Here is a 57,233-nt window from a genome sequence, read left to right on the forward strand (position 1 = left end):
CTATGATTTAAAATTACTTACCTCCCCGGCAACGGCGCCAAAAACTTGTTGTGCAAATTTTAATGTACTCGCAAGCGCACGAATCTATTGTAGTATAGACTAATGGTGACGAGTGTCGATCCCACGAGGAGGTGGATTTTAATTGTGTAGAATTAATTTTGTAAATGGGTTGTTGGATTTATGGTGGAAATGATTTGGTATATGCTAAAACTTAAATTAAAATGGCGAGAATAAATTCTAAAATTGGAATTGCAATGGCGAGAATAAATTGAAGATAATTCTATTGAAATGACGTACTTGGGTATCTGGATCCGTATCAACATGCATCATGGGCTAAATAATCCGTATTAATGCCAATTAAATCATGAGGGGGGAATCCACACCTCATGAACCACGCTCTAATCAATATGGTGCTAAGGGCTTATCGTGCCAAATAATAATAACCTTATACTAGAGAGCCGGTGTAACCAAGGCGGTACTAGACAAGATTAGTATTATTTGTCGACGAGAAGTCAAAACATCCACAAAAACTAGAGGGGAAGAGAAAGTAAATTTACCAAATTAAGCCCATGACACATGTTGAGACTTCACCTTCAACCCAAGCTTGAAAGAAAATTAGCCACTCATAATTGAACTAGGGGCAAAATGGAAATTTATTAAAATACGAAGAAAATACAAGATGGAGAGGGAATTACAGAAAATGGATCCCAAAAATGGATTCAGAGATATCAAATTAGGGGGGGGAGGCCCCCTTTTTATAGATACATGGAGTAAATCATGGCCATTGGATTAAAAACAGTTTGGACGCTCAGGATTGCGCCACGTCATCAGTCAACAGTCCACGGTTTGACCACGCGGATGAACAGTAACACGGTTTGACCCGACTTTGAACAGTAACGCGGTTTGACCCGGATGAACAGTAACGCGGTTTGGTTGAAAATAATCCTGTGTGATGCATGCACCGTACACGAGATTTTTCGTCCACTGATATGCTGCCACGTCACCATCAACAGTACATAAGAATTTTAGCCCAACAGGATCGTGACACCTCATCAGTCAATGCCACATCATCGGTCAATGCCACGTCATCGATCCGTCTATGTGAACAGTGTCGTGAACAGTAACGTAGACAGTACCGTATACGTGAATAGTACCGTACATGTGAATAGTGTCATTTTTCCTTTTATGCTCCTCCTAAGGTTTTCGACCGTCCTGAGTTCAAAAGTGATGTCCGTTTTGCCGTCTGATCTCTCCTTTATTGTGAAATGACTATAATGCCCCTAAAATACATAAAATACTTAATTAAAATAAAACACATGTAATTAAATCACAAGAAAGTTAAATATATAAAAGTAAGGGTTGTTAGTAAGACTTAAAATGTAAAATGACGGTTTTCTCCTTTATAAATATGCATTTTCTAATACTCAACATCCATCACCAATCCCACTTCCAACACCACCACTGGCTTGTATGATGTTTTCATCCACTTCTTCAGACTATTCTTCCTCTTTCCTCCTTTAGACACCCACACCGATTCCCAACGAAATGTTGTGTCCAAACCCTTTGTCCCTTCACTAATTATCTCATCTGGCCACCTAGAACCTCCCAAACCTTTTGAATCAGTCCTCAACTGGCAAACCCAAAATGCCAGAGCACAGAATGATACTTTGTTGAATATCAACTCCAAAGTTGAGAACATCAGTTTACGAACTGAACAACTTGAGACAAAAGTTGACTCCATCTCTGCACAGATGCAGCAGATCCACCAAAATCTCCAGTCCCGAGTTACCCAACTCGATTCTGAGTTACGAGCTATGCTTGCCCAGCGCTATTATGGCCCGGAATTTGACCAAAAGGAAAGGAAAATCAGACGCTTAAAAGCTGAACTTGCTCAGATTGAATCTGAAAAACAAAGACCTACCCTTTTTACCACGTCACCGCCTATCCCTTCCATAGGTCCAACTTATCATCCCTTTGCCTCTATGCTTTCACCCATCAGACAGTATGATCCTTCCAAGTTATTCAGCATGAACCATACTCTTTTCAGAGACAATCCCTTACCACCACCACCTAAGCCTAAACCAAAGCCTAAACCACAACCACGACCCGTTACATTTCATCAGTCATCTATTACCATCCCTGGCCAACACTCTCCTGGTCATACTCCGGCATCGCCACCGGTACCTCCTCCACCAACTGAATCCCAACCACCATCTCAATCCAAAGATAAACAACCAATGCACCAGTTTAGTGCCTATACAGTCGCCCACTCTTCTACTACAGATGACCCAACTTCCGATTTAAATCTAGCTGTCTCTGATAGCCATACTGAGACTGACACAGAATCCTCAGTATCCACTAGTGATTCTGAAAAGTCCTATGCTGATATCACCAGAATCTTGATGGCCCAACCTGATCAACCTCCTCAAGGCCAAACTTCCCATACAGAACCATATGTTGATATTCCCTCAGAAGTTGAAGAAGAAATGCCTGAATCCTCTGCCACAAACCAACCCCCTCCAGCTCAAGCCCATACCAGTTCACCTAGTCAAAAATCTTCAAATGGCCCATGGTTCACATTTGATGATCTTCCATCTCATAAATGGCGTGATCGCCTTAATGAAATGTTTGCCTGGATTGACCTTCAAATACTACGTCCAGGAGCCACAACTCAATCAGTCCTTAGAGAGTTTGCTACTCGTTTTACGGGTGCCCTAAGAGATTGGTTTGATTCTTTAGGCAACTACAGACAATTGCAGTTTGTTCAATTACCAGAAGTCTCAAGTGCCCGTGCAGTTATCCATGATCAATTCCTTGGAGACCCCTCTGCAGTCTTTGAAGCTGCATGACGAGACTATCTCAACATGAAATGTTGTTCCCTTAATGCTAAGGATCTTGACTTCCATTACAAGTGGATGTCTTTGCTATTTTATAAGCTTAATGGATTCAATGAACCGACATTAAAGCATGTCTTTCTAGCCTCTCTTCCAGATGAACTCCAACCCGACATCCAGCGACAACTCACAGCATCCAATCTTTCCCTTGACAACATCTCCCTTGGCAAAATCTTCCAGCTTGCCAAAACTTGTCTCGATAAACTCTGCGAGCAGAAACAGTTTTTCAAAGAACTGTTGAAAGACAAAGAACCATTTCGGAGTGCTTGCAAAAAGCCTTATTTGCAGATCAAATGCAAAAAGAAAAAGGATTGTGATTGTAGTCCTAAAAAGAAAAGGCATTTTAAGAAATTTAGAAATCCAGAATTTTCATCCAGACCTCGCCGATCCAGAAAGCCTTACAGATTCTTCCGAAAGAAGTCATCTTCTTCCAGAGACTTTAAACGGAGAAAATCAAGTAGATGTTTCATCTGCAGGAAAAAAGGTCATTATGCTAAAGAATGTCCCAACAAGCGAGAAAAATCTATTCGGTTAGTTGAGCATCTTCAAGCAACTACAGATTACTCTCCAGAAAAGGATGAACTGGAATTCTATTTCTCTGAACAAGATGAACCCAATGATGAAACAGTGTTCGCACTGCAGAACTCCTCTGATGATTCAGACAGTGATCAGTCCCAACTCATTTTCCACCAACAGTTACTGTCCCTTGACACTACTATTCCTATACCATCCATCAAACTCCAAATCTTGCCCTCAAAGTTTCAAAGGCCCATTCCAGCAATTGGTCTCATCGACACTGGTGCCCGACGCAGCATGTTAAACCCACATCTTCTTCCACCAGAATACTGGACAGACTATGAAGAACATTTCAAAACTGTCAATGGAAAACTCTTCACCACCACTTTGATTACCAAAAAACCCATTGGTATCCAAATCTTCCCAAATTGTGTCATTTGGACCAAAGTTATCGGTTCAACCCTTCCTAATAAGGATCTCTTGTTAGGTTTTGACATCCTTCACCAGATCAAACACCTCCAAATCCTTCCCAATGGAATTCTAGTCAAGTCCATGTTCAAGCCTTTCACAGACATTCTAAAACTCTACAATCTGTCTGAAACCCCTCAACCCTACCAAGATATTTCCCACAAGCTTTTGAGCTTCTGTCCAGAGTCCCATTCTGAGTTCACCCATCCAACCCCATTGTGGAAAAATAAGTCTTTCTTCATTAGGTTACCTTTCAAACTCAATGAAGACATTAACCCAACCAAAGCTACTCACCCAGGAATGAGTCCTTCTGATTTACTCCTAGCCCAACAAGAATGTTCCCAACTGTTAGCCCAAGGTCTTATTGAGCCCACAAATTCTCAATGGGCTTGCCAAGCCTTTTATATTGAAAAGCATTCTAAAATTGTCAGAGGCAAGAAACGCCTAGTTATTGACTATCAGCCATTAAACATGTTTCTACAAGATGACAAGTTTCCCTTGCCCCATAGACAAAGCATGTTTACTTTTCTAAAAAAATGCCCAAATCTTTTCAAAATTCGATTTAAAATCAGGTTTCTGGCAATTAGGCATTGAACCCTCTGAGCGTTACAAAACTGCCTTTTGTATTCCAAATGTCCATTTCCAATGGACCGTCCTACCCTTTGGCCTCAAAATTGCCCCATCCATTTTCCAAAAATCCATGGTCAACATCTTTCAGCCTATTCTGCATCATGCATTAATTTATAGTGATGATATTTTGCTTTTTTCAGGATCACATGATGAACATCGTCAGCTGTTAACTCAATTCTATGATATTGTCCAAAGTAATGGAATTATGTTATCGGCCAAGAAAAGCATCATTGCTACCGACAATATTGAATTCCTTGGTATGATCATAAAAGATGGCCATTATCAGCCAGGAAAACACATTGCCCAAGAATTGCTTCATTTTCCAGATCAGCAACTTTCCAAAAAGCAAGTTCAACAGTTTCTCGGCATCATCAATTACATCAAAGACTTCATCTCACATGTAGATCACTACACTCATCACCTTTCAGCTTTATTGAAAAAGAAACCCCTAGAATGGAATGCTGACCACACAAATGCTGTCACTACTCTCAAGCAAATTGCGCAAAATCCGCCTCCTTTAAAGTTGATCACTGATGGAAAGCACATATTGCAGACAGACGCAAGTGATGACTCATGGGGTGCCATCCTCCTTGAGGAGATCAATGGAAAAGACCACTTTATCGCTTACGCTAGTGGACAATTTTCTGACACACAGAAGCACTACCATAGTGTGTTCAAAGAAATCTTAGCGGTAAAGAATGGCATCAAAAAATTTGAGTATCATCTGATTGGACACCATTTTCTCATCCGTATGGACAGTTCAGCCTTCCCCAATATTCTCAATTTCAAAGATAAAATTGTTCCTGAAAAAATGTTACTCAGATTAAAAGATTGGTTTTCCAAATATGACTTTTCGATCAAGCATATAAAGGGATCCCAGAACCTCATCCCTGATATGCTATCCAGACTCTCCAAACCAGAAAAACCTCTCACCCTGTTTTCCACTACATACCACTTTCCGATCATCTCCATGGCTACATCATTACCCCCAGAAGCTCTCCAAAACCTTTTTCCCAAAATCCAACCGTGACACTGACCCCGATGAAACCGAAAGCTCATCCGAAGACGATTACATGAATCTCCGCTCTCCAAAAAGTTGTTTGTCTTGTTGCTTTCAATAAAGTAGTTTGTCTTATTGTAATAATTATGTTTTACTTTATGGTTTTGTCTTGGCTTGCCTTACGCTTAGGCTTTTGCCAGTTGTAAAAGTCTTTGTAAGCATGTTTTATCTTTTGTCCATTTGTCCAAGTCTTGATCGGTGGGCTTAGCTTTCTAAAAAGGTGTGCTACAGGTCATGATCACTTGAGAAGTCATGATCAATGTTGTCGTATCTTTATCTTTTGCTTTTGAAAAAGATAGGGGTCCTGTCCTATCTTCTCTGAGAATTCTCCTATATAAAGGATTCTCCCCTTGCTTGTAAGATATAGAATATAGAAGTTTGAAGCAATAAACTCTCGTGTGTTTTATCACTATGAATCTGTAAACCTCTCTCCTCTCTCTGCAAATGAAGCTCTCTAGAGAAAGAAAAAGAATAAAGAATTAAATTTGTTCATTTTGAAACCTAAGGAAGTATGCTCTGCACTTGCCTTCTAGTAAGGATCCTGTGCATCAGAAAACTTTTGATCGTTTTCTTATCTAGTTTGGTACCCTGTTTTAGACTAAAAGAAAGTCTGTTTTGGGTTGTATAACCCGAGATGAAAAATGTTTTAAAGGTTTTTCTGATTCCCCATTTGAGTATATCGACGGGAAACCGACGACGTAAATTCCAGAGGTGATCCTGAATAGGCACTAGTCTGGTCTGCACTGTTGGATAACAAGTCACGATTTACTCAATGTATCTATAAAAAGGGGGCTCTCCCCCCTAATTTGATAGCTCTTAATCCATTTTTGGACTCCATTTTCTGTAATTCCTTCTCCATCTTGTATTTTATACATATTTTAATAAATTCCCATTTTACCCCTAGTTCAATTATGAGTAGCTAATTTTCTTTCAAGCTTGGGTTGAAGGTGAAATCTCAACATGTGTCATGGGCTTTATTTGGTAAATTTAATTTCTCTTCCCCTCTAATTTTTGTGGATGATTTGACTTTTTGTTGACAAATAATAATAATCTTGCTTAGATACCGCCTTGGTTTCACCGACTCCTTAGTACAAGGTTATTATTATTTGGCACGATAAGCCCTTAGCACCATATTGATTAGAGTGTAGTTCATGAGGTGTGGATTCCCCCCTCATTATTTAATTGGCATTAATAAGGAATATTTAGCCCATGGTGCATGTTGATACGGATCCGGATACCTAAGTGCTTCATTTCAATAGATTTATCTTCAATTTATTCTCGCCATTTTAATTTAAGTTTTAGAATATTCCAAATCAATTTCATCAGAAATCCAACCACCCATTTACAAAATTAATTCTACACACAATTAAAATCCACCTCCTCGTGGGATCGACACTCGTCACCATTAGTCTATTCTACAATAGATCCGTGCGCTTGCGAGTTCAATAAAATTTGCACAACAAGTTTTTGGCGCCATTGCCGGAGAGGTAAGTAATTTTAATTCATAGAATTAATTTTTGTGAATAATTTCTTTTAATTATTTTCTTGTATTTTTTTATTAAAAAAAGAAAAAAAAAGTGAATCTGCATTTAGAGGTAATAATTTCTTTTCTTTCTCTATTCTTTACAATTCTGCAATTTAATTTTTAAGTTATTTTTCTTTGTAATTTTTGTTTATCTTATTAATTTAATTTTTAGTTAATGTATTTCACGAATTTTTTTTAGTGTGTTTTTATAGAAAGATTTTAATAGCGTAATAAGGTTAGTACCATAATTTCTCCTTCTTGTTTATTTTTATTAATTTTGTTCCCATTTATTTTTGTGTTCTTTGCATGCATGGTCGTAGGTCATTATTACCTAATCTTGAACCTATAAATCTTGAACTAGAAAAAACACTTCGCACACACAAGCACGTTAAAAATAAATTTGAAATAGATTTGCAACAACAACAAGCACCATAGGAGAGGCCATTTAAGGACTATTTCAGTCCCTTAGCTAATTTGAGCACATCATGCATAAGATACCCAAATGTAGTTGCTAGGAGTTTTGAACTAAAACCTAGTGTGTTAAATTGTCTCCCAACATTCTATGGCCTAGAAAATGAGGACCCATATAATCATTTGAATGATTTTCATGCTGTTTGTCAAACATTTAGATATGAGAATTTTTCAGATGATGATGTTAAACTTAGACTATTTCCATTTTCTTTAAAGGATAGAGCTCATTCATGGCTCAATACATTACCTGCCAATAGCATCACATCATGGGAACAAATGGTAACTAAGTTTTTGAATAAATATTTCCCAGTGCGTAAAACTAATGTTATTCACAGGGAAATTTCAGAGTTTACCCAGAGAGAAGACGAGCAGTTTTTCGAAACATGGGAGCGATTCAATGGGCTACTCTTGAAGTGTCCACATCATGGGTATGAGAAATGGCACCAATGCCAATACTTTTTGGAGGGATTATTGCCGAATGTGCAAGAATGACTAATGGCAACAAGTGGAGGAGAGCTAATGTCAAAAAGTGCATCAGAGATTTGGGAATTCTTCCAGCGACAAGCGGATAATTCCCAACAACGGAGTCGATCACTCAGGAATACTAAAAGAATTAAAGGAGTGAATGAAGTTCACATTGGCGAGTCAACTTTGGGAATCAAAGAAGTCAAGGAGATGGTTGAAAGTCTCTCTTGACAAATAGCATCGTTATCGACTGCTAAATCAACAGAACCACATGACCCTGACTCATATCCAGATCAAGCCAATGCCATAGGTGTAATGAGAAAGCCATCAAATTACAACCCATACTCCAACACATATAGCCCTGGATGGAGAGACCACCCCAATTTTTCATGGTCTCAAGGATTCCAACAGAATGGACCAGCAGCTCCAGCTCCACCAATGCAACAAATTCCTCAAGTTCCTCAAGCCTCTCAGCCACCATTTAGACCATACAATCAGAACCAGAACTACTCTCAACCCAGACCATGGGAGGATTCATTCCAGAATCTCAAGAATCTTACTCACTCCACGATTGAGCAATAGAATCGCACCATTGATGGACTACGAAATGAGTTGAGAGCAGGCTTCAACTCACAAGCCCAATCAGTTTCAAGCCTCGAGAAGATGGTGGGACAACTTGCTTCTTCAGTTCAGACCTTGGCAATAACTGTTGAGAAAGGTAAATTTCCAAGTCAACTAGTGCCTAATCCTAAAGGAGTACATGAAGCAAGTACCAGTTTATTACAGCAGCATGGAGAGGTCAAAGCAGTCATGACCTTGCGAAAAGGAAAAGAAGTCAACAACAAAGTGGAGATGCCGGTGACAAAAGAAAATCAAATTGTACCTGTGAATGTTGAGGACTCACCATCGGAAGAGAAAGAAGAAACCAAGCCACGAGAATATGTTCCCAAGGCTCCATTTCCACAGAGGCTAGCTAAAGGAAAGAAGGGAAATCCACATGTGAGATTCTTGAAATCTTCAAACAGGTAAGTGTTATCATCCCTTTAGTTGATGCTATTAAACAAGTTCCATCTTATGCCAAGTTTCTTAAAGACCTTTGTACTAAAAAGAGAAACATTCATGTTCGAAAAAAGTCATTTTTAACAGAAAACGTTAGTTCTATACTCCAACACAAAATTCCTTTAAAATGCAAAAACCCAGGCTCCCCCACTATCTCATGTAGCATAGGGAACCACACAATTGAGAATGCTTTGTTGGATTTAGGAGCTAGTGTAAATTTGTTGCCTTACTCTGTATTCATGAAACTTAGACTGGGAGAATTACACCCAACTCCAGTGGTGTTACAACTTGCAGATCGGTCCACGAAAATACCTCGTGGCATTGTAGAGGACATGCTTATCCAGGTAGACAAGTTTTATTTTCCTGTTGATTTCATTGTAATTGACACTCAACCAATACAGGATTCAAGGAAGCACATCCCCATTATTCTAGGCCGACCTTTCTTGGTAACTGCGGATGCTCACATTCAATGCAGGACTGGAAATATGCAGTTGTCCTTCGGCAACATGACTATGGAGCTAAACATCTTCAACATTGCCAAACAACCTCACAATGCAGATGATGAAATTATTGATGTGGATTTAATAGAAGCATTAGTTGATCAACATAACGTCTTTGTGAGGCAAGTGCAAGTCCCCTTAAACTCTCGAGTTATTAATGCCTTCTATGACTTAGCTACTGCTGTTGAGTGTGAATATACAAAATTTGCTGAGAAAATGACGATAAAGAAATAAGGGGAGGTTTTTAAAACCTTGACTGTTCTGGGTAGTGAATGGATTAATAAAGAGGGGCGAGTGGTTAGTAGGATGGATTTAAAACCTATTGCCAAGGTTTGGATAAAGTTCTTAAAAGCTATATTAATGCCAACCACTCACACTATCATGGTTTTCCAAGATAAACGTGTACTTCTTTATGCTATAGTCAAGGGTTAGCCAAAGATGTAGGTAAGATCATTGAGAAAGAAATTAGAGAGTGTGCAATGAAAAAATAAAAATTTGCTACATTGCTATTCCTGTCTTTTAGCATGGGAATTTGTGAGGTCTTGGGAGTGCAATTTAAGGAAAGTGATGAAAGAATTAAGAATGAAAAGGCCATTACAGTGCAACCGTAGAACGGCTTGCTACAACTACAGAACAATCTACAGGGATTGAGAATATGCTTTAGGAACTCAGTGAAGCCGTGAAGGCATGTGTCCAAGCGCAAATGGAAGAAAATCAAAGATTTTGGACTTACTTACGACATCTGGAAGCACAAAAGCACTAATTTGCCGAGTACATGAAGAGTAAAGATGCATATTTTCCTGAGTCATTACTGTAGCAGTTTAATTTTAAAAAGAGCTAAAGAAGCTGCTCTAGTAAAAGGGAGTGAAGATGTAGAGGCTAAAAGAGAGTCTGGGGATGAATAGTAGCCAAAGCAAAGGGAAACAGAAGATACTGAGGCAGCAGAGGAGTCCAAAGGTGAAGAGTGCGAAACAAAGAAAGAGAAAGAGAAAGCACAAAAGAGAAGGAAATGGAGGCGAAACCTCCAATGGTGACTCCCACAAGCAAAAGAAAAAAGAAACTTTTGGTAGAAGAAGAGTCAGAGTCAAAGTAGGAAGAGGATATTGAGGCAGCCATAGAGGAAGCCATTAGTAGAGTTGTTAGGATAGAAGAAGCAAGAAACAAATTGAGAGACCTTATTGCAAGTATCATTGTTGTGGAACCAACAACAACTCATACACAAGTTGTTGCCCAATAAAATCCTTAGTCCCAGCTCTTAGGGCTTCCAACAAAATAAAAATGGCATGACCTTCTGGAGGTGTTACAGCACCGGTAAAGCCAGAACACAAGAAAACAAAACAAACTCAGCCCAAAACTACTGAACCTACTAGAACCCCTCCAATTAGTTGAACTCAGAGCCGAAAAAAGAAACAACCAGTAGTTGTATCAGTAGGTTCTCCTAAAGAACGTTTGCGAAGTGGATCTAAGAAGAAGTGAACATTTTCAGCAAGTGCTGCAGTAGAACATCCAACACAAGGGAGTATCCCCTACCTGCCCAATTTGATTTTCACATTTTTAAAAATTTTCTTTTCTTTTCTTTATTTCATGTTGTTTATTTTTCTATTATAGTAAGATCAACGCAACATCTTTGTGAGGCAAGTGCAAGTCTCTTCAACTCTCGAGTTATTAATGCCTTCTATGATTTATGTACTGTTGTTGAGTGTGAAAATACAAAATTTACTAAGAACATGACGGTAAAAAAATGGGGGACTGTTCTGGGTAGTGAATGGATGAATGAGGAGGGCCGAGTGGTTAGTAGGATAAATTTGAAACCTATTGCCAAGGTTTGGGTAAAGTTCTTGAAATCTAGATTAATGCGTACCATGGTTTCCTAAGATAAACTCGTACTCCTTTATGTTATAGTCAAGGGTTGAGCCATAAATGTAGGCAAGATCATTGAGAAAGAAATTAGAGTGTGCAATGAAAAAACAAAAAATTACTGTATTGTTATTCCTTTCTTTTATCACGGGAATTTGTGAGGTCTTAGGAGTGCAATTTGAGGAAAGTGATAAAAGAATGAATAATGAAGACAATTGAGAGGATTGCTGGAGAATCTACAGCTGTAGCAACCCCAGACCAACTTGCTACAGCTAAGACAGAACAAGCTACAAGGATTGATAATATGCTTTAGTAACTCAGTGAAGCCGTGAAGGTATGTGTCCAAACATAAATGGAAGAAAATTAGAGATTTTAGACTTACTTACAGCATCTTTAAGCACAAAGCACCAGTTCGCCCTGTATATAAAGAGTAAATATACAGATTTCCTGAGTTATTGCTGCAGTATTTTAATTTTAGAAGAGCTGAGGAAGTTACTCTAGCAGAAGGGAGTAAAGATGCAGAGGTTGAAGGAGAGTCCAAGGAAAAATAACAACCAAAACAAAGGGAAACAGAAGATGTTGAGGCAGCAGAGGAGTCTGAAGATGGAAAATGGGAAACAGAGGAAGAGCAAGAAGAAGAGGTGGAAAGAGAGAAAAAGCCTTGAACAAAGAAAATCCAAAAAAAAAAAACAAAGATTAAGAGAGATTTGAGAGCTGCAACAAATGATTCAAGGAGGAAATAGTGGAGACATAAAAAAGACCAAGCGAAACTAAATTCTTCTTCGTATTTTCTTGTTTTTATTTGTTTATGGGAATGTATTTGATGGCTAAATCTATTTTTGATTTTGTTCTATCACAAATCATGAACTAAATTTTATTATGGCTGAGTGATAAACAAGTTTAATGAATGTTTGACTAATATACATGTGTTGCTCGTGATTTGTTACAACATTTTGACTTAATTTTACTTTTTTCAATTCCTTATTTTGGTTGACTACGCATTTAGTGGATACTGTTAGCATTTATGTATCCATAATGTTGATTTTGATGATAACAAGACATTTAGGGAGAGTAATTTGTGCAATCATTCTTTAAATACAGGCAAGGTTTGTAAACATAAAAAATGGGGAGCTTGTTAGCATTTATGTATCAATAATGTTGATTTTGATGATAATAAACAAAATTAAGAATGATTAATTTTTTAGAAGCTCAAATTACTTTTTATACATTTTAAATGTTTTTCAAAATAAAGCATTCATGGCCTTGGAATTTAAAGTCATATTCTTCCTACCCAACTCACTTAAAGCATTCTTCCTAATGAATGAACCATCACAAACCATTTCCCATATTTCATAGTCTAAGGCTTGTAAAAAGACTCTCATCTTAGTTTTCCAATAAGAATAGTCATTACCATCAAAGAATGGAGGTCTAGTGGTAGATTGGTTTTCCATGAAGGTTGAGCTAATTTGGGTTGCTATGAATCTTTAACTCTAGACGGTTAAGTCTACACAAGAGCACCCCGCTCTGATACCAAATGAAATACTATCTAAACAACCCAAGAGGGGGGTGAATTGGGATTTTAAAACTTAAGTTAAACAAAACACATAACAATTCAATCTATTCCCTTAATGAAATAAAAAAATTTAATAAAGCATAATAATAAAAGATAAGGGAAGAGAGAACAAACACAATGATTTTTACGTGGTTCGCCAATCCCCGCCTACATTCATGCCTCCAAGCTCATCGGGCTTCAGGATTTCACTAAGCAAGCCTCCAAGGCTTCAAATACTTACAATTGACTTTCAAGGTGTCAATGGACCTTCTCAACAAGAGATTATCCTCAATCTCTTAACCCAAGTGTATCCCAACACTTACAATCTCTTAACTTGATTTTACAAAAAGGATTACAAATAAATTTCTCTCACACAATGTGTTTGATCACAAATGAAAGCCCAATGTGTGAATGAATGAGATTAATACAAGGATTTAAAATTCAATGAAAGTTGTATACTCAATATTTTGTTCAATGATAATCGTCGGAATTGTTTTTGTTTGAATTTGATTGAGCTTATTTATAGTTGGACCTGAAATATATAGCCGTTGTTGACTTTCTGCTCATTGTCGAATCACCGTTAACTAGATGTGGGATCGCCGTTTTGACTTTGATCAAGTTACCGTTGGACAAAATTTCAAATTGTTGGATCGCCATTTTCAAGATGTCGGATCGCCGTTAGTGTCCAGAGGCTAAACTTTAATTATGTTCAATGTCGGCTAGCCATTATCAAGATGTCGGTTAGCTGTTTGCTACAGTGATTGCTACAGTGAACTATTTTTCATAATTATACTTTTATCCCAAAACTTTATAAAATTATTTTGTGGCCCAAAACTATATGAAACTTTTCACATAAGTCCTTCTCCAGAATTCCAACCAATACTTGTTGATTTCAAAGTTCTCAAAACTCTTTCAATTATACCATAAATTTGAAAAACAACCAATTTCATAAAATCATTTTTCCATTAAATAAAAAACCTTTATAATGTGAAAATAATGATTTATTTAAAATGTATAAAAAGTAATTTGATCTTCTAAAAACTTAATCATTCTTATTTTATTTATTATAATCAAAATCAACATTATGGGTACATAAATGCTAACAATCTCCCATATTTTATGATGACAAACCTTGCATGTATTTAAAGAATGATTGTACAAATTGCTGCCCCTGAATGTTTTGTTATCATCAAAATCAACGTTATGAATACATAAATGCTAACAATCTCCTCATTTTTTATGATGACAAACCTTGCATATATTTAAAGAATGATTGCACAAATTGCTCCCCCTAAATGTAAGCTCTCCTTACAATTTGAGCTTAAAAGATTAATCATTTTTAATCTTGTTTGTTATCATCAAAATCAACTTTATGGAAACATATTTGTTAAAAATTTCCCCATTTTTTATGATGACAAACCTTTCATGTATTCAAAGAATGATTCCACAAATTGCTTCCCTTAAATGTAAGCTTCTCTTATAATTTAGCTAAATTAACAAATTTAAATACATGTATTCTTCTCCCCCTTCATCATCCAAAAGAAAATTTAGTGGAAAAGAAGAAGAGTAGCAAATTTGTTACCCATGTTGTCAGAGTAGAAATTTCAATAGAATCTCCCTCTAACAACAAGTATCACTTCAAATACAAGTTTAATAATATTACTCTCAAATTATTATAAATCATGATACAAGCCAACTCCATATACAAATCATCACACAATCCATCAACCATAAAAAGATCATGAACCATCATTCTATCAATTACCAAATTAGCAACTCATAACATAAAATCATCATATAAAACAACCATGTAATTAAATCATCATCATATCTCAAATTCATCATAATCACATATCAATCATCAAAACAATACTCAAAGTGCATATTATTCTCCTCCTTTTGATAACATCGAAATGATATATTACTTTGTCTCCCCCTTTGGACAACAAAAAAGTTCAAAATGCATATTATCCAAAATCATATTATATGTTTCCCCTAAATATATGGCCAATTTAAAATTTTAACCAAAATGATTTTATCCAAAAACATATTATATTTATCTCCCCCTTCATCGTAGAAAAGAAAAGATAGATATATGCAATCGAAACATAATCATTAAAAATAATTCGATGAAGATATTACCCATTTTGTGCACATAAAAATTTCGACAGAGTTTTCCCTTAAAAATGAACAAATCCTCAAATACAAAAAATGGTTAAAAACACTTCCATATAAGCTTAAATAATTCTAACAAATCAACAACTCCATCAATTCATCAAGCAACGCACATATAATCATCAATCATCAAAATCATCAAGAAATCAAATCATCCCAAGTTCATACCGAATTTTTGAAAATTGCTCTTCGCAAAGAAGTTTTGATTTGTTTACCAAATTGGCATGCATATTATCAACTATCTAAGCTCCATAATTACTAATCACATTTTAGAAATCAAGACAACTAAACTCATCAAAGATCTAATGTGACATTTCAATATAACTTAAAAAATCTTATATGCTTAAAATTCTTGAAATATATGTATTTTTCCCCTTTTCGATATCATCTAAAACAAATAATGCATATTCAACAATACATCAATAAAGTACAAAAAAATACATCCATTCACCAATCATAAATTGCATAAGATCAAAGCTTCATCAAATACAATGTAATCATCAAGGCATATTCTTTATCATCAAAACTTAAGTAAAGCATAAGTACATAATGACAATATATAGATCATCAAAATCAACATAGCTATTAAGAAAAGCCATCATTATAAGTAAAAAACAAGTGATCAAATCCATTATTACAAATGCTCACATAGGCCAATTTAATGAAATGATGATATAATACAATAAATGACATATGATACATAAGTGATGAACAAATAAGGAAGATGAATAAATGACATGAAACATGATGATAGACAATTAAAAAAAATGAAATCAAATATCATACAATCATCAAAATTAAACAAAGGCATCATGATTACACACATTAATAATTCAATTATGTAAACATATGAGCATGCTTTCGCAAATTCAATCTATTATCGATCCATCATGATCAACTCAACATAATCAATAGGCAAGATAATCTTATCCACATCATGCTAATGCACTTAATGTTATGATGAAATATGAAATACTTACTAAGATTAAAAGACCACCACTTATAATTAATAAGGCAATAATTGTTACCAAAACAATTAAATTATCTTGTCTCATCATTTTCACTTAAACAATGATCAAGTGATTATTCTCATAAGCTTTCATCAAGGAACTCTCCATCATTCGTTGATTGTGGTACCTATAAAAAAAACATTCACGTTGTGCCCTTTGGTACCCAAATACTCTTGGGTCCTTGAGTTTTAGATTTGATTCCTTTTGGAACCCAAATACATTTGACTCCATAATATACATTTCTCTTAACTGGATATATAAAACTCATATGACCATTCTGATTGCAATAATGACATACAATTTGATCTTTAATGGTGGTACTCTTTACAAAGTAATTCTTATAATACTTTTTTTTTTCAAATTAGGCTTCTAGCCAATAACTCCTTTGTCAAATACACATTTTTGTAAATTAAGCAAGTTATCTAACATCTTTTGCCCATTTATAAATTTTTGGACAATCTCATTTAACTTATTGCTCTTCTTCTTAAGCACTTCATTTTCTTTCATTAATTCATCAACATGTGATTTCTCATGCTTATATGAAGTACTTTGTTTACATTTAAATGATGCAATCCTATCATGTAACATTTCATTATCTAATTCCAATTCTTTGATCTTTTCATTTAGTGAAACATCGCATTTTTGCAGGGAATCTTTTTCATTTTTCAAGTCATCTACATGTGATTCTAAATGCTTATGCGAAGTGTTAGGTTTCTCATTTGATTATGCAACTCTATCATGCAATGTTTAATTTTCTAATTCTAGGCATGTAATCTTTGCACTTAGAGAATCATTTTTATTTGTGAGCTCCACCGTTTTCTTTTTAAGACATGCATTCTTTTTACCAATTTTTATCCACTCATCATGTGATTCTTTAAAAGCATCATGTAATTCATCATAGGTAGAAAGATTACTTACCTCATCAAGTTCATCATCCGATTCATCTCCAATTGCTATAAGTGCCAAATTTGACATTTCATAAGATTCCTCCTCGTTTGTAGTCTCCTCATACACAACTTCAAGTTTTCTCCAAATTTCATAAGCATTAGAATAATTTGAAACTCTATGAAATTCCTTTTTATCTAAGACAAAATAAAGCATTCATAACCTTAGAATTTAAAGACATATTCTTCCTATCAGACTCACTTAAAGCATTCTTCCTAATGAATGAACCATCACAAACTATTTCTCATATTTCATAGTCTAAAGCTTGTAAAAAGACTCTCATCCTAGTTTTCCAAAAAGGATAGTCATTACCATCAAAGAATGGAGGTCTAGTGGTAGATTAGCCTTCCATGAAGGTTGAGTTAATTTGGGTTATTATGGATCTTTAACTCTAGATGGTTAAGTCTACACAAGAACACATCGCTCTGATACCAAATGAAATACTATCTAAGCAACCTAAGAAGGGGGTGAATTAGGATTTTAAAACTTAAGTTAACCAAAACACATAACAATTCAATCTATTCCCTTCATGAAATAAAATAAATAAATTTAATAAAGCATAATAATAAAAGATAAGGGAATAGAGAACAAACACAATGATTTTTACGTGGTTCACCAATCCCCGCCTATGTCCACGCCTCCAAGCTCACCGGGCTTGAGGATTTCACCAAGGAAGCTCCAAGGCTTCAAATGCTTACAATTGACTTCCAAGGTGTCAATGGACCTTCACAACAAGAGATTATCCCCAATCTCTTAACCCAAGTGTATCCCAACACTTACAATCTCTTTACTTGATTTTACAAAAAGGATTACAAATGAATTTCTCTCACACAATGTGTTTGATCACAAATAAAATCTCAATGTGTGAATGAATGAGATGTATACAAGGATTTAAAGCTCAATGAAAGTTGTATGCTCAATATTTTGCTCAATGATAATCGTTTGAATTATTTCTGTTTGAATTTGATTAAGCTTAACTATAGTTGGAGCTGAAATATAGTCGTTGTTGACTTTCTGCTCACTGTCGGATCGCCGTTAACTAGATGTCAAATCGCCATTTTGACTTTGAGCAAGTTACTGTTGGACAAAATTTCAAATTGTCGGATTGTTGTTTTCAAGATGTCAAATCAATGTTAGTGTCCAAAGGCTAAGCTTCAATACTGTTCGATGTCGGCTAGTCATTTGCTATAGTGATTGGTACAGTGAACCATTTTCCATAATTATAGTTTTGCCCCAAAACTTTATAGAATTATACTGTGGCCCAAAGCTATATGAAACTTTTCACATAAGTCCTTCTCCAGAATTCCAAGCAATACTTGTTGATTTCAAAGTTCTCAAAACTCTTTCAATTATACCATAAACTTGAAAAAAAACCAATTTCATAAAATCATTTTTCCATTAAATATAAAACCTTTATAATGTGAAAATAATGATTTATTTAAAATGTATAAAAAGTAATTTGAGCTTCTAAAAACTTAATCATTCTTAATTTTGTTTATTATCATCAAAATCAACATTATGGATACATAAATGCTAACAAATACTAGCTAAGAAAAAGTCTAAAAAATGTCTGATTTAGTGGAGCAAATTAAGACAAAATATAGTTTTAAATCGGGTTTCCCATGTTGAGTTAGTCTCGATTTGAATATGACCATGCTTGATCTAAACTTTTTGAAGAACTAAACATAGGGATTCATCTTGTAGGGTAACTGGAACCTAACATGTATATTGCTATATCTCGTGCTAACGTAACAACTAGTCATTGTTATGTTGCATTTAGATATAAGATCTCCAACAGGCGACAACTAAGGATGCATAAGGGATTTTGCCAAGTACTGTAGTAGATGTTGTAGCAACAAAATCTTAATTGGCAAAGTAGTCAATACCATTAAGTGAATTTGATCATTCAACTCATCTATTCCCATTGAGTTTGACCTTGTGTTTGGCTTGAGAATTTTCCTTATTGAATTTTGTTATGTGCTTTATTTTTATTTATTTAGTTTATTTATTTCATCACTTATTTTATATTAATTTAAACTGAAATTGCAGTATTAAAGTTACGGTAGCAAATCCTATAACATCAATCCCTGTGGAGACGATCTGAATACTCATCGGTATATTACTTGTTGTGTACACTTGCACATTGACACCCATAGCAATAAGCATACAACACATCAACCATTAACTACAGAGAAGGCCATGTGTAGGAGGCAAGGGGCAAAAGGGTGGTTGATTGCTCTTTTACTTCCTTTGCATAACTATGGCACCATCTTGGGACCACAAGAGTAATCTCCAAAATGCCAATCAACAATTACTATGTGTTTAGAATTATGAAAAGACCCTCAAGCACACTCCACAAATGGTAAGCAACTTTCATCACTGAAAAATATTGCTATCATCTTCTTATTTAAAGTTTTCACATAGTATATTCATTATTTTTCATAGCTTCAAGGTCTATTATTGACTTTGAAGCAACCTCTTATTACTCAAAATCTAGCTTAAGTATCAGAGTGGGACCAGCTCCAGCTGCAGCTTCAAGTTGGCCACCTCCAGATCTACCTCTAACGTCCATAGTTGTGCTATTTTGTAGGATATGTGCAGCTAGAGTTTGGTGGTCTTCATTTTGGTTTTTCATCACTTCTTTCTCTCTTTATCATCAAACACTTGACCCACATAGCTAACCTCCCCATCTTGTGATTGAACACCTCCAAACATAACAAGACAAACTCTCTCACTCTTACTCACCTTTTAAGCCACACTCTTATTGATTTATTTGGAATCATCCAAAGTCCCACTAAAGCAATTGGAGATGTCTTATTGGGGGGCGCAATAAAAAGCTACGTAATGGTTGCCAAGTTATTTTGTTTTGTGTTTGGTACAAGATGGAAGAAAGTCTTGCTATCACTAAGCAAGATGATGATTATAGAATAATCCAACCACTAAGCACACGAAGAAGATAATAAAAATAGACAAGGGAAAGCCTATAAAATCCTCAACTAGTATTCATTATAGTGAGGATTTTATCACTAAGAGGCACTTTGATGAGTTCGCCGATAAGATTTGTCGTGCTATTAGCTTGCAAGTTCAAAACCTAGAAAGTGGTTCAAGCAAACAAACCACCACACAAGCCTTGGGTGGTAAACGTATCGTCTAACACCAATAGGTTTCTGAACTAAACAAACAACTCAACCTTACCACAACAAGATCAAAAGCCCACCTCGTTTGCTCTAAAGATGAAAAATCCACTACCAATAGTAGATCCAATGATAGTGGGGGCAGAAAGTGTGCTATAATGGTTGAAGATTTGCGGGGTAAGTTGAACGCTAGGAGATCTTCTCATGATAGGGAGGATTCCTCTTACAACCAGCGGATACCTTAAGAAATCCTTGACAAGATGTCTTTACTAGAGGAACAAGTAAGAAAACTCTCCTAGAAGGATAGCGTCAATGCTAGTGATTAAGCACTGATCGTGTATCAATCACCTTTCACCATGGAAATTCGCTAAGCACTTCCCCAACTAACTTTAATATGCCTCAAATTTCTTAACATAGGGTTACCTTCAACTCCCACTAAGTAAGCTGAGTTATGCCGAGGTCAAATGCCCATAAAAAAAGTTAGGAAAAACGCCAGGTGTTGTATGTTCACTCGTACTTTCACGAATCTAGCCAAATCCTAGTTTCAGTTCCTTAAGTTAGGAACTATAGCTAGCATTGATCAATTACTCTCCGAGTTCATCCATAAGTTCTGCTATGCTTATTGTCAGAGAAGCCCTCCTTGAAGTTGGCTTTCATGAAGCAAGGCGAGATAGGATCACTAGTTCTTTTGTCAACCTTTTTTTCTAAGAAGTCCTCTAAATTGGAGCCTTTGGTTATAAAAATACATTCGCTCACTTTACAAAGAATCTTCGAAAAAGGAAGTTGTGAAGGTCCGTTCAAAAAGCCGAACCATTAACATATGCGGTGGTTAGAGCAAGGGCTCAAAAATAGATCGAATATAAAGACAAATATTGACTAAATCTCTAAGAGGACAACCCTAATGCAATAAAGATTAAGGATTAACCTAATAAATAAGAGGCAAACTCCTGTAGGGTACCTCTAGTGCGCCTACCCTAGTAGCCCGGCAACGGGGTGGAGGATTCCACCTTCAACATATCTTAAAATTTCTGTGTACCCTTGGGTAAAGAGTCCTGAGAGAGAGGAACCACTGGAGAAGTCACGGTACGACTCTTACCACCCTCTTAACAAGTATTTAGAATAGATTTTCTATTAGATTAGTGATAGTGGTCTCTTGAGGCCTCCCCGAATAATAAATAAATACCCTAATATGAAGAGAAGTTTAAAGTATTGCGAGGTCCACTAAGTCTTTAGGTATAGTACCATTGAATGCTTTCAATTGCCAAAAGAGATAGAGGTCTTGATTATCATGGGTACTTGAAAGAGTTTGTTGCTGGAATCAGAGATCATAGAAAGACTATAAAAAAAAAAAGCTAAGGGGAAAGAACCTCGGGAGGGAAGCCCTAAAGAGGAAGAGCCTTACGGTCCCAAGAAAGGTACTTACATAGGAATAATAGCGAGAGGTTCCACTCTTGCTAGTAGTTCTAAAAGGTCAATCAAAACCTATAGAAGGAATATTGTCGTTAGTAAGGAAGTTAATAGACCAACTGGAGCTCACCTCCCCCAATTACACACATAATTCTGATTATCTTTACTAAGCAAGATATAGAAAATGTTATCTATCCACATAATGACGCTTTGGTTATCACCTTGAAAGTTGTTGCAGATAGGGTAGCTCGAACACTGATTGATACGTGGAGTTCAATAGATATCATCTTCAAGCATGCATTGGATCAATTCACTCTCGAGCCTATTCTGGTAATTTCTAATCACACTCCTTTAGTTGGTTTGCTGGTGAAATTGTTATTTCGAAAGGGATAGTTACCCTGCCTATTTTTTTTTTTGAGAATAAAGTAGATCTTTCATTTAAAAGAAGCCATCAAACAAGCACAAAACATCGGCTGGGAATTCATCTCGCCAGATGACAGAACCTGAGCTTTTTAAAGCTCTTTTGGCTAGAGAGTGAGCACTAGTATTACATTGTCTTGGTACATGCTGGAAATCTATCGATTGGAAGTCTTGCCTGCTGCTTTGAATTTCTGCTATCGTCCACCATATCTCTGTTTTGTTGCTAACTTTGTTGTTGGCTAAGTCAGCCACCATGCTGCAATCAGTTTCGACAATCACATTTGTGAAGCTAGCTTTGCTTGCCACCTCCATTCCCCATTGGACAGCTTTGGCTTCTGCTATTGAGACATCTCCTTGAAAATTAATGCTTTTCACAGCTGTAACTACCACTTGGCCTTGCGAGTTTCTGATCACAGCCCCTAAGCCTGCCATTTGACTCTCTGCATGCACCATCGCATCAACATTGATTTTCAGCTTGGAACTAGGTGGTGGATTCCATCTTTGCGCCTCCTTTTCCTTTATGCTTCTTGGACTATCTTGCTCTTTTAAATTGCATTGACTGATACGCGACCACAATTGCTTTGGCCTTAGCCACTGTCTCCCTTGGATCTGGCTTTTTCCCCTCAAAGAGCAATTTGTTCCTTGCATGCCAGGTCGCCCGCCAGATAGATGCAACATAATCAATCTCAAACTTGGCCCCCTTCCTCATTAGACTGTGCATAGTACTCAGCATATCATCCCTCCTTATTGACTGTACTGTAGCCTCCATATCAGTGCATCTCCATATTTTCCTAGCCAATTTGCATTCCATAAGAGCATGGAATACGTCTTCTCTTCCCTCTTTGCAGATTGTACAGATTGGTTCCTGTAGTATTTTCCTCCTCCAAAGGTTTTCGGCTGTTGGAAGGAAAGTTTTGGCTGCTTTCCACACAAAAATTTTAATTTTTCCTGGCAAGTTCAGTTTCCATAGGTTCTGCCACTCCTGAGAAGCTCCTGCAGAACTTGTTGGTGGTTCGGGAAACTTAATCTTGAGCGCTAATTGATAACCACTTTTTACTGAGTACAAGCCTTTCCTATCATAGTGCCAGATTATCTCATCTTCTTGGGGGGTTCTCGGTAAAAGAATACTCTTAATAATGTCAGCATCCATCCTTGCAAAGCTTTGGTTGATCATACTTTCGTTCCACTGCTGATTTGGGAGGATGAGTTCTGAAACTTTAGCTCCTGTAGGCAGAGAGGGTTCAACAATTAGCTTAAAAGTTGTTGGCCTAGGTATCCAGTTGCTCGCTTGAATTTGTATTTTCTCTCCATTTCCTATCCTCCACCTCGTACCCTTTTGCAGCACCTGTCTCCCCCATAAAATGCTCCTCCAAATAAACGATGGACTTGAGCCTACTTTAGCATTTAAAAAGTCTGTGTTCTTGTAGTATCTAGCTTTTATCACCTTAGCCACCAAGGACTCTGGATTTTGCAGTAATCTCCAGCCTTGTTTTGCTAAAAGAGCTTGATTAAAGCATGAAACATCCCTGAAGCCCAACCCCCCTCTGATTTTGGCATAGCTCAATTTCTCCCATTTTCCCCAATGAATTCCCTTCTTGTCTTCCTTGGATCCCCACCAAAATCAGGCCATTGCTCTTTGGATGTCATTGCACAATCCTAGAGGTATTTTGAACACGCTCATGGCGTAAGCTGGTACTGCTTGAGCTACAGCCTTGATGAGAATTTCCTTTCCCCCACTCGAAAAGAGCTTGTGTTGCCAATTGGAGATTTTACTGAGCACTTTAAGTTTCACGTCATTGAAGAAACTTGTTCTCTTTTTTCCCACCATTGAAGGTAAGCCCAAATACTTTTCATGTCTCGATACCACATTGAGCTTGAAGATATTTTTAATGGTTTCCCTCTGCTCTTCTGGAATTTTGCCGCTGAAGAACATAGATGATTTCTCGTAATTAAAGATCTATCCATAAGCCATTGCATAGCAATCAAAAACCTTCTTCAAGTGCATACAGTCTTCAACGGCTGCCTTTGTGAAAACTAAGTTGTCATCCGCGAACAAAAGATGGGAGATTGTGACATTTTTTGCAAATCTCAAGCCATGGATTAGGTTGTGTCTCTCTGCCTGTTGTTGAGTGTTAGAAAATGCATATTTATAAAGGAGAAAACCGTCATTTTACATTTCAAGTCTTACTAACAACCCTTACTTTTATGTATTTAACCTACTTGTATTTAATTACATGTGTTTTATTTTAATTAAGTATTTTATGTATTTTAAGGGCATTATAGTCATTTCACAATAAACGAGAAATCAGATGGCAAAACGGACATCACTTTTAAACTCAGGACGGTCGAAAACCTTAGGAGGAGCATAAAAGGAAAAATGGCACTGTTCACATGTACGGTACTATTCACGTGTACGGTACTGTATACGTTACTGTTCACGACACTGTTCACATAGACGGACCGATGACGTGGCATTGACTGATGAGGTGTCACGATCCTGTTGGACTAAAATTCTTATATACTGTTGATGGTGACGTGGCAGCATATCAGTGGACGAAAAATCTCGCATACGGTGCATGCATCACACAAGATTATTTTCAACCAAACCGCGTTACTATTCATCCGGGTCAAACCGCATTACTGTTCAAAGTCGGGTCAAACCGCGTTACTGTTCAAAGTCGGGTCAAACCGTGTTACTGTTCATCCGCGTGGTCAAACCGTGGACTGTTGACTGATGACGTGGCGCAATCCTGAGCGTCCAAACTGTTTTTAATCCGATGGCCATGATTTACTCCATGTATCTATGAAAAGGGGGCCTCTCCCCCCTAATTTGATATCTCTGAATCCATTTTTGGGATCCATTTTCTGTAATTCTCTCTCCATCTTGTATTTTCTTCGTATTTTAATAAATTTCTATTTTGCCCCTAGTTCAATTATGAGTGGCTAATTTTCTTTCAAGCTTGGGTTGAAGGTGAAGTCTCAACATGTGTCATGGGCTTTATTTGGTAAATTTATTTTCTCTTCCCCTCTAGTTTTTGTGGATGTTTTGACTTCTCGTCGACAAATAATACTAATCTTGTCTAGTACCGCCTTGGTTTCATTGGCCCTCTAGTACAAGGTTATTATTATTTGGCACGATAAGCCCTTAGCACCATATTGATTAGAGCGTGGTTCATGAGGTGTGGATTTCCCCCTCATGATTTAATTGGCATTAATACGGATTATTTAGCTCATGATGCATGTTGATACGGATCCAAATACCCAAGTACGTCAATTTAATAGATTTTCTCTTCAATTTATTCTCTCTATTGCAATTCCAATTTTAGAATTTATTCTCGCCATTTTAATTTAAGTATTAGCATATTCCAAATCATTTCCACCATAAATCCAACTACCCATTTACAAAATTAATTCTATATATAATTAAAATCCACCTCCTCGTGGGATCGACACTCGTCACCATTAGTCTATACTACAATAGATTCGTGCGCTTGCGAGTACATTAAAATTTGCACAACAAGTTTTTGGCGCCGTTGCCGGGGAGGTAAGTAATTTTAATTCATAGAATTAATTTTTGTGAATAATTTCTTTTAAATTGTTTTCTTGTATTTTATTTTTTTTATTAAAGAAAAAAAAGAGTGAATTTACATTTTGAGTTAAGAATTTTATTTTATTTTTCTCTTCTTTAAAATTCTGTAATTTAATTTTCAATTTATTTTTTCTTTGTAATTTTTTTTTATTAATTTACTTTTAGTTAATTTATTTCACGTATTTGTTTAAGTGCGTTTTTATAGAAAGGTTGTAACAGCGCAATAAGGTTAGTATCGTAATTTCTCTCTCTTCTTTATTTTTATTTGTTTTGTTCTCATCTTTATTTTTATTTTATTTGTTTTGCATGCATGGTCGTAGGTCATTATTTCCTAATCTTGAACCTATAGACTTTGAATTAGAAAAAACACTTCGCACACACAAACAAGTAAAAAATAAAATGGATTTGCAACCACAGGAGAGGCCATTTAAAGATTATTTCAGTCCCTTAGCTAATTTGAGCACGTCATGCATAAGATACCCAAATGTAGCTGCTAGGAGTTTTGAATTAAAACCTAGTGTGTTAAATTGTCTCCCTACATTTTATGGCCTAGAAAATGAGGATCCATATAATCATTTGAATGATTTTCATGCCATTTGTCAAACATTCAAATATGAGAATTTTTCAGATGATGATGTTAAACTTAGACTATTCCCATTTTCTTTAAAGGATAGAGCTCGTTCATGGCTTAATACATTGCCTGCCAATAGCATTTCATCATGGGAACAATTGTAACTAAATTTTTGAATAAATATTTCCCAGTGCATAAAACCAATGCTATTCGCAGGGAAATCTCGGAGTTTACCCAGAGAGAGGACGAGCAATTTTTCGAAACATGGGAGCGATTCAATGGGCTACTCTTGAAGTGTCCACATCATGGGTACGAGAAATGGCACCAATGTCAATACTTTTTGGAGGGATTATTGCCGAATGTGCAAGAATGGCTAATGGCAACAAGTGGAGGAGAGCTAATGTCAAAAAGTGCATCAGAGATTTGGGAATTCTTCCAGCGACAAGCGGATAATTCCCAACAACGGAGTCGATCACTCAGGAATACTAGAAGAATTAAGGGAGTAAATGAGGTTCACATTGGCGAATCAAGTTCAGAAATTAAAGAAGTCAAAGCGATAATTGAAGGTCTCTCTCGACAAATAGCATCATTATCGACTGCTAAATCAACAGAGCCACATGACCATGACTCATACTCAGATCAAGCCAATGCCATAGGTGTAATGAGAAAACCATCGAATTACAACCCATACTCCAACACATATAACCCTGGATGGAGAGACCACCCCAATTTTTTATGGTCTCAAGGATTCCAACAGAATGGACCAGCAGCTCCAGCTCCACCAATTCCACAAAATCCTCAAGCCTCTCAGCCACCATTTAGACCATACAATCAGAACCAGAATTACTCTCAGCCCAGACCGTGGGAGGATTCATTCCAGAATCTTAAGAATCTTACTCACTCCACGATTGAGCAACAGAACCGCACCATTGATGGACTACGAAATGAGTTGAGAGCAGGCTTCAACTCACAAGCTCAATCAGTTTCAAGCCTCGAGAAGATGGTGGGACAACTTGCTTCTTCAGTTCAGACCTTGGCAATGACCGTTGAGAAAGGTAAGTTTCCAAGTCAACCAGTGCCTAACCCTAAAGGAGTGCATGAAGCAAGTACCAGTTCACCACAGCAGCATGGAGAAGTCAAAGCAGTAATGACCTTGCGAAAAGGAAAAGAAGTCGACAACAAAGTGGAGATGCCGGTGACAAAAGAAAATCAAATTGTACCTGTGAATGTTGAGGAATCATCACCGGAGGAGAAAGAAGAAACCAACCCACGAGAATACGTTCCGAAAGCTCCATTTCCTCAGAGGTTAGCGAAAGGCAAGAAGGGAAAATCCACAGGTGAGATTCTTGAAATCTTCAAACAGGTAAGTGTTAACATCCCTTTGCTTGATGCTATTAAACAAGTTCCATCTTATGCCAAGTTTCTTAAAGACCTTTGTACTAAAAAGAGAAATATGCATGTTCAAAAGAAGACATTTTTAACAGAAAACGTTAGTTCTATACTCCAACATAAAATTCCTTTAAAATGCAAAGACCCAGGCTCCCCCACTATCTCATGTAGTATAGGGAACCACACAATTGAGAATGCTTTGTTGGATTTAGGAGCTAGTGTAAATTTGTTGCCTTATTCAGTATTTGTGAAACTTGGACTGGGAGAATTACACCCAACTCCAGTGGTGTTACAGCTTGCAGATCGGTCCACGAAAATACCTCGTGGTATTGTGGAGGACGTGCTTATCCAGGTAGACAAGTTTTATTTTCCTGTTGATTTCATTGTAATTGACACTCAACCAATACAGGATTCAAGGAAGCACATCCCCATTATACAAGGCCGACCATTCTTGGCAACTGCGGATGCTCACATTCAATGCAGGACTGGAAATATGCAGTTGTCCTTCGGCAACATGACTATGGAGCTAAACATTTTCAACATTGCCAAACAACCTCACAATGCAGATGATGAAATTGTTGATGTGGATTTAATAGAAGCATTAATTGATGACATTTTTATTTCAAACCTTAGTGATGATCCTTTACAGACATGTTTAACTCACTTTGGTTTTGATTTTGATATTGACAGATCGGTCGATGAGGTCAATGCCCTGCTTGACTCAGCACCATCTATGGACACTAATAAATGGAAGTCAAGAGTTGAGCAACTAGCACCATCAGAGAAGAAACTCATCCCATCATCAGAATCACCACCGAAACTCGAACTCAAACCATTACCCAACACTCTGGAATATGCATTTTTGGGAGAAGAAAGTACTCTACCGGTAATCATCTCATCATCCCTAAATGACGAACAAAAAGGTAAGTTGTTGGATGTTTTAAAAGAGCACAAAGGAGCATTAGGATGGACCATAGCAGACATAAAAGGTATAAACCCAGTAGACTGCATGCATTACATTCACCTTGATGAAAATGCTAAATCTACTAGGGAAATGCAACGTCGGTTAAATCCTAATATGAAAGAAGTTGTTAGAACAGAAGTCCTTAAGCTATTAGATGCAGGTATCATTTACCCAATTTCTGATAGTTCATGGGTCAGTCCTGTACAAGTCGTCCCCAAAAAGTCAGGAGTCACAGTAGTTACGAATGCTGATAATGAATTGATACCCACTAGAGTAACTACATGATGGCGTGTTTGCATTGATTATAGAAAGTTGAATTCTGTCACACGTAAAGACCATTTTCCTTTACCATTTATCGATCAAATGCTTGATAGATTAGCAGGTCATGAATTTTATTGCTTTCTAGATGGCTACTCAGGATATAATCAGATTCCCATAGCACCAAAAGATCAGGAGAAAACTACTTTCACTTGCCCTTTTGGCACATTTGCATATAGGAGAATGCCATTTGGATTATGCAATGCACCTGCCACATTTCAACGATGCATGTTGAGCATTTTTTCTGATATGGTTGAACGATTCCTTGAAGTCTTTATGGATGATTTTTCTGTCTTTGGTGACTCGTTTGATCAATGTTTACATCATCTAACACTAGTTCTGCAGAGATGTATCGAGAAGAACTTGGTCTTAAATTGGGAGAAATGCCATTTTATGGTAAAACAAGGTATTGTTCTCGGTCACATCATTTCGAGCAAAGGTATTGAGGTTGACAAAGCCAAGGTGGATCTCATTTCTAATCTTCCTCCACCCAAAACAGTCAGAGAAGTAAGATCTTTCCTTGGGCATGCTGGTTTCTATAGACGTTTCATTAAAGATTTTAGCAAAGTTTCTAGACCCTTATGCAATTTACTTACTAAGGATGTACCTTTTATCTTTAATGATTCATGTCTTATGGCGTTTGAAAAATTAAAATAGTTGTTGACATCATCACCCATCATTCAGGCCCCAAACTGGAGCTTACCATTTGAGCTAATGTGTGATGCATCTGATTATGCAGTAGGAGCAGTATTAGGACAAAGAGTTGATCGAATTCCCCACGTTATTTACTATGCTAGTATGACATTAAATGATGCACAGTTGAACTATTCAACTACTGAAAAAGAAATGCTAGCAGTAGTGTTTGCATTGGAAAAATTTTGATCATATCTCATTGGTTGTAAAATAATTATATTCACGGATCATGCTGCTCTTAAATATCTTCTCACAAAGAAAGATGCAAAAGCCAGACTAATTCGTTGGGTGTTACTTTTGCAGGAGTTTGACTTGGAATTCAAAGATAAGAAAGGCACAGAGAATGTTGTGGCGGACCACCTCTCTTGTCTCCATTTTGACACAATTACAGAATCATTACCATTGAATGAGTCATTTCCAGATGAACAATTAATGAATGTGGAAGTATTGCCTTGGTATGCTGATATAGTTAATTATCTTGTTACAGGTAAACTTCCAAAGCATTGGACCAAGCAAGACAAGGCTAAATTCTTTGCAGAAATAAAGAATTTCTTTTGGGATGACCCGTATTTGTTCAAGTATTGTGCAGACCAAATTGTTAGATGATGTGTCCCAGAAAGTGAAATTCAAAATATCCTTTCATTCTGCCATGAACAAGCTTGTGGAGGCCATTTCAGTGCTAAGAAAACAGCGACTAAAGTTTTACAATGTGGTTTCTATTGGCCATCTATATTTCGAGACGCTTACACTTTCTGTTCTTCATGTGATAGGTGTCAACGAATGGGGAGCATTACACGAAGGAACATGATGCCACTAAATCCAATTTTAGTGGTTGAGATTTTTGACGTATGGGGTATCGACTTCATGGGACCCTTTCCCCCGTCTTTTGGCCATCAATACATATTGGTTGCTGTTGACTACGTATCCAAATGGGTAGAAGCAATTTCATGCAGAACTAATGATCACAAAGTGGTGATAGCATTTTTGAAAAGCAACATTGTTTCACGCTTTGGATTCCCTCGAGCAATAATCAGTGATGGTGGTGCCCACTTTTGTAACAAAGTATTCAAAGCTCTTTTGACAAAGTATTCAATCACACACAAAGTGGACCCCGTATCATCCGCAAACCAGTGGCCAAGTTGAGATCTCCAATCGAGAAATAAAGCACATATTAGAAAAGACGGTGAGGCCAGACAGAAAAGATTGGTCATTAAGACTTGATGATGCCTTATGGGCATATAGAACGGCTTTCAAGACCCCGATTGGGATGTCACCCTACAGGCTAGTGTATGGAAAAGCTTGCCACCTACCTGTGGAACTCGAGCATCGTGCATATTGGGCCATCAAGAAATTCAATTTTGACATGCAGCAAGCCAGCTCAGAAAGAAGATTACAGCTGGCAGAACTTGAAGAAATTCGCAATGATGCATACGAAAATGCCAAGATTTACAAGCAACGAATGAAAGTCTTCCATGATAAGCAAATTATGAGAAAATCGTTCACTCCAGGTCAGAAAGTGCTTTTATTCAATTCTCGCTTGCACCTATTCCCAGGTAAGTTACGCTCTCGTTGGTCTGGCCCATTTATTGTTCATACTGTTTTTCCACATGGGGCAATTGAAATTAAGGACCCAAAGAACGGTGTCACGTTTAAAGTTAATGGTCAAAGATTAAAGTCATATCTAGAATACCAACCACACGGAGAAGACACCGAAATAAATTTGAGTAACCCACCAGATTTGAATTGATTTTTTTTTTCCTTTCGTTAATTTGATTTTTTTTCTTCTTTCTTTTTATTATTCTTCTGCTAATTGAAATTATTTTTGCATAAGTGTGTTTGTTTAACTATTAAGTTTTCTTTTATCGTTTTTAATCATGAGTACCTTACTTAAACCGTTCCTCCTGAACATTCTTAAACCACTTCAACGTGCCAAAACTCATCTCAAAAGGCAGATTCAATTTTGTAAAACACATCGCATTTGGGCTCTACAACCACCAGAGTTAGTAGCCTATGTTGAGGGTTTAGAAAGCCAACTCAGAGACATTGAGAGAAGTGTTTACGACATCCAGTTGGAGCTTGAGGTAAATTCAATAAGAGGACGATTTTAATTGTGTGTTTTAATTTGTTTTTCTATTTGTGTGCTTTAGTTTGTTACCTCGGTGAAGTGGCGGATAACGGTACTCCGTGACAATCAAGTCGGTTACTTCAGTTTCCCATAATAACTGATATTCTGAGGCGAAGGTATGGACAGAAACGAGATTCTAGTGAAACTTCACAAGCGATTCCCTTCACTTCCTCAGAATGCCCTCCTTACGATCTATAAAGCTCGGTCCGAACGCATGCGATTACTCATGAGGAATAACATACCTGCTGACATCCGTTGGTTAATCGAGGCTAAAGTACGATCGGCAGGTGAGTTACCTCCAAAATTTATTGCATACATGCCTGGTTGTGGTAAAGGAAATTATGCAAGAAAACGACGAGCTCGAAGAATTTCTGTTGCTTGTCATAAGTGTGCCAGAATGAGTTGCAATAAAAACCCATGTTCTTTAGGAATGATGTCTGATAACAGGGAAGATAAGATTCAATTCATTAGGGATGGTTTGAATAAGGAGTCATTGGATGATATCCTTTTGTCTCTTGAAACGCATCCCAGTGGATATGTGCAAGGAGCGATTCTCCAGTTATGGTCATTATTCCAGAAAGAGCATGCACGATATAGTCTCGGGAATCTGACTATAAACGACCCTGTTTGCCAGTTTATAAGAAAACTGGATAGGAAGCCTATCATCGACCCATAGAGGGCGTTCAAGCCGTTTCTGGACGTAAAACCAGAGGAAGATGTGAGCCACAGTCGCAACTACCTGTAAATATCCTTTTACTTTATTGTTATTTTATTTCACTATTGTCTTATTGTTTGCATTATTGTCTTTAATAATTTTATTACTGTTTGCTTTTTCCTTTTTACTGTTTTCTTTTTGACTTGCGAGCCATGTGCTTTACGCGTTATTTGACACTGACATATTACCTCATACACAACCATGACCCACTATCACCAAGACTCTTAAATGTGATTTTCTTTGTCAAGCACTCACAAATTATTTTTGCGAAGTATCACAATGGCAGCTACTCCCAATAGACAATTCAAGAACATTTGTGTGCTTTCTGGATTTACATATGGCAAACATAAAGAGTTCGTTGAGGCAGCCATAGATCTTGGTCGAAGCATAGCAGCGAGAAAATTACACTTGGTGTATGGAGGAAGTAATCGAGGGTTATCAAAAATGGTCTCAGAAGCAACTTTTATCAGAGGAAGTCAAGTGTTAGGCATCATCCCAAGAGTCCTAAAACCATTGGGCAGTTCGTCTGACTCATCAACTGGAGAAGAGTTAGTCGTCTTAGGTATGCAAGAAAGAATAATTGAAATGCTTAATCATGCTGATGCTTTTATTTTCCTTCCAGGAGATCTTGCAACACTAGAGGCACTTATCACACTAGCATCTTGGGCCCATCTGCACATCCACCAGAAACCCATCGGTTTGTTAAATGTCAATAACTTTTATGATGGCTTTATCGCATTTCTTAACCATGCAATAAAAAACTATTTCATTCCCGCTAATGTGAAAAAACTCTTTATTTGTGCTCACACTGCTAATGAGCTACTTGATCTGTTACAAGCTTATAAACCGGAGCCAGACCCCTGGACCTTTGTGTTGGAGCATCCACATAATGATGGTAACAGTAGCCGCAGTAAGAAGTACAAATTAGATTTAACTCTCCGCTTGTAAATATTATTTTCTGTGTTGCACCACCCAGGTGATGTCTTCTAAACTCTACTTCTTTCATTTCAAACATTGAGGACAATGTTTCGTTCTGGTTGGGGGGAGGGAATAGTCGACAATTGTGGAATTTTGGTTAAGTTTTTACTAATTTTTTGTTGTAGAAACTAACTGTTGCTAACTTTTTGTGTTGAAGATGGCTGAATATGGAGTGTAGTGACTCTAGAAACGCATCTTCATCGTTTAAAAAAAATTAAAAAAAAATATACATTTTATTTTTCTTTATTATGTGTTTATGTTTATTTTTCTTCTTTTTAATTTCTCCTCTATAAATATACATTTTCCAACTTTTGAGTCGAAGATGGCTGAATATGGAGTGTAGTTCCTCTAGAAACGCATCTTCTTTAAAAAAAATAAAAAATCATTTTCGTTTTCTATCATTTTACGTGTAACTTTTCTAATTAGTTTTTATGCATCATTTTCACATTTCTGCATGCATATTTTCCTTTTAAGTTTAGAATATGTTGGGGGGTAGAATGTTGTTTAAAAAAAAAATTGTGTGATTTGTTTTAACATTGGGTGACATGATTAATTTTAAATTTTAGTATTTGTATTATCTTTGGTCTTAAGTGATGTTACATTATGTTTGCTACTCTACATGTTGATGTCGGAGACATATATGAGTTGCTTGAAGGAATGAACATGTCATAATAAGTACCAAGTGAGTTTTTGAGCCTACAATTTTTCTTGGAGAGTAATCATTTTGCCCATTCTTTATATAGCTTAACAGTTTATTATTGTATACACGATCTCTAGATTTCTTTTGAGTTAACCCTTAATAAAAAAAAAGAAAAAAAAAGTGTGTTGCTACATTTGGAGGCCCATCTAACTAGTAGATATGGAAGTTTATTTAGAGCCCTAAAAGACGATGGAAAGGCCATCTTTGATCCGTTTGAGCCTTTCTAGCCATCCATTTTATTAAATATCCATAGTTAACCCTTTTGAGCCTTAAAAAAAAAAACATTTTCTTTGTCAACTTATCATCTTGACCCACTCCGATTTGGAGTATTACCCGATATCTTATAAGTTCCATCACCTATTTATGTTTGAGAAAATGTAAATAATTATGTTGTTCAGTGAAGTTATACCAAAAAAAAAAGTAAAAAAAAAAAAAGAACAACAACAAAACAAAAGTTGTTGTTTCAAAAGAATAAAAATAACAATAATAGGTGAAATCCACCTTGTAACTTCCGAAAAAAAAAATTCTCTGCATTTTTCTCAAACATACACTTTGTTTTCCTTATTTCCTTTCTTTGTTAACCATGTCCCTAGCCTACATTACATCCTAATAAAAGTCCTTCCTAATTTTAGGGAACTATAATCTGAAGTAGAAGCTAGTTATATGGGCTAAAAAGATGTAGTGGTGCATATAAAAATAAATAAATAAATAAATTGGGTTGACTAACAGTTTTTATTTGACTTGAGATCGTATTATTTTTAAGCTGAGGGCATATTTATTTCATCTTGGTGAGAGCATGTGATATCACTTCTTCATTATTTTCTCTCAATTACCATTCATTGGAGTGACTATTTTTATTGGGTTTAATTTCTTTGTGAGAGTGTCACTACTTCCAGTGAGATTTTGGGGTTTGACATGTCATTCTTGAAAGTAGCTATAACAAAGTCTACTGGGCTGATTCATGTGGATGGTTGATGTGGGTGTGATGTTACTTTAGACTGGAGATAATGCTTATACTTTTATTTGATTGCTATCATTAATCTGATTGAATAAACACGAGTGTTTCTAAATTTAAAAAAAAAATCATTTTGAATTTGAATTTTATTTTCGCTTCATTTGCTAGGGACTAGCAATAAGCTGGTTGGGGGGTGTGTTGAGTGTTAGAGAAAATGCATATTTATAAAGGAGAAAACCGTCATTTTACATTTCAAGTCTTACTAACAACCCTTACTTTTATGTATTTAACCTACTTGTGATTTAATTACATGTGTTTTATTTTAATTAAGTATTTTATGTATTTTAGGGGCATTATAGTGATTTCACAATAAACGAGAAATCAGATGGCAAAACGGACATCACTTTTGAACTCAGGACGGTCGAAAACCTTAGGAGGAGCATAAAAGAAAAAATGGCACTGTTCACATGTACGGTACTATTCACGTGTACGGTACTGTATACGTTACTGTTCACGACACTGTTCACATAGACGGACCGATGACGTGGCATTGACTGATGAGGTGTCACGATCCTGTTGGACTAAAATTCTTATATACTGTTGATGGTGACGTGGCAGCATATCAGTGGACGAAAAATCTCGCATACGGTGCATGCATCACACAAGATTATTTTCAACCAAACCGCGTTACTGTTCATCTGGGTCAAACCGCGTTACTGTTCAAAGTCGGGTCAAACCGTGTTACTGTTCATCCACGTGGTCAAACCGTGGACTGTTGACTGATGACGTGGCCCAATCCTGAGCGTCCAAACTGTTTTTAATCCGATGGCCATGATTTACTCCATGTATCTATAAAAAGGGGGCCTCTCCCCCCTAATTTGATATCTCTGAATCCATTTTCTGTAATTCTCTCTCCATCTTGTATTTTCTTCGTATTTTAATAAATTTCTATTTTGCCCCTAGTTCAATTATGAGTGGCTAATTTTCTTTCAAGCTTGGGTTGAAGGTGAAGTCTCAACATGTGTCATGGGCTTTATTTGGTAAATTTATTTTCTCTTCCCCTCTAGTTTTTGTGGATGTTTTGACTTCTCGTCGACAAATAATACTAATCTTGTCTAGTACCGCCTTGGTTTCATCGGCCCTCTAGTACAAGGTTATTATTATTTGGCACGATAAGCCCTTAGCACCATATTGATTAGAACGTGGTTCATGAGGTGTGGATTTCCCCCTCATGATTTAATTGGCATTAATACGAATTATTTAGCCCATGATGCATGTTGATACGGATCCAGATACCCAAGTACGTCAATAATAGATTTTCTCTTCAATTTATTCTCTCTATTGCAATTCCAATTTTAGAATTTATTCTCGCCATTTTAATTTAAGTATTAGCATATTCCAAATCATTTCCACCATAAATCCAACTACCCATTTACAAAATTAATTCTATATATAATTAAAATCCACCTCCTCGTGGGATCGACACTCGTCACCATTAGTCTATACTACAATAGATTCGTGCACTTGCGAGTACATTAAAATTTGCACAACACCTGTATCAATAAGTTTGAAAAAACCTCTGCACATAACAAGAATAAGTAAGGGGACAACGGACAGCCTTGCCTCAGGCCCCTTTGAGGATGTATTAATCCATTCGCAGCTCCATTTATAACAACAGAGAAAGTGGGAGTGGTTATACAATTCATGATCAAGTTTATCCATTTGCTGGAAAAACCTAACCTCTCTATAACATGCTTCAAAAAAGACCACTCTACTCTATCGTAAGCTTTACGTATGTCTAGCTTCAAGGCCACCGAACTATTTTTCTTTCCCTTGCTATGTCTGATTTTGTGCAAGCATTCATAACCAATAATTATATTATCAGTTATTAATCTATTTGGAACAAATGCACTCTGCACAGGGGATATGATTTTGTGGAGCTCTGATTTCAATCTATTGGCAATGGCTTTAGCAACCAATATATATATGACATTGCAGAGACTGATGGGCCTATATTCTGTGACTCTCCTAGGCTTTGCATTTTTGGGAATAAGAACAATATATGTATGGTTAAGGGGAGCTATGGTTCCTTGCTGATTTAGCACGTCAAGACATGTTGCAACCACTCCATTTCTGACACTTTTCCAATGCTTTTGGAAGAAGACAGCCTGCAATCCATCAGGCCCGGGAGCTTTTGTCGGACACATTTGATCAAGAGCTGCTTCAATTTCTTCGGCTGTAAAGGGTTGCTCCAAGTGTGTGTTCATTGCTGCATCCACCCTTGGGGCCATGCCTTGGAGAGCCGCATTAATCTGATCCGTGCTTGGATTCGAAGTAGTGAACAAATCCTAAAAATATTCACAAAATCTGCTTGCAACATCTTCTTTTTCCCCCATCCAATTTCCTGCTTCATCTTCGACTCCTTCAATTTTGTTTTTCCTTCTCCTTGCCGAAGCTTTGGCATGGAAAAATTTTGTGTTTTTGTTCCCTGCCTTTAACCAATCAGCCCTTGACCTCTACTTCCAATACACCTCCTCTTCCATCAAGTGCCTCTGAATTTGCGTTTCCAAATTTCGAATTTCCCTACCGCTATTGAGTTGATCATGGTTCTCCTTAGCTTTCTTAAGCTTTCCCAACAGCACTTTTAGCTTCTTGTCCCTCTCTCCAAACTCTTCTTTGCTCCATAAAATCAGCCGAGCCATTGACTTTTTAGCTATTGCTTTAAAGACTTGTGCTGGACTTTCTTCATTTCTTATATGCCATTGAAGCCATTCCTCTTTTACTATCTTCTTGCAAGCTTCGTACGAGCTCCACATGTCTTCATAATGCAGTCTAGAGAAGGTTTTTTTCTCAAACAACAAGCTTCTTTGCCTCTCCCGAATCTCCATCATTACTGGACAATGGTCAGACTCCCAATGAACTAAGTTGGTGGCATAATCATCATAAAATTCAGCCTTCCATTCTTGGTTGCATAGAAATCTATCTAACTTCTCTTCTATAAGTTGTGATCCGAATTGCCTATTGGACCATGTGAATGAATAGCCTCGACTTCCTAAATCAGCCAACTTACAATCTCTTACAGCTTCTCTAAACTCCCAAATAGCTCCAAAATTTCTCTCGAGCCCTCCACTTTTCTCATTTAAATTTAAGATTTCATTAAAATCTCCGAAACACAGCCATGGGAGTGTAGACAACCCTGCCAATCTTCTTAAAAGAGTCCATGTATGTTTCTTTTGACTGCCTTGTGGATGCCCATATATCCCTATACCCCTCCAAGCCTTCCCTTGAGCACTCCTAACTTGAAAATCTATGTGGTGTTTGTTGTATGAGTTAATCTGAACATTTGTGTCTGCATTCCATAACATGGCTAGGCCTCCGCTTTTCCCCTCACTGTCTACTGCAAAAAAATTTGTTACGGCTACCTGTCTGCACATCTCGTTAATCTGCCCAGACCTCACTTTAGTTTCACATATAAAAAGTAATTGAGGTTTGTGCAGCTGGAGAATTTTCTTGATAGCTAGACGCGTCCGGGGATTCCCCAAACCCCGAACGTTCCAGCTTATGATTTTCATGGCTGTCGGCGGGGCTGTTCGCCAGCCTCCGCCGATATCATTTCTTCTGCCGTTTCTCCAATGTGCATCCCCATTTGTGTTTCCTCTTCCCGCTCCATTCTGAGTTCTGCTAATGTGGAGGAGAAAAGAGTCTGGTTTGCCCGCGAAATGATTGAGCTTTCCATTCTTAATTTTTTGCTTTTTGGGCTTGGGCTCCTTCGTTCCCTCATACTTCTCTTCAAAGATACTGGCCCAATGTTTTGCATTTCCGTCATTGCCCTTTCTCTAGCTTGAAATTTCCATTTCTTTCCTTTGACCTTTGACTGACTCTTTGTCCCTTTTTTACCTCCGCTCGTACTTCCCTCTAGTTGGCCCTCTATAACTCTTTCTTTGGTATTTTATTCTCGGCCCATTGAGTCCATAATTCCTTGTGCCACCAACAATTTGTTTTCCCGCTTATTTTCTTTCGTTTTCCCTCCACAGTGCTCTGTTCTCTATGTAACTGCTTCACCTCTGTTTTAGCTGCAAACTTGTTGCAGTCAATCTGTTTCAATCTCTCTCCATTTAATGCTCCCCCACCTACTTCTTCCACCTGGCTATCTCTCATTGGATTTGAGCTAATCCCCATATTGGTTTGGGTTGACTTGGAACCACCCCCACTCTCATCCGGATTGGCCCCGACCCGTATTTTTTCAGATTTGTTCCTGTTGTTCCTGGCTTCCAAGTGCTGTGTTTGATGGCTCTTTGTCTCCATTCCCGCGATCCTTGTCTCTTGCATGTCTTGCTCTTTCGGCCCTTGTTTGAGCTCGCATCCAGGCTCCATACGTTAGATCATCTTTTGACTGACCTTTGTAATCAAGACATTCTCTGTACTGGTGACCTATTAATCCACAACAAAAGCAGAAATCCGGCAGTTTTTCATAGGCTATTCTTAATGAAATCTGTCCCCTATCTTCCAGTTTCAATAGCAGTCTTTTTGGCAATGGCCTTGTGACATTCACCATTATTCTAACGCGGACAAAAGAGCCCATGCATTCCCCTGCATCATCTGTTTCTACTTCCTGCACCTTCCCAATTCTTCCTCCAATTTCTTGGATTATTTCTTTGTCCATGCACATAATGGGTATGTTGTGTATTTGCACCCAGAAAAGGGCGTGGGTGAAATCTTGCTTTTTCACATCTCCAATCCCCATTGGTTCTGTTACTACCATTAGAGACCTATCAAAATGCCATGGACCCCCGAATAAAATTCTCTTCTTTTCGCTTTCTGAGGCAAACTTGAAGAGGAATATGTTGTCTCCTAGACTCTCCACTTTCGTTTCTTTGGTGGTTCTCCATGCTTGCTGCATTGCGGCCCTTAGTCCCTCCCGTGGCACACTACGTGTTTGAAGGATTTTCCCCACGAGACAGTGGGCTACAAGCCTTTCCCCCCTCACTTTCATGTTCCTCCCAAAACTGATGATATTATCTTCTTCTGATTGTAGCGTTATGGCTTCACACTTGCGTATAAGCTCTTCTGCATCAATTGTTTCCCTCTTTAAAGCTCTGATTGTAGTAATAATTGGACTTATCATCTTCTCACTAACTGTCTTTTCTTCATCACTTATACCCTTCCTCTCTATTTAAAGCCTCCAAACTATCTCTTTCTGTTCCTTAAGAGAGCCCTTTTTTTCTTGATTGAAATTTTACACCCAACCTGTAGGTGACAAATGCGGATCCAGTACAGATCCCTGTATGATTCCTATCTGGGTTTCCTTCCTCGGAGGAAAGGGATAGAGCCCAGAGGAAAAGTAAAGTTTTGTTTATTATTTTTACCCTGCCTATTTCAATGGGCAAAGACCACTACAAAATGGTATGCATGGCCAATTTCCAAGTGGTGGATTATCCACGCGCTTACAACATTACTTTTGGCCTACCATTGTTGACTACCACTATAGAAGCGGTTTTCATGCACTATTTTGCTATGAAAATCCCAACTTTGAAATATGTAATCACTATCAAGGGAGAGTGTTACATAACAACATCAATGATTAGCTATTAGATAGTCTCTAATGACCAAATCACCAATTTTCTTGCCAAAAAGCACCTCGTCACAGCAGGACTAGCTCTTAAAATGACCAAACGTGGTATTATCATAAGGAAGAGGAATGTCAATAAGAAAGTAGTGAAGTTGGTATCAGAAGAACACCATGGGGAGGATACCTCCACAGAGGTAAACTCCATTGATCTCCAACAAGCTCCAAAGGGTAATAGTCACCATGATTCACCAGAGCTGATCTAAGTACCATTAGATCCCCGAATCATTAAGGATGAAAAGCAAGGTACAAGGTACTCCACAAAGGTAAACTCCATTTAGTCCAACTATTGATCTAGATCAAGTTTACAATGACTACAATCGTGAACTATTTGAGACTATAAGGAATTTAGATCTATCGTAAATAGATGTAGGCAATTAAAAACCAAAATTAACAACTTAATTAATTTTGGAAATATTGTTCACAATTATTGTTCACGATTACTGTTTACGATTACTGTTCATCCGCATAAAAAATATTAATTTTTTGAAAACACAAGAAATTGTAGAAAATAAATGACACAGAGATTTTTACGTGGTTCGGATTAATCAATCCTACATCCATGAGGTCACGCCCATATGAAAAGCAATTTACTAAGTTGAGATGTTACAATCTATTGATTAACCAAATTTAAGATTCTCACTTACAATTTATCACCATACAGTTTACTCAACCTTAGACTAAATCTACTTCTCTTGAATAATTGCTACCCCTCTTGATCCACGATCCTCAAAACTTTTCGCAAAGTGATCAATAGCAATTCTTTAATTCTTCAACGTCTAGTGATCCAAAATCCACATAGACTCTCCACAGAGATGAAAATAAGATAAATAAATAAATCAACACAACATTATGTGCCAAATCTAGATTCTCTAGGGAAGAGGCTGAATTTTGCTTTACTGCTTTATGCTCTGTGTTGTGTGTACCTTTAGTTGTAAAATACCTCTCTTTATATAGGCACTAGGGTTTCACCAAAATAGCAAGTCTTAAAAGACTTGGATTCTTTCGAAAAAATAGTTTTTTTCCTTTTATAATTCCCATGAATCTGAATAGAAATAAATATGATCTTCTTGCCTTGCTTGTCTCTCAAGAAATGTCTAGAGCATTTAATGAGCTTCCTGTTTAAACTAACTTCTTGATCTAAATAGATCTCATGCGCCAATTATAGAATCTCATCATTAATAGACTTTCTAAATTAGACATCTAATTAAATTAGGAAACAAATATTCCTAATAAATTGGAATCTCACTAAATTAGGGAATTAATAAATTAATCCCTATTACGAGATATGTAATCAATAAATTTCCAATTTAACTAGACTTGCCATAAGATGCCAACTCTATACATAATGGACTTAACAGAGACTAAAGCTGTCAATAGCAAAACGTCCATTGGAATGAAAGTCCTCTATGAATCACTTGAGAGGATGAGTAAAGAAAAATTGTTGCTCCACGAGGCCACAAAAGAACATATAATATTTATAAGTATAAAAAAAAGCATATTAGGCTATATTGAAAAAGGAAAAGGCAACATATAAACATCTTGTAGAATCCAACTTGCTAACAAACTGCAAGATATGCGAGATGTTAAAGCATGAATCAAAAATTGGCTTTTGTGATAAAATATCTAAGGAATGATCCAGCAAAGAGGATATGCCCTAGATAAGGAGCTCATAATTGACATGGACATTTTCCTCTGAAAAGGATAAAATATACTAGCAAAAAGCATTAATAATTTAAGAAGAAAGGGCCTAAGAGAAGGAATAAGCCTTATCTTTAAAAGCAATCAGGCTGTCGGCCACCAGAGAAAAGAGAGTGCAGCTGTCTTAAAGGATAGAGAGAAGAAGGCTCCCTATATCTTAAAATAATTAGGGATCCACTATGAAAATATAACAAGTGTCATGTACAAGGAGATAACTTTATCTCTTGAAGCTTATAAATAGAATCATGTAAAGAATGATAAAGTATCCTTTGCCCGCATTTGTATTTTTCTTCCAAAAAATCTCCTTTGTAAAAATCTAGTAATAAAATAAATAAACTCTTTTAATTATCATCTTCTGTATATTTTATATATTCTTAAAATTAACCAAGAATCTTACATTACAACACTTGTGCCAAATGAAGAAGATTTCATATTACTAATTACTCTTCCATAGACAATTGCAAGAAGTTCACTTAGATAAATCTTACTAGGCCAGTCTGCTCTATTTTGCATTAGGTCATATGGAGCAGTCGCTAGAGTGATCTTGCATGATGTGTGGAGCTATGGCAGTGCTAACCATTGACCAATTTATGATTTATCTTCTTATATTTTAGTAACAAATGGAAGCATGTTGGCCTTTGTTTGTTTCTAAGATCTTATAACATAGGAACTGATAAAAGTAACTCAAATTTATAAAAAAAAAAAGAAAGATCTACTAACAAGTTTTTAGATGCAATTGATAATTTAGACTTTAATCAAGAATATCAAATCATTGTACGATCGTTATTGTTAAAACTACATTAATTACGAGCAGACACTTGTATGAAGAAATGAAAAAGATAAACTTGGAGGATAACAGAGAATTATTTGATTATTCAAAGAAGAAAATAGGATAGCATTAATGAATCCATATTAACTAGTCTTGAAATAATTCAAGACAGATGCAGAACTAATAACATGATGCAAAATTGTCTATAATGGATAATAATAACAATCAAATGAACTTTTTAATTCAAAATGCTGAATTTAGATTACAATATCTATATGAAGACATAGATGGAATGTACCTTGGTCGGGAAGATAGCTTAGATATATATATATATATCTGTTGGAAGAAAAAATTTGGTCCATGTCTCAAAAGAGACAAATAGTTATAAATGTAGGATCTAATCTAGAATTCGTAAATCTATATGAATGTGATAATCATTTAGATCTATATAAAAATATTGTTAAAACTTTAAAGAACTTTAAGAATAGATGTAACAAAGATGGAAGAAGAAATAGTCAAGTTGTTCAAAATCAATAAAAATAAAGAAAAAAACCTTGAATTTTAAAATTTCACAAAAATTTAGCATATTTTGCAAAAGGGTCCCTATTGTACTAAATGGAGTACTCATTATTGTAAGCATATTGATATTGTAATAAAATAGGATCCAATCCTCTCATTACCTTTCATAGACTATCACATATCTAAAGATACGCGGCATTCGAAATTTATATGGTTGAGATTGAATCTTATCTTCGTTACTCTTACTTTTCAACTCACTGTAAATCTGTAACCTAAGAACTATCGTGAATATAAACGTAATGGCAATTTTCTTAATCCTCACAAATAAAAATTTTGATCAGTCTTCTTTTTTAAATCATCAATTAATCTCTGATTCTATAAGGAAAAATGATGTGGGATAATTTGAGTGTTAGTGGTGGGTTTAAGCTTGATTGATGAAGAAGAAGGAAATGAGAACAAACTAAATGAAAAAGGAAGTGGAAAATGCAGAAGTTAGTAGCATTGAAATTGAAACTTGATTTAAACAATTTGTAGGGCTGTAGAAAAAAACAGACGTGCAAATTACTGTTATTTTGAAATGGAAAGTTCTTATGTTATTAATAACAATGAAAATGGAGAGCTGAATGTAAAATAAGTGATAAGAATATTTTTTTCCACTTTGCCACTGCAGGGAATTTAAATTTAGTGCTAAGTTGGCTATTTTATTAATTTTTTAGAAATATACAATTAATAGTTATTAAATAATAATATAAAATTAATCATATATTAATCGCATATTGCTATACATGCACGTGTTATTGAAGATTATGAAGAATTTAGAACATTATGAAGAATTTAGAACATGCCAGCTTAGTACTAGATCCAAATATAATTGCTTTGATTGAGACATAAAAGAAAACGAGTTAGAGGGAGAAAGACATAGCAGAAAAAATGAAGAGAACAATTTAGCTAATTGGAAGTAGAATTTGGATTCCAGAGACTCAGAAGCTTTTAAAAGAATTGCTAGCCCATCGATCCAATTAATGCTGGACAGATCGTGTCATGTTTTTGAGTTCACATGCACCTCGTTATGCTAAATTTAACACTTATCAATCTAATAGTTCAATTGCCTTGACAAATGAGCCAATAGAGTGTCCCACTTTGACTTCATTTATAGCCATTCATTTGTTGAATCAATGATTCATGATGGTTACAATCTTAAACCCTTGGATTGTATTACTAGAACTCATCTAAAAGTTGTGGTTGCAAGCTCATAAAAAATATCATGTAATGTCTACACTTGATCAACTCAAAATTTAACTATATAAAGGCAAGACCTCTTACAAATCTGTGTTGAGATTTGTAACGAGAATTATAGCATTTGAAGAGAAATTTGAGTAGTGAGTTTTGTAGACAAATTAGGGGTAAATCTAAAGTGAATTCTAGAGAAAGATCCCTTCACTTTTTCTTTATTTTTAGTTTTCATGTATGTATTTCATAAATTTATTAAGCAAAATGAGTATTTTGACAGTCAATATGAGTGATTGATTTTCTAAGATAAGGTGAAGGGTGAAGCTCAACGATTTAAATTGTGGAATTAATAATCATTTTAAGTAAGCTTTAAATTCTTTGTTTTTAACTACATGTTCATAAGTTACATTTTCTACGAACTATTTTCATTCTATGTTAATTTACAGATTTAAATCAACTTTAAATCTATACGAGTATTTAGACATAATGTTGACACGCTAATACAATAGTGATAATACTCCAAAAAGACTGTTGCACATATGTAACCAATCCCAATATTTATCCATAGAGTGGTTAGTTAAGAACTAAGTCACATAATAGTTAAACTGGTAAGAGAATACAAAATATAAATATGGGAGAGTATTATGACCATAATTTGAATATCAAGAGTGGATCCTACAACCTTGGCATTTTTTTTTAATTTAGACTATTCCTTACTAATTTCCTTTATACAATTATTACATTTTTATTCAATAATTGATTACTAGAATTTTAAATTCCCTGTGGTTTGACTTTGAACTCACAAGATTATATTAGGACTAGGCACTCTTAGATAGCTCAATATCATGAGAACTTTTCTTCTCTTTGATTTTACTTATTGTGGAAATTAAGTGTCATTTTATTACTTGTTTTAGTTTTAGTTTTTATTTTGTGTCTTTGTGTTCAATAGATTATTTAACTTTTCCACCTAGTTAATATGTGACTCTCAAATTTAGTTTTTGTTAGTTTTCTCACAATAATTGATACCATTTGATTATAAACTAGGAGAAACTGTTAGGAAATTGCATTTAAATTTTCCTTTTACTCTCTTTACACTCTTTTATCAACATTACTTGTTTGTTGGATTATTGAATCTAAAGTTTGATTAACTAGTAAGATCTTTAATGTATCATTTATTTCTGACATGCTTGTCTTTGAGAAGAGCACCTACGCCAAAAAGTTGAGCATAGATGCTGGTTGTTTGTTACAAATGTGCACACCAGACTTAAAACAAAAATTATCATTCCTTTGGGTACATATGTGATAATCGTGTGAATAACATTCAATTCATTAGGCATGGCTTGAGTAGGGAGTTTTTCAATGACAACATCGTATCGACTCTTGAGACACATCCTAGTATATATATGCAACACGAGATCTAATGATTAATGACATAATTCCAATATGAATGTGCACAATCAGTCTTTGGAATCTGACTTTATTCATGAATGTATGTATTAGCATACAAATCTTAAAATCAATCAACAATAATACATACTCAAGCCCATAGTCACACAATAGAAAACATAATAGTCTCAGTATCATGCAAAGATGTGCTAATGTGAAAATTTCATCATCTCAAGTTCATGTCTAATTTTGATAGATTGATCCTTACTAAGTGGTTTTGTAAAGATATCTGTAAGTTTTTTTTTTTTAAACAAATTCTAACACAATGTCCCCTTTCTGAATATGATCTCTCAAGAAATGGTGTCTAATTTTTGTGTGCTTGGTCCTAGAATGTTGAATAAGATTCTTTGACAAAGTTATATCACTAGTATTGTTGCATATAATAAGTAAATGATCAAGGTTAATCTCGTAGTCTCTAAGAGTATTTTTCATCCAAATGGCTTGTGCACAACAACTACCGACAACAATATATTCAATCTCGGTGGTTGAAAGTGCAAATAAATTTTTCTTTTTACTAAACCGAGAAATAAGTGAATGACCTAGAAAATGATAAGTTCCATTAGTACTCTTCCTATTGACTTTGTATTTGGCAAAGTCAGCATTTGAATAACATGTTAAATCTATATGAGTTCCTTTAGGATACTAAAGGCTATTGTTTCACTCAAATAACGAAAAATTCTTTTGACAGTAAGTAAATATTGTACATAAACATACACTAAACATGATATCAGGTCACTAACAATTAAGTAAAGCAAAGATCCAACCATACCTCAATACGTTTTGACATCAACTTCTTTACCTTTTTCATTTTTGTCGAGCTTGATTGTTGAGCTCATTAGAGTGCTTTAGCTTTTCCATCTTCAAAACCAAACCTCTTGAGTAGATCTTTCAAATACTTGGCTTGATTAATGAGGATTTCTTTCTTATTTTGTTTAATTTGTAGTCCAAGAAAGTACTTTAACTCTCCCATCATGCTCATTTCAAATTCTTTGCTCATACAAGATGAACATTCCTTACACAAAAGCTCATTAGTAAAACCAAAGATAATATCATTTACATAAATTTGAACAATGAGCAAATATTTATGCTTGTGCTTAATAAAAAGTGTAGTATTTACTCTATCCAATGAAAAACCATTTTTTAAAAGAAATCTACCAAGTTTTTCATACCATGCTCTAGGGGCTTGCTTTAAACCATATAAAGCTTTTGACAACTTGTAAACATAATTTGAAATTTTTTATTTTCAAAACTAAGGGGTTGTTTCACATAAACTTCTTCCATAATATAACCATTTAAGAAAGCACTTTAACATCCATTTGATACAAAATGAAATTCTTATGACATCAAATGTTGAAAGCATCCTAATGGATTGTAATCTAGCTACAGAAGCAAAAGTTTTATCAAAATCAATTCCTTCTTCCTGGTTGCATCCTTGAGCCACTAGTCTAACTTTATTCCTTACAACCACACTAGAGTCATTCATTTTATTCCTAAATACCCATTTAGTGGTTATTATTTATTGATGTTGTAGTTTAGGAACAAGTTTCGACACGTTATTTCTCTCAAATTGATTTAATTCTTCTTGCATAGCCATAATCCAAGATTCATCATTTTCAACATCGGAAAACAATTTTAGTTAAATTTGAGATATAAATGCAGTATGCTCATAAAGTTTTTCTAAGTGATGATGTAGTAGTTACACCTCATAAAGGATCACTTAAGATTAAGTCTTTAGGGTGAAAAGAAGCATACCTCCACTCTTTGGGAAGTGTTTGAGAATTACCTTCATTTTGATTTTGTTTAGCTTGTTTTTCTTGTCGCTTTTCTTGATTGTTGCCTGGTTGATCATCTTATTTGTCTTTTGAAGAATCATTTTTTTATTATTCTTTATCTGCATCATCATTAATAATAACTTCCATCGTACATGAATGGTTAGATTTATTAAATGTAACATGCATAAACTCTTCAACAACCAAGGTTCTTGTGTTGTACACTCTATAAGCTTTACTCATATTTGAATACCTAAGAAAGATACTAATATTAAATTTTGGATCAAACTTGCTAAGATTGTCTTTTGTATTTAATAGAAAACATTTGCATCCAAAAACCTTGAAATAATCAATACACAATTTAAAACATAACAAGCAGTGTTAACGACTTCTCCTCAAAAATATTTTGGTAAAACATTTTCATTCAACATGGTCATGGTCATTTCTTGAAAAGACTTGTTCTTTCTCTCAACAACTACATTTTGTTGTGGAGTCTTTTGTGATGAAAATTGATATACTATGCCAAAGTTATTGCAAAAATTTTTAAAATCATGATTTTCAAATTCTCCATCATTATTACTTCTAATCCAAGAGATAATGTACCTTTCATTTTAGACCTTTTTACAAAAAAATTTAAAAGCATCAAAGGCATCATCCTTATTTGCTAAGAGCAAAACCTAAGTGTATATAGAGAAATCATCAACAATCACAAATGTATAATACTTATCACTTAGACTTGCATATCTAGAAGGTCTAAATAAATCCAGGTGCAGAAGTTGAAGAGGTCTTATAATAGAAACATGGTTTTTATTTTTGAAAGATGTTTTGATTTGCTTTCTAAATTGACAAGCTTTACGAATTTTATCCTTTTGAAAACCAATCCTTGGAAGTCCTTTAACCAAATTATTTTTGAAAATTTTTTAAATAAAATTTATGCTTGTATGATCTAGTCTTCTATGTCATAATCAACTATCACCATTTAGTACCGAAAAACATTTATCATGGGATCATGCAGAATCAACAGTGCATACATTAACACGTTTATTTCTAATAAACAGAATCTTACCATCATATACATTCTCAATAACACATCTTGACTTATAAAAAATAACTCTATAACCTTTATCACTTAATTGAATAATATTGGGTAGATTACGCTTTAAATTTTCTACTAAACATACATTTTCAATAAAAGTAGAAGACTATTTACCGACATTGTTAATTCCAATAATTTTTCCTTTTGAATTATCGCCAAAAGATGTCATTTTCGAGTTTGGTAAAACTTGGTAGTTGAGAGTAGTCATCAATCATATGCCTCGAACATCCATTATCCAAGTACCAATTACTCCTTTTCTTCTTTGATCCCTGCAGAAAGAATCTCAAATTAAGATTTTAGGTACCGAAATCTTTTTGGGTCCTTGAGTGTTAGTAAAGATTACATTTTTCTTAATCAGACACACATAACTTGTATGACCATTTTTTGTTGCAATAATGGCAAACAATTTGATGATCACTAAAAATAACCTTAACAAAGTAATTCTTTTAGTATTTTTGTTTCAAATTAGGCTTGTAATCATTACCTCCTTTGTCAAAAACACATTTTTGTGAGCTAAGTAGTTTGTCTAATTTTTTTTGCCCATTTGTAAATTTTAAAACAAAATCATTAATCTTATTATTCTTTTTCCTAAACATTTCATTTTCCTTTTTCAAATCATTAACAAGTAAACTCTCATGTCTAGATGAAACATTCTCTTTTTCTTTAAAACAAACAACTGCTCCATGCGGTCTTTCATTTTCAAGTTCTAGACATTTAATCTTCTCATTCAAAGAATCATTCTTATTTGAGAGTTCTACATTTTTATTTGTAAGAGAAGTATTTTTCATTCCAATCTTCTTTGAATTATCATGCAATTCAGTGAATGCTTTAAACAATTCATCATAAGAAGGAAGATCACTTACCTCATCAAATTCATCTTCTATTGCCATAAGTGCCAAATTTGACACTTCATGAGATTCTTCATCATCTATAGCGATACACTGAGAAGATCCTCCAGAATTCCCAAGAAAAATCCCAATGTTTTAGCTCAGGATTGACTTATTCTTTTCCAATTTAGTTGTTGTTTTTGAAATTGCTTGGTCTTAGTCAAAGGTGGTTAGTCACCTCCAGAATAATAGCTAAGTCATGATTTTAACTAGCTAAAGTTTAGGAGTCAGTTTTGCTATTGGTTTGATGTATTGAAACTCTATTTAAAGAGTTTATTTTAAACAGAAATAGAACGTTAAGAATTTTGCTCAAGGTTGTGGTTGACTTTCTCCCAAAGAAAGTTGAATTCATTAAGTTTTCATTGTAATCTGACTGGGACCTATCATATAGTCTCTTCATCACTGTTATCCCATGTTGCCACCTTAATTTTGTTTTTTGCGTTATTGAAAAAAGGGTATTCTAATTTAATGTGTCCAGGCTTCTTACATTCAAAGGAAATAATCGCATCTTTCTTTTCGTTTTGGTTTTTAAAATTTCTAAACTTTCTTCACTCATGATTTCTTGAAGAACTTTCTGAATTTTCTGGCAATCATTGCCATCTCTTCATCTTCAAACTCGCTCTCTTTATCGCTTTCACGTTTTGATGCTTTCAAGGCAATACTTTCATTCTTTCTGTCTTTATCACCTCTTCGACAGCTAAATCTTCTTTATAAGAAATAAATGAGCCAATTAAATCATCAATAGCTAAATTATTTAAATTCTTGGCTCCCTCAATGGTAGTTCTCTTAGGTCTCCATTCTTTTGGTAAAATCCTAATGTGTAACATATACACCTTAATTTTTCCTAATTAAGTGTATTATGTATTTTACATTGCGGTATTAATTTTCAAAGTCATCAGATTGGTTACAAATTATTATGGGCAAACTTGACGTGACTTGATTTCTTATCATGAATTAATGGACTTGGGTCGAGTTAATAAATGGATTGTGTTTTGAATAAATTTAAAAATTGTCATGATATAAATTGAGACAAATCGAACGCGATAAAGGGTCTTGTAGTTGGATTTTATTTTCATCACTGGTCTGGTGTTAGCTTAATTTGTATTAAGTTTAAAAAAAAAAAGAGAGGGAACCGTTACTATAAATGGAAAGAGAAAGGAGTTGGTTTCCAAAAATAGAAAGAGAGACCCATTAGACCCGACTGTGACCTGTGACTTTGACCCGGCGCCATCCGTTGATTCCGGCCACCACTCCGACCGATCCAGGTACCGATATGAAGCTTGAAAGACAAGCAACGTATCCCTGCCATCCTCATCACCGGATAACGGCCAGATTACTGGCGATTTAGCCCGAAAAGACCACGACTCCACCAGTTTTAGTTGCCGTCGATTTCATCGGAATTAGGCTGCATCACCACTTGGATCTTGATCCTCAGCTCACCCTTATCGTTTTTCAACCAACCCCACCACCTGAAATCTTCGTTTTGGCCGTGAACGACCGCCGAAAGGCTCACAACTTTGGGAGCACGATCCGCCGCCATCGCCGCGCGTGGGAGGTCACTGTCGGCACCATTGGACTCATCGAGGTTAGAACTATCAGGTCTAAGCTTCCCATCATCGTTGATTGAATTCCGGTCACCGTTGACCAGCAGGGGCAATTCGGTAATTTCACAAACTCTGGGGATTATTTCATAATTTTTGAAATTGGTGGATAATTTGGTAATTTCATATTAGGACAGTGAGGTAATTTGAGATCTTAGGGGTAATTCAGTAATTTACGTTGTTAAGGACATTTTGGTAATTTTACACTTCGAGGGTAATTTCATAATTTCTGACATTGTGGTTATTTTTGTGATCCAAATTGAGGGCAGCTTGGTAATTTAGGATTTTATGGATAATTTAGTAAATATTGACGTCAGGGGCATTTTGGTAATTTTGGCATGTCAAGGTATTTTAGTAATTTTATGCATACGAGAGTAGTTTAATGCGGATAGATATTCGTTTCAAGATTGATTGCATAAACTTAGTTGTATTTCATGTTTACGGAAAATAATTATGTTGTTTACTTGATTAGGAGGACCCGCGAACGAGAATCAACCCGCGGACGTTGTTGAGACCGAGTCTGGATATCGTCACTATTAGTGGAATATACAAAATCTATTTTCATAGTTTATTATGATATTAAAGCATGTTTGCGAAATGAGTATTTTAATTATTCTGATTTAATGATTTTCTCGAAATGGATTTTATTCACGCACTGATATTTTATTAAAGTGTTTGGTTAATGATTTTTCGTATCGATTTTGAATGAAGTATGATAGTACTTTGAAGATAATAAAAGTGAAGTTAGATGTGATGATGAAAAGAAAAGTGTGATTTAAAGTAAGGTTAAATAGTATATGAATATGAGTACAATGATTGTTTTTAAAATCATTAGACAATACCCTTCCCCTTCAGATACAGTGATACAGATGATATGAGATGAGAGGGCTTTGGGGCCCGTCTAAGTACACACAGAGGCTTTGGGCAGTGTACTTGGACGCATTGTCGTTTGGGGACCAGATCATACATGCACAAATATGATGAGATATGATGAGATATATGAGATGATATTTACCGGTCTATCCGTGTAGCCCCGGGGCATGATGGTACTTAGATAGTACGTCATTGCCTGTCTGTGTCATGAGATATGAGGCATATGAGATGACATTTCATTGTCTACCCGTTGTAGCTCCGGGGCATGATGGTTCCCTGATTGCTCGTCCGTCGAGGTTCGGGTATGACGAGGTTATTCTCGTGGGTACTTGTTTGGTGATAGTTTTTGGTATTCAGTGTTCGATATTATAAGTATTATGATTTATTGATTTTATGCAGATTTATGAAATATTGTTATTCCAGTGTATGATTTAAATTAAATAAGTTTATTTAAAGATTTATGAAATTTTGATGAGATTGTTTAGAGAAGAATTAAATTATTTTTAAGTAAATTTATTTTTCAAAAACTACAATCCACTCACTGAGCTCACTAAGTTTTATACTCACCCTGTTTTTATTATATTTTTCTCCCCCACAGGAGACTTATAGGTACATCAGTCGACCCAGCAACAATAGTTAGATTTGAAATTATGGCCACATAATGGTGTTAGGAATCATAATGTTTTGTTGGGATATTTTGAATTGTATAATTTATTACTTATTTGTGATTAAGGATAAATTATTGTATTCTTGAAATTATATGTGTGAAGAATATTGGTATTTGATTGAGGAAGTTGGTTGTGGAGGTCGATTGAATATTGTATCACTTTTGGGAGTGTTAATTTTATAAATTGCAGGTTTGGGGATGTGGATGAAATCAGAATTATACATAATTAGAATTGTATATATTAGGATCTATGTTATTTGGCAAGATTTATTTCCTTAAATAGGTTTACTGATTTTTTTCCTTAGAATTAGATTTCTAGCTGTTATAGCTTTGATTTTGTGGGATTTGATTTATTCCCCTGTAATCTATTTAAAAAGGAGTAATTCTCATCAATAAAACATATAGAAATTATTCATTCTAATCTGTGAATTTACATGGTATCAGAGACTAAGGACTAATTGTCTCTCATGGCTGGAAAAGAAGTCGACATCTCATCTGGTGACAATACCGGATCTTCAACATCTAGCCAATCTATGGCTGAGCCTAGTTCCATCCCAATTGCTTCTCTTTCCGGAAGCGATGTATCTCTTTATATTACAGCCCACAAATTAAATGGTAGAAACTACCTACAATGGGCACAGTCAGTCAAGATTGTGATTTGTGGGCGTGGTAAACTGGGCTACATCACTGGTGAACTCCCTGCTCCCAAGACAACTGACCCATTGTACAAGACATGGCTGTCTGAAAATTCTATTGTTCTTGCATGGCTCATCAATTCGATGGAACAACATATTAGTAGTCGTTATCTCTGGTTCAAGACAGCCAAAGATGTGTGGGATGCAGCTCGACGAATGTACTTTGATCTTGGGAATGCTTCTCAGATTTTTTAGATTCGTTCAAAATTGAAGGAGATGAAACAGAGTTCCAACTCTGTCACTCAATATTTTTCTGGCCTCCAAGATCTTTGGCAAGAATTAGATCTGTTTTTTGAAGATGACTCATTTTGTGCTGAGTGCAGTGTCAAGCAAAAGCATAACCTTGAAAAAGAAAGAGTATTTGATTTCCTTGCTGGTCTTAATAGAAATCTAGATGAGGTACGGGGCCAAGTGATGGCTCAAAAGCCTTTCCCTTCTACTGTCGAAGCCTTTGCAGAAGTACGACGTGAGGAAGCTAGGCGAAAGGTGATGCTCTCGGATGACAAATCTGTACCTCCAGCCGCACTAGAAGTATCAGCCTTAATGACTACTAAAACTCACTCAAATGGACAGCAGCATCCTGATCATCGTTAGAACAAGCGACCATGGTGTGATCATTGTAATCGACCTGGACATACTTGGGACAAGTGTTGGGAGATTCATGGGAAACCAGCAAATTGTCAGCCTCGAAAAAAAAATGAAGGACGTGCACACCATACCCAATCCAATCAAGACCACTCTGGTGCATCTATTCCGTTCAGCAAGGAACAAATTGACCAACTATGCAAACTCCTCAATTTATCTTCTGTCAATGCCTCTCAGACCCATCCACCCAACTATGCAAACTCCACCAGTGGATCATGTTCTGTTGCCAAATCTGGAAAACTCTACTCTGTCCTAAATTCCCAATCAATGATTCAATCTACAGACCCTTGGATAATTGATTCTGGGGCCTCTGATCATATGACAGGTAGCTCTAATTGTTTTCACTCTTATGTCCCTTGTTCTAAACATATCACTGTTAAAATTGCTGATGGATCTTTTACACTAGTAGTCGGAATTGGTGACATAAAACTATCTCCAAATTTAATCCTCAAATCTGTCTTCCATGTCCCTGCCCTAAAATGCAACCTGATCTCTGTTAGCAAAATCACACGTGACAATCATTGCGTTGCTAATTTCTTGTCTTCTTCTTGTCAATTTCAGGACCTATCATCGGGGAAGACGATTGGCAGTGCTAGGATTCACGATGGTCTTTATTACTTTAATGATGATCACCCAAAGAGTCAACAATTTTTTTTGTCTGGTGTTGCTTCTACATCTGTTTCTAGTACTAATGAAATAATGTTATGGCATCATAGGTTTGGCCATCCTAGTTTTTTATATCTAAAACGTCTATTTCCATCTTTGTTTGATAATAAAAATACTGTTTCTTTTGAGTGTGAAATTTGCCAATTAGCTAAACATACTTGCTTGTCCTTTTCTCCAAAGGTTTACATTCCTTCCACTCCATTCTCTTTGATCCACAGTGACATATGGGGACCTTCAAAAATTACAACTTGCCATGGGAAAAGATGGTTTCTTACATTTATAGACGATCACACACGGGTTACATGGGTTTATCTCCTACATAACAAATCTGAAGCCAGTCACATATTCAAAGTTTTTCACAAAATGATTCAAACTCAATTTCAAAGCCAAATTCGTGTTCTAAGAACTGACAACGGAAAAGAATATTTCAATTCCATTCTTGGTGATTATTTGTTAGAAAATGGAATTCAACATCAAAGCTCTTGTGTTGATACTCCACAACAAAATGGAGTATCGGAAAGAAAAAATCGTCATTTGTTAGAGGTAGCTCGGGCTCTCATGTTTACCATGCATATCCCAAAGTACTTGTGGGGGGATGCTATCCTCACTGCTACCTACCTCATAAATCGTATGCCAAGTCGTCCTATCAATTTTGAAACCCCTTTGTCTGTTCTTTCAAAAACCTACCCACATGTCTCTAAGTCTAATACACTTCCATTAAGAATTTTTGGTTGCACAGCATTTGTCCATATTCATGACCATAATAGAAGTAAACTTGACCCTCGAGCCATCAAAACTGTTTTCATTGGTTATTCTCCAACCCAAAAAGGATATCGGTGTTACTGTCCAAAAACTAAAAAAACATATATTTCTTGTGATGTCACATTCTTTGAAAATACACCATATTTTTCTCCAACTTCGCTTCAGGGGGAGAAATGGGATGAAGCTTACTGTTCTTGGGATATCCATGACCTACCCTTACTTGATGTTAAGTTGGATACAGCCGTCTCTATTCCTGAGTCAACTAAAATCAGTCCTCCTGTAATTGATCCAATTTCACCAGTATTGGAAACAGAAGGAGATTCAACACTTTCAATATCTAAAGAACCAGAATTGCAAGTCTACTATAGAAAGAAAAAGTCTCAAGCAAATAAAGAAATCATGAATCCTACTCACAGTCACGAGGATGAACCGATGGTAGAGTCTCATTCACCAAACGAGTCAGGTAAATTCAATCCTATTCCTGATCTAGATATGCCAATAGCATTAAGAAAAGGTGTTAGATCTTGCACTCATCACCCCATTTCTAAATTCATATCTTACTCAAATCTGTCTCCTTCACTCCATGCTTTCACCTCGAGTTTGTCTAGTGTTTTGATTCCTAGATCCATTGAAGAGGCCCTATCTATTCCCGAGTGGAAAGCTGCTGTTCTTGAAGAAATGCACGCCCTTAGACAGAACAATACATGGAGCCTGGTAGAGTTGCCACAAGAAAAAAATACAGTGGGCTGTAAATGGGTATTCACTGTCAAGTATAAGGCTGATGGTTCAATTGAAAGACACAAAGCGCATCTAGTGGCCAAGGGCTTTACTCAAACGTACGGGATTGACTACACTGAGACCTTTGCTCCTGTTGCCAAACTCAACACTATCAGAATTCTTCTATCTTTGGCTGTAAACTCTAATTGGCCTCTACATCAACTTGATATAAAAAATGCCTTTCTAAATGGTGAGCTTGCAGAGGAAGTTTTTATGTGTCAACCTCCAGGATTTGAAGAAAACCTAGGGAGTCACACTGTTTGTAAACTCAACAAGTCCCTCTATGGTCTGAAGCAGTCTCCACGGGCTTGGTTCGATAGATTCTCCAAAGTTATCAAGGAATTTGGCTATGTCCAGGGACAAGCTGATCACACATTGTTTGTTAAGCATGCTAAAAATGAAAAAATTACTATTCTTAT

General features: G+C 36.0%; 3 protein-coding genes and 2 non-coding genes across 5 annotated transcripts; all 5 read right to left on the reverse strand.

The window, feature by feature from the left end:
• Window positions 1–7,891: 7,891 nt before the first annotated feature.
• LOC112096534 lies at window positions 7,892–7,995 on the reverse strand. The gene has a single exon (XR_002904436.1). It is a non-coding gene; the product is annotated as a small nucleolar RNA R71 (small nucleolar RNA).
• A 14,111-nt stretch (window positions 7,996–22,106) lies between these two features.
• On the reverse strand, window positions 22,107–22,541 carry LOC112096406. Its single transcript, XM_024179829.1, has one exon. It carries the CDS (start codon window positions 22,539–22,541, stop codon window positions 22,107–22,109), a length of 435 nt encoding a protein of 144 aa, XP_024035597.1.
• Window positions 22,542–22,620: 79 nt separating this feature from the next.
• LOC112096407 lies at window positions 22,621–38,519 on the reverse strand. Its single transcript, XM_024179831.1, has 3 exons — window positions 37,617–38,519; window positions 36,663–37,433; window positions 22,621–23,691 (listed from the first exon to the last, which is right to left on the reverse strand). Exons 1-3 carry the CDS (start codon window positions 38,517–38,519, stop codon window positions 22,621–22,623), a joined length of 2,745 nt encoding a protein of 914 aa, XP_024035599.1.
• Window positions 26,457–26,560, reverse strand: LOC112096570. Its single transcript, XR_002904471.1, has one exon. It is a non-coding gene; the product is annotated as a small nucleolar RNA R71 (small nucleolar RNA).
• Window positions 38,520–39,328: 809 nt separating the features above from the next.
• On the reverse strand, window positions 39,329–40,210 carry LOC112096408. Its single transcript, XM_024179832.1, has one exon. The coding sequence runs from the start codon at window positions 40,208–40,210 to the stop codon at window positions 39,329–39,331; it is 882 nt and encodes a 293-aa protein (XP_024035600.1).
• Window positions 40,211–57,233: the final 17,023 nt, after the last annotated feature.

Source organism: Citrus clementina, unplaced genomic scaffold (assembly GCF_000493195.1).
Source record: "Citrus clementina cultivar Clemenules unplaced genomic scaffold, Citrus_clementina_v1.0 scaffold_8, whole genome shotgun sequence".
NCBI lineage: Eukaryota > Viridiplantae > Streptophyta > Magnoliopsida > Sapindales > Rutaceae > Citrus > Citrus x clementina.

Coding starts and splice junctions, on each gene's coding strand:
- LOC112096406 (XM_024179829.1), bottom strand. CDS start 22,541: ATGGTGCATGCAGAGAGTCAAATGGCAGGCTTAGGGGCTGTGATCAGA.
- LOC112096407 (XM_024179831.1), bottom strand. CDS start 38,519: ATGTGCAGACAGGTAGCCGTAACAAATTTTTTTGCAGTAGACAGTGAG. Junction 37,434..37,616: donor GGCACTTGATGGAAGAGGAG/GTGTATTGGAAG, acceptor GAATATTTTTAG/GATTTGTTCACTACTTCGAA. Junction 23,692..36,662: donor TATTCTTGTTATGTGCAGAG/GTTTTTTCAAAC, acceptor TGGGGATCCAAG/GAAGACAAGAAGGGAATTCA.
- LOC112096408 (XM_024179832.1), bottom strand. CDS start 40,210: ATGATAAGTCCAATTATTACTACAATCAGAGCTTTAAAGAGGGAAACA.